Source organism: Argentina anserina, chromosome 4, assembly GCF_933775445.1.
Source record: "Argentina anserina chromosome 4, drPotAnse1.1, whole genome shotgun sequence".
NCBI classification, from domain to species: Eukaryota; Viridiplantae; Streptophyta; class Magnoliopsida; order Rosales; family Rosaceae; genus Argentina; species Argentina anserina.
The window spans coordinates 889098-961186 of NC_065875.1; the positions used below are offsets into that span (position 1 = coordinate 889098).

General features: G+C 38.8%; 6 protein-coding genes across 8 annotated transcripts; 1 reads left to right on the forward strand and 5 right to left on the reverse strand.

Moving 5' to 3' along the window:
• Nucleotides 1-7269: 7269 nt before the first annotated feature.
• On the reverse strand, nucleotides 7270-19799 carry LOC126791270 (DNA-directed RNA polymerase V subunit 1-like). The gene is given in 20 exon segments (XM_050517700.1): nucleotides 7270-7546; nucleotides 7820-7934; nucleotides 8767-9121; nucleotides 9191-10538; nucleotides 10648-10788; nucleotides 10879-11052; nucleotides 11860-12134; nucleotides 12593-12750; nucleotides 13304-13443; nucleotides 13541-13613; nucleotides 13950-14125; nucleotides 14287-14663; nucleotides 14666-16175; nucleotides 16297-16455; nucleotides 17370-17537; nucleotides 17910-17963; nucleotides 18074-18189; nucleotides 18449-18575; nucleotides 18712-18816; nucleotides 19659-19799. Coding segments are annotated over 19 exon segments (5757 nt in total). The 5' UTR covers nucleotides 18793-18816; nucleotides 19659-19799; the 3' UTR covers nucleotides 7270-7336.
• Nucleotides 19800-23532: 3733 nt separating this feature from the next.
• Nucleotides 23533-25381, forward strand: LOC126791269 (protein LOL2-like). 3 transcript variants are annotated; one of them, XM_050517697.1, is made up of 4 exons: nucleotides 23533-23892; nucleotides 24022-24129; nucleotides 24643-24752; nucleotides 25105-25375. In XM_050517697.1, exons 1-4 carry the CDS (start codon nucleotides 23880-23882, stop codon nucleotides 25174-25176), a joined length of 303 nt encoding a protein of 100 aa, XP_050373654.1. In that variant the 5' UTR covers nucleotides 23533-23879; the 3' UTR covers nucleotides 25177-25375. The 3 variants fall into 3 exon arrangements, with proteins under 3 accessions (XP_050373654.1, XP_050373652.1, XP_050373653.1); XM_050517695.1 differs by having other exon boundaries at nucleotides 23533-23636; nucleotides 25105-25366; XM_050517696.1 differs by having other exon boundaries at nucleotides 23538-23636; nucleotides 24028-24129; nucleotides 25105-25381.
• Nucleotides 25382-25764: 383 nt separating this feature from the next.
• Nucleotides 25765-27090, reverse strand: LOC126790823 (F-box protein At5g07610-like). Its single transcript, XM_050517174.1, has one exon. The coding sequence runs from the start codon at nucleotides 27088-27090 to the stop codon at nucleotides 25765-25767; it is 1326 nt and encodes a 441-aa protein (XP_050373131.1).
• Nucleotides 27091-33253: 6163 nt separating this feature from the next.
• LOC126790825 (F-box protein At5g07610-like) lies at nucleotides 33254-34426 on the reverse strand. The gene has a single exon (XM_050517177.1). The coding sequence runs from the start codon at nucleotides 34424-34426 to the stop codon at nucleotides 33254-33256; it is 1173 nt and encodes a 390-aa protein (XP_050373134.1).
• Nucleotides 34427-36275: 1849 nt separating this feature from the next.
• Nucleotides 36276-37754, reverse strand: LOC126791261 (F-box protein At5g07610-like). The gene has a single exon (XM_050517688.1). It carries the CDS (start codon nucleotides 37752-37754, stop codon nucleotides 36432-36434), a length of 1323 nt encoding a protein of 440 aa, XP_050373645.1. The 3' UTR covers nucleotides 36276-36431.
• Nucleotides 37755-61088: 23334 nt separating this feature from the next.
• LOC126790827 (uncharacterized) lies at nucleotides 61089-61805 on the reverse strand. The gene has a single exon (XM_050517179.1). The coding sequence runs from the start codon at nucleotides 61803-61805 to the stop codon at nucleotides 61089-61091; it is 717 nt and encodes a 238-aa protein (XP_050373136.1).
• Nucleotides 61806-72089: the final 10284 nt, after the last annotated feature.

The window sequence follows — 72089 nt, forward strand, 5'->3', positions numbered from 1 at the left end:
TGACCAGAGTTTTGGAGGCTTTTTTTTTTAACATAAGTTGATTCAGTGACACTAATTCTGTAAATTTAGGAGCTGGTGGTAAAAATATTTCTGCATGTTAATTTATCAATTTCCATCAAAACTAAACTTTAATATTTCCCCTAGTTTAGAATCTTTAGTGCCAGCAGATACAATGATAAATTGCTGGCAATACCAAAAAGCTTACGTTTGAACTTATCCGGTATATGGTGGAAGTGTGTAACACTAGTTTTCCTTACAATACCAAAGCTGGTCAAATGCTTTCTCAATCTTTGAGGTTCGATTTATATGGCTCTTGTGATTACCAATGGAATTTCTCAAATATTTGATGTGAATTATTTGTTCAGCTATTTTAAATTTTGTTCACAATTGGCCTTGATGGTAATAAGGGATTCTAAAGAGCTGAAAAAGTTTATGGGGTACCGAGAGATGGCTAGATTCCACAGGCAATTTTCGTTCAAGGGGATGCCTTTTTCATTATGCTATTATATATATAATTCAGTGCAGATTTGGCTAAACTCTGTGACAATGTCGCGATCATATAATTCCATTATAACTGTATCAGCAGCATATATCTCAGCAGACACAAGCTAAAGTCTCCATGTCTAAGACCATCAATGGTTCTCCAAATCTAGAAAAAGTTCATTGGCCAACTCCGCAGACCGCAGACATCTTCAAGTTCTTATTCTTGAGATTATAAGAACCTTGCCAGGCATATGCGACCAAATGTGGGATGAAGAATCCTCCTTTGCATCTTTTTCTTCCTCCGAAGTGAAGTACAAGATAACCAAAGCATTTGAATCGTACCAAAGTCTGATATATGGTGTAGCCCTTCTTTTCTATATATTAATTTATAATAAGCTGCACCTGTTTTGCATAACATCTCGGAGGTTTCGATCTATATATTAATTCCTTGTTTTTTTTAAACTCTTGATTTGTTTTTCGAGAAAAGCATAGTTACTATAACTAAGGCTCAGAGGGCTACATACATCATGAATTGTATTGTCCTACGACATTAAGCAGTGATCTAAGATCACCCGTTACAATGCAATCTACGACAAATCACACTCATTATAGAATGAGCACAAAATAAACATACAACTACCCAAGGGTAAAACAAGCATTCCAAAAAACCCATATAGCAGATATTACGCATTGCCTAGAGACCACAATTAGTGTACAATACATAATATCCAAAGTGAAACGGAAGGATCTACCAGTCGGAATAATTTAGGTAACGTGGCAAAAGGTCTACGTGATCCCCTTGCCCTTTCCAGAGCAAATCTCCTTCCTATTAGCCTCCATAGATAACTTCACACGTGGAGCAAGCGAACCATGCTTCTTGCTCGGTTTGGGAGTCCTATTCCAACTACCCAAAGGTCGACCACCTTTATTTTTCTTGAGAGAGATAATTGGCTCTTCGAGCTCTTCAACAGTCAATCCTAAAGACTCCCCAAATGTGATTTTAGATTTTTTGGGTGTATAAATCACCTCAAAACATTAATTTTAGGGCGCCCTCTTTTCTTTCCCCCATTAGGCCCAACAGTTAGCCCAAAACTACCAACCACCGACCCATTTAGCCCAGGCTCAGGCAAGCCCAATTCCTGGTCAACTGCGTCAGTCAACCCTAATTCAAAATTAGGGTTTTCCGCCGCAAAAGACGGAGCTATCTCCGAGACCACTGCACTGCGTCCCACCGCCACCCAAACTCAAATCCAACGCAGCCTTGGAGCCCAAATCCTCAACCCTCTTACTAGAATATGTACTTCCTACCAATGGACACCCAAATCCTCAACCCACCGCCGCCGTCATCACCGCCTTGAACAGTACACAATCGCAGCCCAAACTCCCATAAGCAAAAAGCCCACAGTCCTTACACACACCTTTGCACTTCTCGAATCTGAACGTCAAATCAACCAAAAGCTCCGGCGAGAAGACAAGAGTCCTTTACTCCAAAATCCAGCGCTTGACATCGTGCTTCATCCGGATTCTTTGAACAAGATCATGCCGAACCAACGCCCCAGTATTCGATCGAACATACGAGCCAAGCAAGTTTCCGATCCGAATCAAAACCTTCTCGGTACGCATCGCATGTCGAAGACCAGACACCGACATCCAAACCTTGAGCGAGTCCAATGAAACTTGTTTGAGATCACTGACTCCGTCGTATGCCGCCAACAGAAGGGTGGAATTGTTGATGAACCAAGGGCCACCATGAAGAATCCGGTTACGATCCTCGCAGTCCTTGAACCGGAATACAAAAAGGCCATCCTCTTCCTCATGAACAGTCTCCTTATCATTCAATTTCCAACCCTAGCAATCGCTGCCGCTAGTGACGACACAACAATTGCCTTGGAGGACAACAAGCGACTGCAAAGATACAATCCAGACACATCGAGGAGATCCATCCCCTCCTCAACAGTAACTACCCTTTCCTCCATCAACGATGGAAGCGCCATCGCCATGGAGATCGATGGTTGTCTTTGCTAGGAAAACCCTTGCTAGAGAGCGACCCTTTTTCCTTTCGGAAGCAATTTTTTTTTTTAACTCTTGATGGCTAGCCTTAATGCACGCCTACCACATAAGTGAAAATTTTTAGAGCACACATGAATATTTATCTGTCACTTTCAACACCAATCCATAGGGCGAAGGCAGAGCCTTTCTGGCATACGTCATGAAGGTTCCATATATAGATACAAAGAGAGAACATAATAATTGAACCATAGAAACTAGCTAGCACTCTACCCTGCATATTATGTCGTCCCATCTATGCACAAATCTACTGAAAATGGAGATGCCCGATTAAGAAAAACATATATGCCTCAATAGAATACCAAGTACATGCATAGTATATATGACATTGAAAAAAAACGGTTCCGTGTTAGCTGCAGAAGTCCAAGGTTGTCTGCTTCCTAATATATCTATTTTTCTCTTCTTACGAAGGAGAATTAGATTGGATCCATCAACAGCGTTTAGGAGAATCAAGTTTTAGTTATATATGCTACACCCTTTGTAAAAGAAGTGAACATGTTATGCCATCCACCTGCATGTAATCCTCTTATTCTTCTACTAATGAATAACCTTTGTTGAATATCCAACGTACAGTACTAAAAGTTTCAGCATATATGTACCTACAAACTTGATACAGACATAAGGGAAACACATTGCAAACCACACAATAAGGTAATTAATCAATCATATTATTCAAAAAGCTAGCTAGCTTCTGCAATATTTGATTATGCGAAACCACACAAGACTGATAATTGAAAATGCCGAAAGACATATTACTGTTGAACTTATTACAGAGCATATTGTAAATGGAATAGTTTGCATCCTCACACAGAAGCTAAAGTCTCCATGTACGGACAATTCTCATCGTCCTTAAAACAAGGAGCATCATCAAAGCCTAAAAAAAGTGTTCTATTGGCAAACTTCACAGATGTTTCGAAGGTCAAGGTCTTAGTCTTAAAATTATAAGATATGACCACATGAAACCAAATATGAGTTGAGGAATCATCATCATCAGCCTCAGTTGAAATATTATCATCACCAACCTCAGTTGAGGAATCATCATTATCTTTGTCCTCCCCTCGAGAAATGAACAAGACAACAAATTTTTTCTGAGGAAGAGCATTAATTATTCGACTGAGATCAACATAGTACTTAAAAAACCAGCCAGAGTAATCCTTCTCCATCTCCATGATATCAAGTTGTGTGTCGTAATGCTTGTAAAACTCAATCAGATGCAAATGGCCACCAGACTCGCCAAAATATCTGTGAACTACTGGAGACTTCACATCACGCACAGGTTCAGCTGGAGTAGCAGAAACGAGTCCTAACCTTTGTTCATTTATGTCAAAATAATGTAACACGTCGCCTTCATCTCTTACGAATCTATTATCGCTGAAGTGGCTGCATGAGAAGGAGATGGACGAAAAAGTGGACGAAAAAGAGCCAGGAATGTCGGATACTCGTTTCATCACTCGTTTTGAGTTGAGAGGAGGGGAGAGATTTGAAGGGGTTGCCACGTGGGGAGCCGAGAGGGATGGGGTTGGGGTGATGGAGTGTGGCGGCGACGGAAGGCGGGGTCGGAGATGAGAGAGAGCCAGTGCTTGGCTATATAGCATGGATACGGGAAAAATTGGGTATGTCCGTATCGTATCCGTATCGGATATGGGTACGGTCTGGATACGCCATATACACGTATCTCTGAATAAAAAAACGTATCCTAACTATATAGTGCAAAGTCAACCAAGAAGATACGGTCCGGATACGATTTGGATACGTTTTAGGATACAATTGTCATTTTAACGTTGATAAAACCATGACAAATGTATACGCCGCACATTCTCCTTTGTTGTTTCGAAGGAGACTGAGCCTGAGGGAGTTGAACCCAGACGAAATCATCTGCAATCATCTAAACCATCCCTCATAGATTCCGAGCAAAACCCCATACTCTCTCTGTCTCTGTCTCTCTCTCTCTCTCTCTCTCTATTCCCGTCATCGGAAAAAGGTACGACTCATATCTTCAGTAGTTTGATTGAGTGATGTGGATTTGAATCCCTCTCTTGTTTCCAATCAGATTCCATTCCTCTCTGCTCTCTCTCTCTCTCTCTCTCTCTCTCTCTCTATTCCCGTCATCGGAAAAAGGTACGACTCATATCTTCAGTAGTTTGATTGAGTGATGTGGATTTGAATCCCTCTCTTGTTTCCAATCAGATTCCATTCCTCTCTGTTGATTTGAATCTAGTTATGTGGATTTGTTTTTGGTGATATTTTTGATCCAGTAATGACTGTTGTACGAATTTAGTTATGTGGATTTCCTCCCTCTCCTGTTTCCAATCAGATTCCATTCCTCACTACTACATTGTCTGCAAAACCCAATTCCTTTTGTATCTTTCTCTCCACATGTTTTCTCTACAATGAAGACTTCTTGTTGGGTTCTGCTTGTTTCCTTAATCATGAGCTTCTGCACATGTTGTATGAATGAAATCAAATTATGGTTATTCGCTCTGTGTCTGTACAATTGTATTCACTTCGGACACTGGACTTAACGGCAGTCCAGTTTCATGTTTTTGTTTAGTGCTGATAGCTCGCAATACGTTTTTTTATTAAACCATAAAGAATCAGGTAGGGGTGGGCACGGGACGGGATGGGACGGGACGGGGCTCATCCCACGTCCCGTCCCACTCTTTTGAATCGGAACGGGATCGGGACGGGACGAGGGTTTTAAGAATGCATCCCACTCGGGATTAATCCCGGTTGGGACGGGACGGGATCGGGACGGGACGGGACAAATCCCACCTTCATATGAAGTTAAATAAAAACATATTTTTTTACTTTTTCATTAACAAAATAACATTTAATAATGAAATTTTAACAAAAAAAATACATATTATGTTCAAAATATTATAATTTACTATTATTATTTGAGTTGATATAATTTTAGAGTTATTAATAACATAAATTAGTTTTATTTTGATATAAATATATAAGAATATTTAAGTTTTCATTCAAGGTGGGACGGGACGGGACGAAGCGGGATAGAAATTATTTGTCCCACGTCCCGTCCCACTATTATGAAACGGGACGGGATCGGGACGGGACGAACGTTTTTAGACCTCCGTCCCGTCCCGTCCCTACGAATTTCGGGACGGGATCGGGACGGGATCGGGATTTCCGTTTTTTATGCCCACCCCTAGAATCAGGTTCACTTATGTATATGAATCTACATTGTACTCACATGATTTTCTTTGTAATCGTTGGTTTGCTCAAAATGTCTTGTGTTGAACTTTTTTTGTGTTGCATTTTAGATATTGTAATGAATCTTTGGCTGCAGATTTTTTAGAAGAAGCCAACTGTTGTTGAGAACTATGGTATCTGGTTGAGGTATCAAAGCAGGACAGGATATCACAACATGTACAAGGAGTACCGTGACACCACTCTGAATGGGGCTGTGGATCAGATGTACACTGAGATGGCTTCTCGACACAGGGTCAGGTTTCCTTGTATCCAGATTATCAAGACTGCCACTGTCCCAGCCAAGCTGTGAGCTTCCAATCTTGTTGAGTTGTCTAAAAATGTCGTTTTAGGATTATGTAAGTGTATTTGTTATATTGTTCTCAATGTCTATAGTTTAGTATGTAACAAGAAGCTTGATATGGACTTATGTTTATTGTAAAGTTGATGGGATTTAGGTGTTCTAAATTTCTAATTGCTTGTTTTTAATCCAATTCTAGAATTTATTTTTATATAAACATATATTAACTATTAATTTACAAAACGTATCTAAAACGCTACATATTAGAAAAAACGTATCCCCGTATCATGCCGTACCCGTATCCGTGTCCCGTACCCGTACTGGTGCATCATAGGTGCTTGGAGACGGACTTGAACCGGAGAAGCGGTAGAGCCGGAATTCTCACGAGGATTTGCTTGAGGAGCTCTTCGATATCGGCTACTGTTTCGGCTGACGACATTGATGACATCTTTTTCATTTTTTGTATGCGCTCCGGATTTTCAGTCACAATTGAGAAAGAGACGGTGGTGACTGGTGACTGCTGAGTTTTATATATCGTCATATCGCAGAACCAAAGCACTAAAACGATGTCGTACGCTGACTCGAGTCCTTTTTTTTAGTTGATTTCGTTTCTGATAAATTATAATTAAAAATTAAAATATGTGTTCTTCTGACTCGTTAAATCTGTTCTGAGATGGAGGAGATAAACTTTTAAGATAAATTTCACATTTTGAAACCATATGACTATAATTATCTGAGGAGCTAATTAATCACAAATAAATGGAGATTAAAGAACATAATTGGTAGCCTTGGAAGGTATTCTCAAACCTATATGACTAATAATCTCAGGAGCTGTGGAAGCTCAGCACTTTCTTCCTTGCACTTAAAATACAGTATTAGGGTTCCAAATCATCGAAATGTAGCATTGCCTGGGGCAAAGTCACAGATATGCCTCAAGATCCTCATTCAAGTTAATAGAAGATCAGTTGGGAGCTATTAACCCAACGAACAATTAGACTAGCAGCAAAACTATAATTCTGAAACATTAAGTAGACTAGGCAGACGTTGGTTATGACAAACGATCGGACTTGTGCATTTCATATCGACTTCACTAATTGCTTCTCCCATATTTCATGGTTCAGTTCAGTTACACGAGGGATACTAGCTATTGACTACAAAACTGCTCCGACAGACAGTGGAACTGTCTGTTGGGGGGAGCTGACTACCTAATATATACAAGTAAATAAGGGTGATCATTGTTTTAAACTAATTACATCAGGGAAAGCCTTCAAGGCATGCCTACTGTGTCTCCGGAGGGGTCTGACTGAAACTGGGATTCCGGGATCGGGGCTTGACGAAATACTGGGCATTGAATTCTTCAGCAAGTTCAGGATACTTTTCCTTTACCATATTTTGCAGGCATTTCCTGTAGGAAAAGTCCTCCTTGCGGCCATCAGTTGATATAACAAAAAGGCATCGGCTTTCTTGATAGCTTCCATGTCTATCAACCTGGCACATGGATATATGAACAAGAACACCAACAGTCAACATGGATAATGACTTTAAAAACATCAACAGTCACATTTGTCAATATGAACAACAATGAGAACATAAAATACAGTAAAATGAGGAGAGTAATGTTATAACAAGTAAAATGATAGGGTATATATTTAACCAAAAAAATCGAGTAAAAATAATAATTCAGTCACATCTAGTGAATCTAATAAAGAACAGAACTATAGTTCTAAGAAAAGTAGGCAAGAGCAGAGTATACAGTCTTACCGTAAAATAGTCGATCCCAGAGCCCATCTTCACAGCTTTATCAGGGTGGAAATTGAATACTTTATCAAGGATGTATGTATGATCCTCATCTGAAAATCGATCTCCATCATTATACCTGGTTAAAAGGAAACAAAAACAAGGATTGAGAAGACCATCAAAGACCTATCAAACAACTATTGCAGAAAACATAAAGCCAACAATAGAATCATACAGTACAAGAATTCAGATATAACAATTGCAGTGAGATACTGTTCCTATATTTGACCATCTTTTCCTTATGGATATTGGTGAGAAATACTGATATCCTCTAGAACATCTTCACAGGAAAACTCGTTTTGAAACATGTCAGACTTATTAATCTGAAGTATTCTTCATTCTGTCAGACTTATTTTAATAATCCGAGTGCTGGTGAAGCGCAACATGCTTCATGGTTCACAAATTCAGTAACAATGAGATACAACCTCAACCTCTAAGTAACCCCAACCTCTAAGTACTACAATCTGAACAGCAATTGATAAAAAGCAGCTTCTGAGTCCACATTTAGGAGAAATTAAACTACATTAAAAAAAAAGAGGAGAAATTAAACTATAACGTTCAACATGCAGAATACAGAAAAAAGCCCCCCACACAACAATTGAGAGAACAACAAGATAGCACCTTCCTACAATTTACACAAGATCCAGAACGGAAAATCAGGCAATTCAGAGGAGACAAAGCCATGGTGATGCTTAAAATATCAATACATCTTATAAATAGTCTGCAAACTTCTTAAGTTTTCCCTTGAAATAAATAGATTGTCCAGATCATTTCTCCAACAAGAAGAGAACTGTCCGGAATCTTTTTGTTTACAAGTTCCTTTTCCATCCAATACTATTATATTTTCAAGAAAAGTGATAGGAGGTGCAATACTAAGCACAACAAGTATGCATAAGAACATGAAAACTTACCCGGATTGATGCATTATTCTTCGAACAGAGAGCATAATCGGCTCAATATGGGAAAGAACATCCTGCTCCTCAGAAGTGAAGGTATCTAATCTCTGGCGCGTTGTGGTGTATATTGCAGCCGCACTGGAGCCATCATCCGCCATTCCAGGAGGGCGATTGTTCTTACCCTTCCACTCCCCAGCATTTGAACCCCAGCCCCTGCCACCTTCAAAGCGTCTTCTCTTGTTTGCATCTCCATTAGTAGCCCATACTTGATGTCTTTCATCCGCATTTCCATCTCCTACACTTGGAGAATCCCACTGATTCACAGTTGCAGGTTGAAAAGTACCAGCAGGCTTTTGCTGACCCCAAGCACCTCCAGCAATCTCAGGTGATGACTTTCGCTTTGATGAGGTATCAGCAAGCTTCTTCTGACCCCAAGCACCTTCAGCGATCTCAGGTGACTTTTGCCATGAGGTTTCAGCAGGCTTCTTCTGACACCAAGCACCCTCAACAATCTCAGGGGACTTTTGCCTTCCCCACCAAGCTCCGAGAGATGAGGTACCAGCAGGCTTCTTCTGACCCCAAGCACCTTCAGAAATCTCAGGAGACTTTTGCCTTCCCCAAGTTTCCAGAGATGAAGTTCCAGAAGGTTTTTGCTGATCCCAAGCACCTTCAGCAATCTCTGGTGACTTTTGCCTTGATGATGTATCAGCAGGCTTCTGACCCCAGGCACCTTCAGCAATCTCAGGGGACTTTTGCCTTCCCCAAGCTCCGAGAGATGAGGTATCAACAGGCTTCTTCTGACCGCAAGCACCTTCAGAAATCTCAGGAGACTTTTTCATTCCCCAAGCTCCCAGAGATGAAGTTCCAGAAGGCTTTCGCTGATCCCAAGCACCTTCAGCAATCTCACGTGACTTTTGCCTTGATGATGTATCAGCAGGCTTCTGACCCCAAGCACCTTCAGAAATCTCAGGAGACTTTTTCCTTCCCCAAGCTCCCAGAGATGAAGTTCCAGAAGGCTTTCGCTGATCCCAAGCACCTTCAGCAATCTCAGGTGACTTTGGCCTTGATGATGTATCAGCAGGCTTCTGACCCCAGGAACCTTCAGCAATCTCAGGGGACTTTTGCCTTCCCCAAGCTCCGAGAGATGAGGTATCAGCAGGCTTCTTCAGACCCCAAGCACATTCAGCAATCTCAGGGGACTTTTGCCTTCCCCAAGCTCCCAGAGATGAGTTATCAGCAAGCTTCTTCTGACCCCATGCACCTTCAGCAATCTCAGTATCATCTTCTCTTGCAGTATTTTTCCCCCAAGCAGTCTTGGTCTTCAACTGTGATGGGGCATTTTCTTTAGTCTTGGTCCCCCATGCAGAGGCATCTTCTGTTGCCGATTTGGCTGTTCCCCAGGAAGATGGAGCCTCCTCTCTAGCAGTCTTAATCCCCCATGAAGACATGGTATCAACTTGGGATTCTGCTGAAATGCCATCTTGTGTTCCAAGGTTGACAGCCCCCCAGTCTTTCCCACCAGTAGAAGCGGTGTTGATTGAATCCCAGCTTGATTTTCCAAAAGCATTTTCAAAATTATCCGGGAACTCAATAATATCTTCAAACACTGGCTTATCAGAGCTACAGTTATGCTCTGGTGACAATGACACTTCTCCATTTTCATATTCTGGCACAAGATCATCAATTTCTGTTCCCAAAGCTGCAGTAGTTAATTCTTCTCCATTCACAGCATTCACCATATGTAGAAAGTTGAAAACATCTACCCCACCCTCTTCATTAAACCCTCCCTGAAAAAATCAATTAATATTTAGTTGTGTGGGCCATTCCAACAAAGAGTAAGACTAAATTGAATTCTGAGAGTAACTCTTAGACAAGTGAATAGAAAATCATAATTACCTCTCTTGTGTCCCAGAGGATTTCGAACCTGGAGCCAGTACCAACAGCTACATGTTTACCCCACGAACATGATGCAACTATGCTCGACAAAGAATCCATGTGACACTTTTCAGCTGCTCTCTCAAAACATTTCTTTGGTGTCTACAACCAAATAATGAAAACAAAACTTAGTTGCAGTTATATTTCATCTAAGCAGCAACTGTAGCCATTTTTCCCATCAAATTTACTTACAAACAATGTTGCTTCTGTAAATGGTACTTGTATATTCAATGCGCGAGATAGTGCTTTATAACCACCGGGATTGAAGCCAACAAAATTTCCAGCGCATGTCATACTGTTTGCCAAGAGAATAAGATGCTCTTTGAGAACACCTTTTGCCACCATTGCAACAGCTGTTGCGAGGCGCTGCATTTTCAAATCGCAAAATGTGAGCCCTCGAAAGAGTTGGTAAAATTTTCTCTCCTTTCTTTTCCTAAAAGGACAGCTGATAAAAGTTTTAACCATAAGTGTTAGATAAATTTTTATGCAATGTATAGCTTAGTAAACCCTCTTTATATCCCAGAGGAACGAAGATGCCTAAGCAGAAGTGCAAACAACATCACTGGAAGGACATCTCATGGAAACTTAGTCACAAGAAGTTCTACAACAAAGACATGGAAGGTGAAAGGACAGAGTTGACTATTACTTGATAGTTATCGAAGTTACCAATTGATAAAGAAATATAAAATTTTCATCTACAGTTGAACAGCAATTTTGACAAAACAATTTAACTGGTATTGTAAAAATGAAAATGTATCAACTCGATTTTCCTGACTTGATTAGTATTGTATATATCTTGCTGATACAACATTACTTGGGTTTCTAGCATAACGTAGAGTGTATTTTTTCCATCTTCTAAATAGAGTACAAGGAGTTAAAAATAAGAAGTCCTAGTCTACGTTTTAAATACGCAACATTTGTGTCAATGTGAATTGAAAATAAGTACAAATATGTCACAATTTTGCTAAGCCATACACAGGATCGATCACCTATGAGTGTCTATACAAACAACTTCTGGTCAAGTCATTTAAAAAAATAAAAGGAAAATCAATAAATAAACACACAGAGAGAGTGAGAGAGAGAGAAAGAGAGATGACCCAATTAAAACATGATATGACAAACCTCTCTCATCACCCCTACTATAAATTGCTACTATGAACTTAATTATAGTACCTGAACTGCTTGATCAAAAGCACAAGAAACCCCCAGCAATTTCTGAACTTGTTTGATGGCATATGGAATGGAGCGCCTGGTGTCAATCAAATGAAGCACTGGAAGACAGCAATCAAGGGTTATTCTCCACGCATCGCCACTTTGTTTGACCACCGACTTCTCCAGAACAACATCCAAAGCCAATTCACCCTTCAGAGATTTGTTTGGGCTTCTGATCCATGTTGTTGATTCTGAATTGATCCAAATTATGTTCGCTGATGAAACTCGAGGATCACCTGTCCATTAAAAGAAGTTCTCCACTTATGAATAAAATGAAAATAATTTTGTTCTATACCAAAATTACTTCATTGCATGAAAGTCTCTTTTAAAGTTGCAAATAAAAGAAGAAATCCCTTGGTTTTGGATGTAAACTTAATCCTGAAGCGAGTTTTAGAAACATTGAATTTCTATAAAAATGAAATGAAAAAAAAAACATGAACCTAATGAGTACAATCTCATAAGTCGAGGATATGAGGGAGTGCTAAAATCAAGTGATTTGGGGGAGTGTTTATTTACATTTATGCACACTGGAAGCACAAGTCGAGGATACAAATTGCAGGGAACCAACTCAGAAGGAAGTTATGTAAGAGTCACAAAACAACTGAAAGAGCAACATTCACTGCAAGATTTGTGAAATAGCCTCTAACTCTGAATTATATCAACACATCTTTTGTACAATTACTGTAAAAGTTACCTTTAATTACTGTTTCTAATAGAACTGGGCAAACAAAATCAGCCAAGATTTGTGAAATAGCCTCTAACTCTGAATTATTGAAATCTTGGTAGAAGAACATCAAGCAAGGAGATCCAGATCCATTGCCAGCAGAAGATTGATAAAAACAGCAACACTCACTGTAAACAAGTAAGACTAAATCAATATGGAGTTTTCACTTCGATTCATATACCAGTAGTTCTAATGTGCAGTACTACCATTACATGCACGACAGGGGAAAGATTAGATATATTTGATTTTGCCATATGCAGCCACTTCTGAATGAGTTGGGGATATTGATCTTCTTTTGAAATGACATTTTTTAGGCTCTAGGCAACCTAAGCTCAGCATCAGCAGGAGTACTAGACTAAAAGGAAGCATTACATGGTATGCAACAGGGATGACATGCCTAGAGTTACTATGGATAGACTTTGTAGTTGTGGTGCCTTCTCTGTTATCTGTATTCAGCTCCTCTTTTCTATTTTTGTAAATCTGAATGAAGCTTCAAACCAAAATTTGAATAAAGAAAAAACTCAAAGTAAAATGTTCCCATCTTTTCTCCTAGAATTAAAATGCCATTTACCTCAGTGTCATCTAACATTTTACAATATCATTCAGATTGGTAATCCATATAAATAAAAAATAAGAAATATGACAAGTATACCTAAATACAAGCCATATACAATAACCAACCTGTACGACAAAACTATTCTTTTGAAAATGTCGCCGATGTTCGTCTTCTTCCCAACCTTCTTTCTTCGAAATGAACTGATACTTTCTTCGCATTTTTGAAGGATTTCATTCATTCCAAGATTTAGCTCCCGTATGAGCATCTGCTAATTATAGCTCTCGTTACTCCAAAGAATCAGGCAACAGTAACTTGGAAAAGGGGAACTTAAATAAAAATTCATAAAAAAAAACAACTTTCACCTCATTCAAATGAACATGACCAACAAGGCCAGAGTCAATTTCCATGCTTCCTGCAGCTCGCTGACCTTGATATCTGCATGCAAGAATTATTCATATGCATTTATGTATAGGCTTAAAAAAAGATGCGTATGTAAAGTCAGGAATGTAATTCAAGAGTCACACTACAAGAACAATAGTTTTTATGCTAGACTAAAGAGAAGGTCAATACGATGCTAGTCAGACAAGGAACAGGACCAAAACATACCAAAGCAAATATGCCAAGAATGAAACTACATTACGAACCAATTTGGCCTAAAGGATAGAAACATTTGAGCATGCATCCACAAAGCATTAGGTATATACCCTGACAAAGATATAGGAGGCCAACCATACTCAATTATAACTTAAAATTGAAGGAGCCAGAGCGTACTCAATCATAAAGTCGAGTGCAACATCTTTAAGGCTGACTTTTTTCAATTGATTCTTGACCAAATACGCCGCATGTTCTCTGCAGTACTTTCTTCCACAACCACAGTCATTCAGATACAAGATTACACGACGGTCAATGAGTTCATTCTTGAAACTGACTTTGCAGAGTAATATTTCCTGAGCACAACAACAGAAAGTGTAAGTATATCATGATGAACATGGATGCATGGAGTACACAAAAATAAAAGTATAACAAAAAATAAAAAGAAGAAAAGTGGAGGAAAAAAATTAAGTAATAATAGAAGGTGACTGTCAATTTCATCAATCAAACCACCTACCTTCATAAGATCCCATGAAGAGTTGCTGCTTGGAGTAGAATCAAGAACTGCCTTGTATGCTGGATTTGACATTGCTGTTGCAGCTAACACACCCACAGGTTCACCAGCAGGAAACAGATTTTGAGGACTAGATCCGCTCTTTGCTCCATATTCAAACTGAACAATAGAATTACTGCACACATTCCGCACGGTGCCATCGTAGCAAATGACAACATCCCGCAGAGTTGCCATTAGGTTTTTGAATAGTGTGCCGGGTTCAAACAACCCTTTTGAGGAGCGAACAATTACTTCTCTTGTAGCAATGGAATGAATCATTCCCTCAACCGGATCCAACCCATGAACAAAACCACTATGAACCAATCCAAATTCTGCAGAGTATCCACAATGTTAGATGGATACTTGCTCTTATGCAGTGAGCTCACATCCTCAACCAATGTTTTTGAGTAAAGTTTCCCCTGTTCATACAGTTGCCGGCCTAGGAACCCAACTTGTTGAACCACTTTGTTCATAGCAGAATCACTCTTAGAGTCAATTAAATCACCCAATGCCGATGAATTTAATATAAAGTTCGAAACTGGTCCTTTAACTTTTCGGATGAGATTCTCCAATTGCATCTCAACAAGCTCGTTGTATACTCTCCTCATATGGTACAACAAAGGAGAAATATCCTTAAAGCCCTTGTGAATGTCTCGTATAGATACCTTAGGCATAGCAAAATCTTCCAAACCCACACTGAACCCTTCTGAAAATATATTCTCCACTAGCAATGGCTGCATAGAATTAAAGAAATTGAGAACATCTTCAGCACTTTTCTCGAAGAAGATAGAGGTACCAATGTCATTGATAACAGCTGGTACAAGGCTTGTAGTACAATCAAGCTTGAGGACCTCGCTATCCTTGACCAAGTGCCTGTCCCCAGAGGACTCAAAGTGAGGAGGCAGTGCAGCCTGCAATATCTGCAAAGCAGTCCAACACGGAACTGCCGAATTAGCTCTCAATAAAGCTGGCTCTGGCAAGGAGGACGAAACAAACATGGCCAACTGCTGCATTGCTTCTTTGTTGAAAAAATATTTCTTAAACATCATCTTTAACGACAAAAGAGAGTCAGTGGCCAGTTGCAAATTGGGCTTGCCACTGTGAGAGCTAAGCAATTGTTTCTCTACTGAGAAAAGTTCCATCACTTCTGCCTTCGCTGCAAAAGACTGGGGATAGAACAAGTGAATGCAATCTCCATCAAAGTCAGCACTCAGTGGTCCACAAATCAGAGGATTAATCTTTACCACCTTGTCCTCATGCACATAAACTTGCAATGCTTGCAGAGAATGTTTATGTGTCGTGGGAGGCCTATTGACAAAAACAAGATCCCCATCAATTATCCTCCTATGCACCACTTGACCGGGCCTCAGAAATGTGTGCCCCTTTGAACCTTCTCTTAACGAGTAAGTTGATGAACCATCGACGTACGTTAGGCATAATTTCTTATCTACCAGCTCTTGAAGACGCCTAATATTATGCACATTAACCTTCTCCTCAAAAGTTATTCTCTGGGCTATTTCATAGGGGATCCCAACTTCATTCACCCTTCTATATGCATCCCCCGTAATCACCGTGCGGGAAGAGAATCCTGAACCCTTTCTTATAAACAATGTCCTCATCTTTTCAAGCCATTGTTTTGTCGAAGATTCACTGAGCTCCTTGGTCCCACCAAATCTGACATCACTCTCACGTGTGGCCTTTCCTGTACCCCTCACTTGAAGATACTGATCAACTGCTGCTTGCAGCCTATTAGCTTCCTCAATTTCAGTGACAAAATTTGCTGGACCAGACCTTGACCTACTGATATCTTCAGCTTCTTTTAGAACTTTTTTTAGCATTGATATTGAAGGATCCTGGATAAGGATATGCACAAATGCTAGTTAGTAGTAAAATGAACACTTTAGTGTATAAAATCTTTTTCTTAAGCACTCCAATCAAAATGAATAAGGTTTATTATTATGCCAACCAACCTACCGCAGACATAACAGTAACACCATCAGATATTTCAGGCACTGACAAGCAGTTCGGAGGGACAGGTATATGATTCAAGATGTATCCATCTTGAGGATTAAAGCCTTTAGCAGCCAGTTTTCTCTTGGTGTCTTCGGGGATTCTCTTGAGAATCTGCATCACCTGGTGGTCGATCATAATCAATATGAATATCAAGTTTTAGTGTGCCACAAAAATCATTCTGTAAGAAATGTATGATTAGCAATCAGGACTAAATCCAAAATCTTGACTATATCAAAAAAGTGGGAATTTTATAAGCACTGATGGAGAATGAGGAGAAGCGAGATTGTTGAATCCTCCTTTCTTTTATGATCTAAGAAGAAACTAAATTTTTACGAAGACAGCAACATTGTATAGGGGCAAGAGATCTTTACTTTCTGAGAACAATAGCTTTGAACAGACTCATTAAATGCTTTCATTCATTTGGTTAGAATCCTTATATCTTCAACTAGATTAGCCATCAGGCTTCTAAAGTGAATAATATATCAAACCCCAGGTAGCTGATAGATCAAGACCACCACTAAATCATTCATTGAAATATAGTTTATGTATACAGGACGCCGAGAATAGGTTGTTTAAGTTGGCACTGGTTTGGGACAAAAAAAACACATTTTACCACTTCCTAAAAACAAAAGACGTTAAACTGAACTAGGATCAATGACTTGAACCCCATAACAGAACAACAGAACTCAACTGAAAGCTAAAAATGTCACAGTCATGGAGAAAACATGCAGGCAGTAAGAACCTAACCTCTCTAGGAAGTGAATAATATATCAAACCCCAGGTAGCTGATAGATCAAGACCACCACTAAATCATTCATTGAAATATAGTTTATGTATACAGGACGCCGAGAATAGGTTGTTTAAGTTGGCACTGGTTTGGGACAAAAAAACACATTTTACCACTTCCTAAAAACAAAAGACGTTAAACTGAACTAGGATCAATGACTTGAACCCCATAACAGAACAACAGAACTCAACTGAAAGCTAAAAATGTCACAGTCATGGAGAAAACATGCAGGCAGTAAGAACCTAACCTCTCTAGGAAGTAAAGCACGTTTAACGCCATCACCGTAACGAAAACCATATCTTTCAAGGAAATTCCAAAAACCAGGCGGTGGTTTCTTATTAGTTGGTAGTTTCAGTTGCAAGGAACAAACCTCATCTGTTGGTTTAATCTCTGCAATAGAAACTTGTGATGCATCCTAAAAAAAAAAAAGACAGATCATAAGATTTGTACATAGAACAGACAGAGAATGCACAGTGAAGAAAAAAGACGATACTTTTGATGAGAATATATTAATCGTGCAAAAACTGCAAACTAAATTCCTCACTTTTGATCAGGAGCAACAGATGTAGCGTATGGATGAGTAATGAGAACTTCAATCTCAAAAACAAAAAACTGCCAGTTGGAACATTAGTTGAATCAAAGAGTCCTAACTGGAAGCATATAATTGAAGAATAGCATAAACTGGTAATTTTGTACACAAGGCTCAAACATGTCTGTGTAGAGAGAAAATACAGTACTTGAAAGTTAAGCACATCATACCTAATCTGTAGTAAAGACAAGAAATTACCTCACAACATACAGATAGCAACCTTTCGGCCAGACCAGCACTCTTGGTTGAGACCTGAATTGTATCAACCCAGCAAATCAGGCATAACGAATATTAGTACAGAACTTTATCGCTACGAAACAGCTACTTAATTTTTAAGCATTGTAGGCATAAACACATAATACCTTGTTCTTCTTAATTTTTAAGCATTGTAGGCATAAACAACTCAGCAACTTCTTCAGCTCACTGACATGGTTAGGATGATATATTGGTGATGGTAAGTCGATATATCCAAAGTGTCCTGAAAATGGTATAAAACACACATTGTTATCACAAGAACATTAGCTGGATTTATAATTTCCATCCTTTCCTGTTACCTTATTTTGCAGCATTCAATATATTAATGAAAGACGCTACAAGGGTTTCCAATTTTTCTAGTTAGTTTCTTCTGCTTCTTTGTTTAGGCTCTTTTAGCCTTGTTTGAAACAAAAAAAAACAAAAAACAAAAACAAAACAAAAAAAATTAATGAAAGACCAAAAGGGTAAGAATTGGGAGTTGCCTTCGCACTTTCCCGTTTCTGAAGCACCACAAGATTCACATTTTCCGAACTCAAGAGGAAGGCCAAGGAATGGGTTAGATAGCTGACTGGCGTGGCTAACAGAGCATCCCATCATCGATGCTGTACACTGCAATATGCAAAAAGTAAAACACACACTTATAAACATTATGAGCTAAAATGGCCGCTGATTATTACAACTAATAAGGAGTATACAGGTCAATCCTCCAACACATACTGAATCACAACGCGGAATTTCTACTTACAATTTCTTTATGGGTTGCCAACCCAAATTTAATCCCAATCAGCTCCCCATCTAAAACCGGTGAACAAGAAGCTTCCTCCATATTCTTTCAAGATTCTTTCAAAAACTACACCATAAATTACAGGTGAAAAATGAGATTAATATAAGAAAGGCTTTAACTTTTATATTCAAAACCAACATGCAAGTGTAACCAACAAAGCTTCTATAAGTAGCACAATATTAAAATCAACAAAAAAAAAACTTAGTTTCTGTGAGGTGGCAACATGTAAGACCATAAAGACACAAATAAACATGGAAAATATATTATAAGCAGATGGAACTGAAGCAGTGTAGTATGCTTGGATTGTGAGAGAATGGGAAGAACATAAAGCCAGCACAACTCAGCCACAAAACAAACACAAAAAAGAAAAAAGAAAAAAGAAAAGGAACCCAAATATTTCCTCTACTAAAAGCTACATACAGAGCAAGAGAATATAACCAAAAGCTACATGGGTCTCTTCTCCTTTGTTTCATAACAACTACTTGAAACCAGAAACTCCTAACAAAACACCCAAGAACCTCAAACCTACATGAGTCCTTGGAGTGAAATCAAAACACGTAAAAAGAAACCCACATTCCATTTTCAACACAACAAAGCAAAACAAGAACACCCATTTACAAACAAAGGCCTCTACTTTTGCAAAGCCTCAAACTTTCTCAGCAAACCAAACAACCCCATAACAAATATGAACAAAATTCAAGACTCGGCTCTTGAAATTCTTACAAAATTCAGTGTGGGTTTGACTCCAAGAGCCCTAAAAACGAAGCAGAAAACTTGGGCTATGATCACAGAGGGGGCTCTGCTCCAAAGCAGAGACCTTTCCCTGAACAAAGCAATTTCTGTTCTCTCTCCCAAACACACAAATTTGACCCCAAAAACACAGAAAGGCTTGAATATAAGCTTCTCACCTATCTTAAGTCAGAAGACAGAAATGAGTTTTGCATGGACAGAGGGAATGAATTGTGGATGGTAGAGAGAAGAGCGGAACTTCAAAATGGGTTCCAAGTTTTTTCTGGGTCCTCTCTCTCTCTCTCTCTCTCTCTCTCTCTCTCTGCGATCAGTGTCCAAAACACACAACAGAGTCTTTGGGTTTTTCAAGAGAGAGTGTCAGAGTGTGTGAAAATGTATACGTTATTTGTTGTTGGGGTTTCAACTTTATGAGCCGTACACATGTCACTGGCCTGTGTGGGGCTTAATCGAAACGACATGTGTACCCTAAACGACATCGTTTTGGTGCTTTGGGAAATTGGCTCTGCGATATATAAGTTATAAAGATGGAGATGTAGGACATAAAAATTATAAAATGAGAAAGATGGAAACGTAGGACATAAAATCTGTGTTGTTCTGACTCGTTAAGTCTGTTCTGAGATGGAGGAGACAAACTTTAAGATAAATTACACATTTTGAGTAGCTAATTAATCACAAATAAATGGAGATGAACATGAAATTGATGATGTGAAACCTGTAAGGTTTAATCACATGTATGCCATGATGTAATACCACTTGAGGCAATATATAGTGCTCTGCAGCCATATGAAATTGATTCCTAACTCCGGCCAAAAGCACATTAAGTGATCATAAGCCAAGAACGTTTGACATATCCAGTAATAGATTTCCACGACCATCAAAGAATCCGACCAAATGAGAACCTTTTTTGACAAGTAAATCACCGGCCAGTAGAACCATCAAATCCTTATTACTGTATTATTCTTTACCCAAAGCTTTTACTTTCCGTAAAATAAATATAATCATAATCCCATGACAGGAAACCCATAACTTTATTCAATTGCATACTAAGCAAATAGGACGGAGATCTTTATACAAGGTAAAGTGTCTACTTCTCACGAACGTACATCATATCTCTGCAGATAAAATTGGAACTTCACTCTGAAATATCAGAGTGAACCTTCACTCTGGATAGAGATAGAGACTGTGTATATATACATATATAATGATCATATATATATATATATATACAAACATATTATAATGATCATCAGCTACACATATGGTTCTGTAGATACTGACTTCCCTTTTAATAGAAAGAAACTCCACATGAATGGTATTACTTTCTGATAGATGACATAAATGTCGTGTTTAAGGTTAACCTTTTACAGTACCAGGCAAATGATCTGATATGCCCTTGATACTCATGAGATTTGAACATGAAATTTTACCTAATGATTAGGATTTACGAATCCCCTCGAATAAGTGGGATTGAGAGTTAATAATGCTCTTTCTTCAACAACAATATTAAATAATCAACAGCAACCCAAGTCAGATTTTCATCCTCAAATCACTAGTAATGAACACCTTGGTTAAATTTAGCTAAGGTTATCCCTTCAGTTGGTGAATGAGAAAACACATAGGGGTAAAATCGTCATTTTAAAAACCCTTGTCGACCTCTCCGGCGATGTTCCGGGATTATCTGACACATATCCGGCGTGTCTTCAACCTTGTAAAATGACTGTGCCAATGGAAATGTCGGATTCGAGATAAAAGTTGCCGAATTCGATCAGTATTGTTGCATACAGAGGTTGCAAGAACAAAACTGATATTGTTCAGGTGAGTCTCTAGCTTACTGGCAATTATGTTCTTTTCTCTTGCATGCATAGTTGCATACAGAGATGTCCTACACTTCGTTTTTTGCTTTGATTTTGTGGTTTGATCTTAATGTCGTCCCCTCATGCAGGTTCATATTTCTTATGCCTGCAAGCTGCTTTTCCAAGAGCTTATGGCGATGGCTATAGCACCAAGAATGCTCCCAAGCAAGGGTATATACATATATAGATCTCAGTAAAAAAAAAACGGACCGGCCAGGGGCGGAATTAAGAATGGAGAATGAGTAGGGCTAGTTTAAGGCATAAAAAAAATTTGATAGAAAATTAAATATCTAAAGAATTTGTAAAAAAAATGATGTAATTAAAGAAAAATAGTGAGAAAATTGAGGAAATAATAGAAATAAATATAGATTTATTAATTAAAAATAGTAGATAAAACTGTAAAGTAAAAGAATAGAGAACTAAATTGACAAAGGAAAGAATTGGGAAGGAGGAGAAAAAACAGAGATGAGAAAAGAGAAAAACAAAAAGATGAGAGAATAGAAATAAATATAGATTTACTAATAAAAAATAGTAGACAGAAATGTAAAGTAAAAAATAGAGAAAAAATTGAAAATGAAAGAATTTGGGAAGGAGAAGAAAAAATTAGGGATGAAAAAAGAGAAAAACAAAAATAGAAAGGTGAGAATCAAATCCACGACCAACCCTATCAAAGGATAATTAAATTTGACATTTAGTCAATTCCACCAACTCAAACTTTAATAAAAGTAGCACATATACTTAGTAATATTTCAGCACAATTTTCGGCTGGATTATAGTCCTACCAGCCCGCCAAGTGGTTATGCTCCTGGGACCGGCCCTGCTCACAAAGGATGTGAAGCCTGTCAAAGAGAAGAAGAAATAAAATGCCTACATATAAAATAATTCAATCATGGATATACTGTTAAAATTGAAAGATAAAAGAGTGATTTGGATGAGTTGTAGGAAGACCAACTTCATCTACTTTTTTCTATTATAAACGTGCATCCTACAGTTCTGGTAATCTGATGAAATTGTATTCCCTATCTCACAGACAAAGAATGTAAAATAACGTGTCTTATATCAACAAGCCCTTGTCAATATCACGAATGCTTTGCACTGATCATTCAAGAAGTTTCATGTATATTGCTATTAGAGCTCTATTGGGACTAAAAACCTCGATCTACTAAGCTATTTTTACTTATGAGTCATAAAACAGAAATGGGCGTCGGGTAGTTCGAGTTTGCTTTAAGCAAATAAGGTGAAAACATCGTTTGGCTTAAAATGACGTCTCGGTCTATAGGATGATGAGTGAGATGAGACACCCGTTAGCAGCCTAGCTATGTGTGGGAAGTCCAAAGTCAAGTTTTGGTCCTCAGACTCTCTAGATGCCCCGGACACTTGACATTTGGGTAACACCTTGTAGTCCTATTCATGGAGGGAAAATCTAAAGAAGTGTATAAATACAGCAGGACATGATACGAAAGAAAGAATTCACCAGAACTATTCAGCGTCGTACGCTGATTGATGGCCCAACCATACCAGAAAGAGAAAGAAACACACCCTCTGGCCTCTGGCACACATATATAAACGGAAACCCGAACTCTTTTATCAGTTCACCATGCCCTTTGCACCAGAGTTGGGAGTATTTGAAACTGTTATTCTCCTTGATCTTCTTCTGTCAGTTGGTTATGGCTTCAGGTATGTCATCTTGCAGAAAGTTTGTGTTCTAATTACTTGATAGAACTGCGGACAACCTTAGCTTGTTGATCATATATATACATACATATTCATTGTTTGATTGGTTTTCTGTTCTTCTTGCCTCTTCAGACTGAGCAAATTTGCCAAAAGACATTGTGGATTCAGTGTTAGAGAGATTGGCCTTCAGTTGGTGAATCATAAAACACATAGGAGTAAAATCGTCATTTTATAAACCTCCTCGACCTTCTCCGGCGATTTTCCGGGATTATCTGACACTTATCCGGCGTGTCTTCAACCTTGTAAAATGACTGTGCCCATGGAAACGTCGGATTCGAGATAAAAGTTGTTGCCGAATTCGCACGGGATACGGTAATTCCATCGGTATTATTGCATGAAAAGACAGTCATACCCTCAGTGAAAAACAAAAATTTTCTCTCTTGTAAACATAAAAACGGCGCGTCGTTTGGTAACACATCAAACTGGCTGTCCCCATGTCTGCAACTCCAGAGAAACAGCCGATGGAGACCAAAGAGCACAAGGTAGAGGAAGCGCCACCGCCGGAGGCCCAAACCTTCGTTTCACAACCTCCGTCGCGACCAATTTCCGGTCATTCCCCACCCAACTTATATGCACTCTTGTTATTGTCATCTTTCTGTACTCAACGCAGGGGTCTCATTTGTTTTGGGTTCTCTCATACTTGAAACTTGAAGAGTTCTATGTATTTCTCTTCAATATGTGATTGGTTATTGCTTGCTTATCCCAAAAAATCTCCTTTTTATTATAGCAACAAAGAGTTTATAGATTGGGTGAAAATAGAGTGTGAGACTGAGTAACTTACTATTACTAGCTATGAAGCTAATTGGTTTGTACTTTGTACTACATTTCTATCAGCATTGAAACTACCCACATTTGAATGTTTATTAGAGCCTTAGTTGTCTCAGGTTTAGTAAATTGTGAAAGCTCAATTTGCAATTGTGGATTTCTGATGTAGAAATAGCTCAAATGGTGTGTGGATCTTGCCGCCGGCTGCTTACATACCCACCAGGAGCCAAGCACGTCAAATGCTCGTGCTGTCAGACTGTCAACTTTGTGCTAGAAGGTTTATCTTTCTTCCTCTTTCATTGATGAATCGGTTATTGTTCTCAGTTTCGTTCTGCCATCTCTTTAGCTCTGGTTATTGTTCTCCGTTTTTGTTAATTTCTTTACTGTGTGGCCATTTTGCATTCTAGCCCGTATGGTTGACACAAGTTGATCAATCTCTCTGAGTGCCTGTTTTGCCATATTTGTAGTGGTGATGTGATACCATCAATGCATTTTTGCCCCCTTAAATGTGCTCTATCATATCTGAGTATTGTTTCTAGTGTTGCAGACTTAAAAATCAGGTCATGAGGTTAAATTGGTGAAGGGTTTTCGATTGTGAGTTGATTGAGGTCTAGATTTGTCTCGTACATGAATTTTCAATACTTATGCTTGTCTCGTGTAGATATAATTCATTATCACAGTTTCAGAACCTCTATCTGTCTAGTAAAGCTCGTTTTATGCTCTTTAAACTATGGTGTATGGTTTCATTATGACAATACATTCAGGTTTTTAATTGTATTCTTTTTAACAGCCCATCAGGTTGGCCAGGTCAAATGTGATAGTTGTACATTGCTGCTGATGTACCCATATGGAGCTCCATCAGTTAGGTGTTCCTCTTGCAATTTTGTGACAGACATTAGGGTAAGTGCACCATTTAATTTTAAGATCTTTAGATTCTAATCTCTTTCATATTGATTGTTATTGTCGGAATGCATTTGCAAGCATCAGTTCCAGTAGTCCAATTGGTTCAGATTCAGAACAACACTAAACTCTGTATAATGTGGATACACCTTTTCTATATGTTCATACGTAAAACCTCACTTGTACGAAGCTATGGTTTCAACTTTTGGTTCCATAAAGATCTCTTTGAACCGGCTAGTTTCCCTGACAAAGAATCCTTATTTTCTTTTTCGCTTAATGAGCATACTACTAATGGATTAGAATTCAACTGCATTGTTCATATTTACGACTGATGTGAAATGTTTCTCTGTAGGATCACAACATGCGCCCTCCATGGTCTGTTCAACAAGGACTACCTACTCCACCATCCAATTCTGTTCACTAAAAAGCCAGCTTATATGAGGCATGTGTTCAAATTGTATATAGGTAAACTTGATCAAGCAATGTACTACTGTGTTTTGGAAACTTTGATTTTGATCGGTGTAATATTTGTCCCTTTTTATTTTGGTCTTATTTGTAGAGAATGCTGTACCTCTAATTTGATTTTGATCGGTGTAATATTTGTCCATTTTTATTTTGGTCTTATTTGTAGAGAATGCTGTACCTCTAACTGAAACACATTCTGAACTGTGAGAATAAAACCAGACGGATTTGACATTACTTAACTAATCAGTTGAAAAATTACTCACAGTTGACATACAAAACACTCTTTCATCAATGCAAAAGTGGAAACTACAGAGTCCCAAATGTTAAGGACCTAGATTTTTTGGAAATTTCTTGTGTTAATTTGATTATGACGAACCAGAAATAGCCGACTACTTAGAATTAATAACCGCATCAATTAGTAAATATTACAATCTATTGCATTATTTGATAACGACAAACCACGAATGACTCAGAATCCAGAAAGAACCGTTGTAAGAAATAACATACCAACATCATATCATGTACAGGATATGCAAAGATTTCACCCTCACAAACAGGCTAAAGTCTCCCTGAAAGGAAAAGTAACATCCTTTCGAATACAATGCTTGAGATCTATAAAAAGTTCCTTGTTAGCAAACTCAACAGATGTCTTGAAGGTCCCATTCGTAGAATTATACGATATGACCTTACCCTCATCGCTTGTTCTTCGGGAGGTCTCCTCCTTTGGAGAAAGGCACAAAACAGTAAAGAAATTCCAATCCGGTCCAGGAAGAGCTGCAACTAGCGGATTAAGATCAACATGATACTTGACAAACCAGCCAGAGTAGTCACTCTCCATCTCCATCAGATCGAATTGGAACATGCATTGCTTATAAGTCTCAATATAGTACAAACGACCACCGCACTCCCCAAAATATATCTGAATCAATGTTGGCCACGTAATTGTCCTGCGGCCAAATCTATTAATCCCTTGTGGAATGTTATTGACCACCGGGGACACAGGGGGTGTAGCCGACACGACCAGCAAACGCTCTTGGCTGATCTCAAAGTAGTGGAGCACATCAGATTTGCTTCTCATGAATTCCAGCTTACCATCCACATGTAAGCAACTTGATAAACTTGATACATATCTATCCCTGATCCAATGAACTGCGCCATTGTAGTATACCGCCTCTAGCTTGCTCCGGAAGTCAAAATTCAAGGCACTCTCTACGAAAACTTGGTGCCCCTCCTCATTGGGGCTGCGGAAGAAAGGAGTCTCGAGATGTTTCCACTCTCCGGTCTCAGATGAAAATATGTATATTTTGTGTTGCCCCTTCTCATAATAACGCTGGTAGTTGGTCACACAGACCACATTGTAATGAGGCGATCTGGAAGGATCAAAAGCCAAAGCATAGCGAACAAAAGCATCACGTTTCTCTTGGCAGACGCTTGGAGGGGAAAGACCCCTGAATTGGTTGGTGGTGGGATTGACAACATAGATGGGTTTAGTTGGTTCTCTGATTAACCAAATTTGGCAGAGGAAGAGGCCATTGCATGACTGAAGAATTCGAATCATTAATTTGGAGGCACCTGGGACGGAAGTGTTGAGGGTTTTGAAGGGATTGCCAGATGGGATTTCGAGAGTGATGGACTTGAAGGCTTCTTCATTGGTTATAGGAGAGAAAAAAGCGGAGATTTTGGAGTTGCGGTTTTGGAGTGTGTGGTGGCGACGGAAGTCGGGGTCGGAGATGAGAGAGTGCCAGTGCTTGGAGACTGACTGGAAACGGATCAGAGAAAGAGCCGGTACCCTTAAAAGAATCAGGTTGAGCAGCTCTTCAATACTGGCTACCGCTTCTGCTGAAGAGGATGACAGTTTGAACATTTTGGACATTTTGAACATTCTGAACTCTCAATCTCCCAACACCAAGGGGTTAAAAAGTTTTAGGGTTTCGGTAACAGGGAGGCAGAGACAGGAACCCTTTAAAGAGTGGAGGTCCAATCCAATAAGAAGACGTAATTGTCAAGATAACAATCCACAAATCAACATAACGAGGTCTTAAACCTGAAGTCAGAGAGACCTACTTGAAATAATTCAACTGCCACAAATTAATATCTAACTGTTAATCGAGGAAAGTGTTGAATTTCATGATAAGAACAAGAGACATAAAAGATAAATATGAGTTTGAATGTGTTTCTTGTATTGTAATTTGAACTGAGCTTTACAACAGAAAAGAAAATAGAGCTATAATTTCGGATCAAATATCTAACCCTAACTATTAAGAATAAACAGCAGCAACTTTACATTGAGATCTCTAATCCTAAAATTGTGGATCTGAATCAGAAAAACAAGTGGAGAGCCGCTGACTTGCAGGACACGCAATCGGTGGCTTGAACGCATTTACTCCAGCTAGGTTTTATATCAGAAACCAGCATTTAATGCAGATCACCTGAAATTTATGAACAACACAGTGGTTCTCTTTAGAAAGAGAAAGAAGAGACATACCTTCCTGCAAATCAAGCATATTAGTCTGGAAGATATGATCCCAAGCTTCGACACTGACACCGAGTACCAACTCTGTGCATATTAAGCTCATCAACTCTTAACACAATCAACCCGCAACCGCATTTTCGTAGACAACTATACCCGAATTGATGTGGGGTGGAAATTATGGCATTCCAAGAGTAGACAGTTCAGTGGGACATTTCGTCGATCAGGTTCTGGGCGTGTTGACTATGGCGGCGGTTTTTGAAGTGCTAAAGGTAGATGAGTTGTTTACCTACAACACGGGCAATGGAAAACCTAATATTGATGGTTTGGACGTGATAGATCAGACCCTGTTTTCAGAGATTTGGACTTGAGGAATTAACGCTGCAAGCAAGCAAGTACGTGAAGCAAAAAAATTGAATTACGGAGGACCTGAGCGAATACGGCGTCGTTCGAATGAAGGACCAAACCAACTCAAAATACTGTATTTTCAATTTCGATAATATACAGAGAAATTGAAGGATCGCACTTTGTTGATCTTTTGTTTCCTTCATTTCCTTTCTGTGCATTTGAGCATCATATCCCAGCATTCATTCACGAAATACATCACTATAGATTGTACCATTTGTACGTTGCGTTTAGAGTTTGCAGAGTTTTCACCTTATACGTCTGTCTATTCCAGAACTATATCAAACCAAAAATACCAAAATAATCAAGTAGTCTTTCGAATGTTACTGTAATGATCCTAAAATTTCAATGTTAAAAACTCAAAATTTCAAAGTTGAGAACACCAAAACAAATCTCAAATATTCAAAATCGTTTTAAATGCACAGCGGATCATTACTGAGTTCTCAATACAACTCAGAAAACCAATTATTACAACCCAAATTTATAATTCAACATTACATAAGATGGAAATGTAATAATCCTCACAATCTCTCACAAAACTCACAAATAAATCCACACCAATTCTCACACACAAATCCACGCTAGAAACCTCACCACAAGCAGAATACGAACGACTTCCAGTCTCCGGAGTCGTCACTCAATCTCCACTAATCAACACCTGCGGAATTATCCCCTACACCATCGAATTGGTGCACCGGGATTGTAAACACAAACCCGGTAAGCTTATAGCTCGTATGAGTAAAATGAAAATATAACTCGCATATCAAATATACGAAATTCCACAAATCAATAAATATAAATGCACTCATGAGTTAATGGACGGCCCATCTGGTTGTCCCAAACATATGAAAAGAAAGTGCTCATGAGAAATCGGGAACCCTTCTGGTTACCCAAATACATTTATAATACGGGTACTAATAAACGCTGGTACACATCTGTTGCCCCTCACGTAGTACACCACCGATATTGGGCAACCACCCGCTACCCAATATCAAAACAATATGAGTACTCATTAGCAGATAACCACCCGTTACCTCACATGCAGTACTCCGGCAAACATGCTAGGTTCCGACTTGCCTAACACGTACAATAATCTCACATCATATTGTACAAAAATCACGTCCGAAGACAAATCAATATTTTAACAATCTTCATGTTAAAATCACGTACAATAATCTCTCATCATATTGTACAAATCAAAATCACATGCTCGATAAAAATCTTGTCATCAAAATGACATCATCACGATAAAATAGTAACAGTATATTATATAGCAAACTATATATATGTACTTATTTACCATTTATACAATATATATATATATAGTTCACTATATCATATACATGTCATAATTCATAAACACGTCCGAAAACAAAACGTTTAACAAACACCATATTAAAATCACGTACAATAATCACACCTCATATTGTACAAATTAAATCACATGCTCGTCATATAATTCTCGTCATCGAAATGACCAATTCCAATGAATTCATAACAGTATATAATATAGCAAACTATATATATATGTACTTATTACCATTTATACAATATATATGTAATCCACTATATCGTATACATGTCGTATTTCAATATTTAAAACTCTTGCAAAAATCTTGAAATCACCGCAAGGGTAGATTCATAAATATGTGAGATTTTACTCACCTTATCAACTCGAGCGTAATTCCACAATTTCCGAAGATAATTCATTTCCTTGATTTAACAATCACCTTGAAAAGATAAGAAAAGAATTTAGAAACGTTTCGTAAACCTTTAAATGCCGTAACAGTAATAATTTGTTAATGTTCAGCAATTTCTGGTTTTACGAATTACTGTTCACTGAGTACTATTCACTGAGTATTGTTCACGTATTTACTAATCATGTATTATTGTACAAATACTCATCCATTACGTATTCATATACGAGTATATATTGTTTATGTATTTCTGTACGTATAAATACTATTCAAAAGTACATACTATCTTAGTAAATATTAATTACTGATTTACCCTCCTGAAATTACTTTTTACATTTACTGAAAGTAATTTATATTTACATTTACCGTATGTAAAATAAAGTTACATTTACCGTACGTAAATCACTTTTACATTTACCGCACGTAAAAATAAATTACAAAATTACCCTTCAGAAACACTGTTTCACGCGCCTCATAAAGAGCCTCATAAGGTGTCATGCCAATGCTAGAATGGTAGCTGTTGTTGTAGGCAAACTCAATCAATCTCCAATGATCTTCCCAGCTACCCTTGAAGTCCAGCACACATGCTCTCAACATGTCTTCCATCACCTGATTCACCATTTCCGTCTATCCATCCGTCTGATGGTGAAAAGCTGTACTCATATCCAAGGTGGTGCCCATCGCCTTCTGCAACCCACCCCAGAACTTCGAGGTGAAACGTGCATCTCGATCAGAAACAATAGAAACTGGAGCACCATGAAGTCTCACTACCTCGTCCACATATAGTTTCCCAAGCACGTCCATTGAGTACTTCATCGACACAGGAAGAAAATGAGCCGACTTCGTCAACCGATTGACAATCACCCATATGGCATCGTGACCCTTCTTCGATCTAGGCAATCCAGTTACAAAATCCATAGATATCTGCTCCCACTTCCAAAGAGGAATAGTCAATGGTTTCAACATGCCAGCTGGTCGTTGATGTTATGATTTCACTTGCTGACATGTAAGGCACTTCGATACAAACTCCGCTACATCTTTCTTCATACCGTTCCACCAGAATTGCCTGCATAGGTCCTTGTACATCTTGGTGTTCCCTGGATGAACGGTATAACGTGATCGATGTGCCGTACGAAGGACCTCCTCCCGAAGATCATCACAATCTGGGACACACAATCTAGCTCCAAACCTCAACCCTCCATCGGGTTCAACTCTCCACTCAGAAGGGCACTCATCAAGCGTATCAACTACAAGATCTGCCAACTTAGCTTGTGAGAGTCTATCCCGCGCCTGATCCCGTATGATCCTCGTGATCAATGTGGGTTGCACCGTGACACTACCAAGAAAGACCCTTAGTTCTCCTCCCAATGGTATCAAATCAAACTCCGATGCATTTTCGAGCATGAACCATTCCTGGACCATAAGTGAAGTCACCACACCTCTCGGTTTCCTGCTCAAGGCATCGGCCACCACATTTGCCTTCCCCGGGTGGTACTCTAATGTGAAGTCATAGTCCTTGAGGAGTTCCATCCATCTCCTCTGCCTCATATTCAGCTCCTTCTGTGAGAACAAGTACTTCAAACTCTTATGATCTGAAAAGAGTTGAAACTTCTCGCCATACAAGTAATGTCTCCAAATCTTTAGGGCAAACACAACTGCCGCAAGCTCTAGGTCGTGTGTCGGATAATTCTTCTCATGAATCTTCAACTGTCTCGAGCCATAAGCAACAACTCCTCCATGCTGCATCAACACACAACCCAAACCTTGGAGCGAAGCATCACTGTAAATGACATAGCCACCACCACTTGAAGGAATCGTCAACACTTGAGCTGTGGTCAGACTGGTCTTTAGTTTGTTGAATGCTTCCTCACATGCATCCGTCCACACGAACGGAGTACCTTTCTTGGTCAACTTGGTCAATGAAGATGCAATACTAGAGAACCCCTCGATAAACCTCCTGTAGTATCCTGCCAAACCGAGGAAACTACGAATCTCTGTAGGGTTCTTTGGACGACTCCAATTCTTTACTGCCTTTACCTTTGACGGGTCCACTAGTACTCCATCTTTTGAGACAACATGACCAAGGAATTTGATCTCTTCCTTCCAGAACTCACACTTCTCTAGCTGGGCATACAGTCTCGCCTTCTTCAAGGTCTGCAACACTGTTCTCAGATGCACCACATGTTCTTCTTGTGTCTTGGAGTATATCAGAATGTCATCCACAAACACCACAACAAACTCATTCAAGTACGGGCTAAATACTTGGTTCATCAAACTCATAAAGACAGCTGGTGCATTCGTTAGACCAAATGGCATGACAACAAACTCATAATGTCCATACCGGGTCCTGAAGGCTGTCTTCGATATATCTTCTTCCTTCACCCTGAGCTGATGATAACCGGACCTCAAATAAATCTTAGAGAACACCGTAGCACCTTTGAGCTGATCGAACAAGTCATCAATCCTAGGTAAGGGGTACCTATTCTTGATGGTCACCTTGTTCAGTTCTCTGTAGTCCACACATAACCGCAGAGAACCATCTTTCTTCTTCACGAATAAAACCGGTGCTCCCCAAGGTGAAACACTAGGTCTAATGAACCCTTGGTGCAATAGCTCATCGATTTGCACCTTCAACTCCTTAAGTTCGTTCTGCCCCATTCTATAAGGCGCCTTTGACACAGGTGTTGTACCAGGTACTACATCAATGCAGAAATCTACCACTCTTCGAGGAGGTAGCCCCGGTATCTCTTGGAACACTTCACCAAACTCATATACTACTACAATGTCTGCGATAGTTACTTTCTGATCCACCGACTCCACATGTGCCAAAACTTCTGATCTCATGGCATTATCTGACTTGAGGCAACGATAACGAAACACTGGCTCTCCGGGTCTATGAAAGGACACCACCATGTCAAAGCAATCAATCACCGCATGATGCGGTCTCAACCAATCAATCCCCAAGATCACATCATAGATGTGGTCCGGAATCACAATCAACGAAGCAGAGAACTCTCTACTCCCAATCACAATCGGACAAGCATTGCAGATTGTCTCTAACTCAAGGGACATTCCAAGGGGTGAAGTAACACATAAGGCGTTCCCAAGAGGTGTAGGAATCAATCCTAGCATCTCTACTACCGAATTAGCAATGAATGAATGCGATGCTCCTGTATCAAATAGTACTCTAGCAAGGTAGTCAAAAAGTGATAATGTACCTTCCACCCCTGTGTCTCGCTGACCCACTGCAAACACTCTAGCTTGGCCCGTTGTTAGCTGTCTTTGCGGCCGTTCCTGTCTACCCTGAAGAGGTCGGGTACAATCTCGAGCTATGTGTCCCACTTGCCCGCACCGGTGGCAGCCTGCCTTCTTCGGTTTCGGACATGCTGAGGCGTAATGTCCCATCTCGTTGCAGCCATAACACCTCACTGCTGCCAATGGTCTGACTGGTGCAGCCCTGATAGCTAGGGGTGTCGCCCTTGCCGGAACCTGATGGTGGGGTCTTGGCCTCTTCCATGACCTACCCGTCGGCCCTGAGTACTCGCTGCCTGAACAGATTGCCTTGCCTTTTCCCTTTGCGTCTCAACATGGGACTTGACAAACCAGCCAGAGTAATCACTCTCCATCTCCATCACATCAAATTGAGTCTTGCACTGCTTAAAAATCTCAATCATATACAAACAACCATAACTGGATTTCCCAAAGTATCTATGGATCAATTCGGGATAGTTGTGCTTCTTCTCTCTCAACTGAAAGTTATGGATCAATTTGGGAAGTTGGTGCTTCTTCTTCAACCGAAAGTTCTTCACAACCAAAGGAACAGGAGGAGTAGTAGCAGTGAACCACAGACTCTCATCACCTATATCATAGTAATGCAACACAACTGAGTTCTGATATCTAGCCATCTTAGCAATTTCAACCTCAAAAAACGGAAAGTGATCTTCCCTCCTTTTGTCCCGTATCCAATGAATTGCGCCATTGCAATACACGGCCCCTTCTCTGCTCCCGTCGTCGAGATGCCAGCCCTCCTCGTCCTCATTGAAAGGAATCTCGAAACTCCTACCCCAAGTTCCGGTCTCGGACGAGTATATCTCAATCTGGTGGCACTCGTCGAAGTTTTTGTCATGACTCACACACACCACCGTGTAATGAGGCGATTCCGAAGGATCGAAAACTAAGCCATACCTCACAAACATATCACAGATCTGCTCCTTGTTCATAAGGCTTGGAGCAGAGATAGCCCGGAATTCGTTCGTCGTGGGATTGACAACATATACCCGGGGATGACTGTTTGTTTCTTCTTCGGAGGCTTCAACAGAGCAGAGGAAGAGGCCATTGCAAGACTGAAGAATCCTTAGCCTGGTAGCGGAGCTGGTGAGACCTTTAAAGGGATTACCAGCCGAGATGCCGACTGAGTTGATGGTGCCTTGTTTGGTTCGGGGTGAGAAGAAAGCGGAGATGCTGGGATTAGGGTTTTGGAGATTGTGGCAGCAACGAAAATCGGGGTCGGAGATGAGAGAGAGCCAGTGCTTGGAGACACACTTAAAGCGGATCAGGGATAGAGCCGGTGTCGATATGAGGATCTGCCTGAGGAGCTCTTCGATATTCGCTACGATCTCTGCTGAAGATGATGCCATACTCAACTAGGGTTCTTTTTCTTGAAGAACTTGGTCTTTCTCTGGAAGTAAGTCCCGTGTTAGTGTGTTACTACAATATATATGAGACAACGAGATGGAAAACAGGCCCAATGCGCCAAAATAGCATAATATATCTTAAAGTCCACAAATACGCAAAGTGACTTCAGTTTAATAAAACAAAAATTACAAAATTCGGTACAATATGAGATTATACCATCGAACTATTCATTCATGAAATATGGTTGAAGGATATTTGGGGATATCGGGTTACTACATTGTGTATATACATATGTGGCATGTCTTGGCGTCTTCAGCAGTTCTCTTCTGTTACCACCGGACATGTTCATAGTTTTATGTATAATTTTCACTCTTGAACTTAGCATTATTGATCAATTTCCGAAGGTTTCTGTAAATTAGCCATTTTACTATCTTGCATTCTCACTCTAATGACAGCCTTCGTCTAGTCACGGACTTTTATACAAATCAAACCAGGCTCCTAGCAATTTCAGCACAATCCCATTTTTCATGAATTATAAGAACAGTCCGCTAACAACCGTTGGAAGATAAATTCTTGATTCCCGTCAAGAAGTAATTCTCCAAAAGCACCATTCATGATTTATATTCCACATATCCCAGAACATAAAACCAGATATTCAAACAAAAGAAGTCAGGAAAAATAAGAAATAGAGACAGAACAAAGGAAAGAGAAGGAGCTATAAAAAATAAGAATTAGAGACACCGATCAAAGTAGAAGACACAAAAAAGAGTCATTGCAAAGGAGATCTGAGCACAAAAGCCAAATAAAAAACTGCGTACAACTGCAATCGTCCAAAGAGTGAAAAGTATAACAGAGAGCAGTCGACAAAGCCACACTTATCGCACCAAATGATCTGAAATCTAACAAGGTTGAATCACATGTATCATATATGTACCTAATGATCTGAAAATAATTATGACATCATAAGTAGTTAAGACTTAAGACTAGATAATTCTCTGCTGCCATAAAAAAAATTTATTCCCAAGTTAAGAAACCTTTACAGCCAAAAGAACTACATTACCATGGCTTCATAACCTCAGAATGTGGACATATCCAGTAGTAGATTTCCAATTTTCCATGACTATCAAGACCCCAGAAAGGAGGAACCATTTTTTACATGTAAATCACCGGTATATGAGAATCATATGCTGAATGAATTATTATTACTGAAATATGCTTAACCCAGACGGCCAGACCTTTTACTTTCCGTATATGAATTAGAAACAATGACCATTACAATTCTCTACTGCTAATGACATAATTCTATAACTTCAATCAACTTAAAACTAGACAGAAGGGATGGATTTTATTATACCAAGAAAACTAGTTTACGAATCAGATAGATAGATATATACTGACTTCATTTTTATGTATTGTACAGACCAAAAAAACATATAATAGACAGAAACTCTAAGTCTAGACAAAAGAAGATATACCCGACAGAAAACATGTTTAATATTTACTCAAATATTTTCCCGGTAATGATCTGATATGCAAAGATTGTGCCGGCCCCCGAATTAAACATGAAGTCAGGGGCCGGTTCATATAAATAGCTTAGTGATAACAACTATTCTATTAAGTAAGAAATACATGGTGTTAAGGACAGTAAATATTGGCTAAAACATTTGCTAGATTTCCACTAGTAATGAACACCTGGTAAAACAAGATCCATGGATCAAAACTCAGTAATCTACACAATCCCAGAATTTAAATCTATCTAGCTCAATCTTCTGTAATTCCCTCTGCAATTTGAATATGAAATCAACAAAAACTGACAACTCAGCAAGAAACATTGCAAGAAACATTGCAATTGGTAACTGAATTTTCTAATACGAAGCATAACTTGATTACAAACAAAGTAACAACCCAGAAGGAACCACTGTCATAAGTAGATAAGTACTTGAAGTAGAAAGCATAACATACATGGGAATAGAAGCACATCATGTATGGGATACATAGATTCCATCCTCACAAACTAGCTAAAGTCTCCCTATAAGGAAAAGCAAAACCCTCCCAATCATTATGCTTATCACCTAATCCTAGAAAAAGTTTCCTTCTGGCTAACTTAACACATGTCTTGAAGGTCTTAGTCACAAGATTATAAGATATGACCTTACCAGGCAAGTGCAACAAAAGATCAGTTGAAGTACCCTCCACCTCAAAATATGTTTGATCCTCCTGAACAAGCCCCAAGATGACGAAAGCGATCGGAATGCGTCTACGAAGAGCAGCAGCGACAAGCGGATTGAGATCAACATTATACTTGACAAGCCATCCGGAATAGTCACTCTCCATCTCCATCACATCAAATTCGGTCATGCAATGCTTATAAGTCTCAATCAAACACAACCGCCCGCCACACTCCCCAAGATACCTACTCGCCAAAGTCGGCCACTCAGTGGGGAAGATTCCATCCCCGCCGAATGTTCCTCCCTCCTGTAACGCAATGTTCTTGACAACCAAAGGGACAGGAGGAGCCACAGGAGCAACCCCCAACCGTTCCTCACCGAAGTTAAAATAGTGCAACACATCACACTCATCTCTGGACCATGGACCATCACCCGTCCTTATCGAGCCCCAGCTCAAGCCTGCATTCGCTCTGCTCCTTATCCAATGCACCGCGCCGTCGCAGTACACGGCGCCCTCCCGGCTCCTTGAGTCGAACTCCATCGGCTTGGGGAAGAAAGGAGCATTGAGCTGCTTCTTCTTCCACCCTCCGGTCTCAGACGAATATATCTCAATCTCATGGCGGCCGTCGCGGTAGCTGTTGATGCACACCACCTTGTAATGCGGTGATCTGGAAGGATCGAAAGCCAAGCCGTAGCGGACGAAGCCGTTTCTGAGGATCGTTTCAGAGACCGTGACCCCGGGAGGGGAAAGAGCCCGGAATCGGTTGGTGGTGGGATTGACGACGAAGACGGGGTGGAGTTTGCGGTGTTTGGAAAACGCGTAGGGAATGTGGCAGAGGAAGAGGCCATTGCAGGACTGGAGGATCCTGAAAATGGAGGCGTCGGGGGCGGAGTCGTGGAGGGCTTTGAAGGGGTTCCGGCCGGGCTGTTGGAGTTGGAGGTGGACAGAGATGAAGGAGTCGTCGAAGAAAGCGGAGGTTTTGGGGTTTTGGAGACGGAAGTCGGGGTCGGAGATGAGAGAGAGCCAGCGCTTGGAGACGGACTTGAAGCGGAGCAGAGATAGAGCCGGAAGCCTTACCAGGATCTGCTTCAAAAGCTCATCGATATCGGCTACTGTTTCGGCTGAAGACATTGATGACATTTTTGGAGCTCTGGATTTCATCTTGCCAATGCCTTTCCAGAGTGACGCACTTTTATATATATATGAGCGAAATATAGCCAAAACGACAGCGTTTGAGTAAATATTCGAAAACGACCAACAAGTTTGTTGTACCCAATGGTTTAAATAATGGTTATCGGCATCGTATCGGTTTTGTAAAATAAAAATATAACAGAGATATATCGACATATATCAGATTTATCTTTTTTGTTAATTTATAATTTAAATTTAATATATTTATAAATATATACTTTAAAATATTCAAAATATACCAAATAATATTAACTATTAATTGAACAAAAAGTGAGGTCGAGTCCTAACCTGCGGTGCGTTTGTGGAAGTTAGACTATAAGTGAGTGATACGTGAGAGTTGGATCAAAATTTCCTCAGTTGATTACCAAAGATTAAAATGTTTACAGATATCTGTTTATTAGCAGAAAATTAATTTGTGAAACAACCATATACAAATTGAGTAACATTATTCAGCTCTATCAATTCTATGAATTTTTGCTGAAATGTTAGTGGGAAAAGAAGCAGAAGCACTTCCTGGCAATTCACCAGGATGCTTTCAGCATACACAATTTAAGCTTTTCTCCAAGTATCAAATGTATCTTTATTAGTAGTTTTCAAATCACAATATTAGTATCAAGTTATGATTATGTTGAAACAGTGCAATGCAATATATTGTTGAGAAAACTTTAGAAAGAAATCGAGGGGAAGCGAAGCATACAACCAAGCATTGATTTTGCTACTGAAGAAATAAAAATTTCAGTTATATGAATTCCAGACATATATATGTTTTGATCAACTTCATTCCAACTAATCAGAGGAATGGAAGAGATGTTCCTGGTCAAAGTAATATTCAGTTGAAGTAGCCTTTTTATAGTACCTTGTTGGCTTGTTTAGAAATAATTTTCCACAATGAAAATCTTATTAGTAGCTTGTTTAACACACAGAAAGCAAACAACAGAGTTTGAAATCAATCTCACAATTTAACAATATCTGCAAACCCCTATACATATGCAAATGAAAGAACTGAGTGGATGATCTACATGGAGAATGAAGGGAACATATACCAAAAGTTTATATTGAACACCTGGATGTAATTATTATACTGTAGCAAGCAAATTGCATGTTTTCATTGAGCTACAACTCAAAAGGGCCAACACAACAAAGAGAGTTAAAAGTTGACAACATATTTTAAGACTGATTATGTCAGTTTAGGTAGTATTTTGGTGATGTGTAAGCCCAAGTAATGAACAGAAATTTCACTGTTTCAGTGTCTTGATCCATTTCTGCTGGAGCCCAGAATTCGGAGTTGTGAAACCTCAAATACCTGTTCCACAGAACTATTGTTTCATTTCAGATCCAACATATTCAGAAACATTTTTGCCCATGATATATGAGAAATCAATCATCTTTACTCACATATCAGCCAAACAAGTGAACAGATGCAAAGTTTGAAGCTTTTTTTCTTTTGGTCTAATCAAAGTTCAAACTTCAAAGCTTCTGATTATTGATAATCCATTCTTGATGGTCCAACAGTCCCTTCGGTTATTATGATCAGAAACTATTCTGGTTCTCATTCATAACAAATTAAAGCATATATACTACAGAAGAACCCTGTAGCATCGCTATGCCTCAGCTGAGGGAATCAGAATCTTATGTCTTGGTTTCTTTAAATTTTACTTTTTAGTCCTCAAAACATTTGATTCTTTAAATTTTACATCATCTATCACTACATCGGAAAAACCTTCCCACAATTCCAAATCAAACCAGGACTCCTAGCAATGTCATGAGAACAATCAGCTTACAACTGTAGGAAGATAAATTTAATTGCCCGTCAAGAATTAACAAAAGCACCATTCATGATTCACATTCCACATATCCCACAACATAAAACCAGAAAATCAAACTAAGAAGTGATGAACAATAAGAATTACAGCCAAAACAAAGGAAAGAGAAGGAGCTTTATCTGTTAAATTTTTTTAAAGAGTTTTGTACACCGATCAGAGTAGAAGACGCAAAGAAAGAGTGTTTGTCAAGGAGATCTGAGCACAAAGGCCACTTATAAGACTACAACTGCAATCGTCCAAAGAGTGAAAAGTATAACAGATAGCAGTAGACAAAGCCACTCTTATTGCACCGAATGATCAGAATAATATAAGGTTGAATCAGATGTATCATATATGTACCTGATGATCTAAAAATAACTCTGACATCGTAAGTAGTTAAGACTAGATACTGCTCTGCTGCCATAAAAAAAATATGATTCCCAAGTTAAGGAACCTTTACAGCCAAAATCACTACATTACCAATGACTTCATAACCTCAGAATGTGGACATATACAGTAATAGATTTCTGTGACTATTAAGACCCAAGCAAAAACGAACCATTTTTTACAAGTTAATCACCAGTAGATGAATCACATGCTGAATGATTTCTTAGTACTATAGTATTCCTTACCCAAATATTTTACTTTCTGTATATGAAATGGAAACAATAACCATTACTTCTCTACTACTACTACATAATTCTATAACTTCAATCAGCTTAAAACTAAACAGACAGGACAGATATCATTCTACCAAGAAGAGTAGCTTACGAGCCAGATGTATATAATTATACATATATAAATAATGTTATTGTTCAGATGACTTCAATTCTACATAGTATTGCTGTGTAGACACTGACTTCATTTGTATATATTGTACAGCCCAAAAGATATATAATAGAAAGAGACTATAGACAAAAGAAAATACACCAGATAGTAAACACAAATGTGATGTCTAATATTTACTCAGATATATGCAGGTAATGATTAACATCCTCTCAAATAAATGGGATCAAGAGTTAATAGTGTCACGACCCAGTGGAGGAGAGGAGAACTCCGAAGTTAAGCATGCTTGGCCCAGGGCAATCCCAGGATGGGTGACCCGCTGGGAAGGTGCTTCTGAGCTCCCAAAAAACAAAACCGTGAGGGCTATGCCCAAAGCGGACAATATCGTGTTACGGCGGAGCGGTCTGGGTCGTGACAGTTGGTATCAGAGCCTAAGTGCGTATTTGGCGATTATCAATATCATCCGGGAGCGATGATCTGACTGCAGGCGGGCCCCCATCACATGCTCCTCGGTATTGATATGTCGTCGGGTACGCGAGAGTGTTTTAGGAGCCATACCTAATGGTTTGGTCCTCCGAGAAGTATCGTGATGATACTTCGAGGATTCATCATATCCTGAAATTTCATGTTAATACCTATTGAATCTGTTTTAGTTGAATTCGAGATTTCACAAGTATTGACTAAGTGTTTCGTTGTTTGAAGGTGATGAACGCTGATAAGGGCCGAGGACGGGCGAGAGGACGTGGTCGAGGTAGGACCGCGGGCCGAGTCCGCAACGTGGAGAACCTTTATGAGGAGGCTGCTCCACAGGTAGAGCGGGTAGGCCGAGGTCGAGGTAGGGCCACAGGTCGAGTCCGCAACGTGGAGAACCTCTATGAGGAGGCTGCTCCGCAGGAGGAGCAGGATGAGCCAGCTCCTGCAGTTAGAGATGACGGTCGAGTGTTGAAGCTGATCAAGGATATTAGTGCACTGTCAGCTCCGACATTTCATGGGGGACTAGATCACATGGTAGCTGACCATTGGATCGAGGGTATGGAGGCTTATTTTGAGTTGATGGAGTGCACAGAGATTGAGAAGAGAAAGATAGCTACATTCTTTCTCAAGGGTGATGCTCTAGATTGGTGGAAGAGCATGAGACAGACTGTGGATGTGTCTACATTCACATGGGGAGATTTCACCACCATATTCCAAGAGAAGTATTTTCCAGCCTCAGTACAGGAGGACTTAGAGTTGGAGTTCCTGGCATTGGTACAGGGAGACATGACCATTAGAGAGTATGATGCTCGATTCTCGGAACTGTATCGGTATGTCAGGCCTATGGGTGCGACTGCTTTAGCTCAGAAGTATCTACGTGGGCTGAAACAAGAGTACAAGACCATGATATCAGTCCTTTGCCTGACTTCACGGGAGCAGATATTTGAGAGTGCTATGAGTTTGGAGCAAGCAAAGAAGACTCGAGCAGGTGATGTGGGGAACAGAGATGCGAAGGGGAAAGGCAAGGCAGTCTATACAGGCAGCGAGCACTCAGGGCCGAAGGATAGGTCATGGAAGAGGCCAAGACCCCACTATCAGGCCCCGACAAGGGCGCCACCCTTAGCCATCAGAGCAGCACCAGTCAGACCATTAGCAGCAGTGAGGTGTTATAGCTGCAATGAGATGGGACATTACGCCTCAGCATGTCCTAAACCGAAGAGAGCAGGCTGCCACCGGTGCGGGCAAGTGGGACACATAGCTCGAGATTGTACCCGACCACTTCCGGTTAGACAGGAACGGCCGCAGAGACAGCTACCAGCGGGCCAAGCTAGAGTGTTCGCAGTGGGTCAGCGAGACACAGGGGTGGAAGGTACATTATCACTTTTTGACTACCTTGCTAGAGTGTTGTTTGATACGGGAGCATCGCATTCATTCATTGCTAGTTCAGTAGTGGAGATGCTAGGATTGATTCCTACACCTCTCGGGGACGCCTTATGTGTCACTTCACCCCTTGGAGTGTCACTTGAGTTAGAGACAATCTGCAAGGCTTGTCCTATATTGATTGGAAGTAGAGAGTTCTCTGCTTCGTTGATTGTGATTCCGGACCACACTTATGATGTGATCTTGGGGATTGATTGGTTGAGACCACAGCATGCTGTGATTGATTGTTTTGACATGGTAGTGTCCTTTCATAGACCTGGAGAGCCAGTGTTTCGTTATCGTTGCCTCAAGTCCGATAACGCCATGAGATCAGGAGTTTTGGCACATGTGGAGTCAGTGGATCAGGAAGTATCTATCACAGACATTGTGGTAGTATCTGAGTTTGGTGAAGTATTCCAAGAGATACCGGGGCTACCTCCTCGAAGAGTGGTAGATTTCTGCATTGATGTAGTACCCGGTACAGCACCTGTGTCAAAGGCGCCATATAGAATGGGGCAGAATGAACTTAAGGAGCTGAAGGTGCAGATCGATGAGCTATTAGACCAAGGGTTCATTAGACCTAGTGTTTCACCTTGGGGAGCACCTGTTTTGTTCGTGAAGAAGAAAGATGGTTCTCTGCGGTTATGTGTGGACTACAGAGAACTGAACAAGGTGACCATCAAGAATAGGTATCCCTTACCTAGGATTGATGACTTGTTCGATCAGCTCAAAGGTGCTACAGTGTTCTCTAAGATTGATTTGAGATCCGGTTATCATCAACTCAGAGTGAAGGAAGAAGATATATCGAAGACAGCCTTCAGGACCCGGTATGGACATTATGAGTTTGTCGTCATGCCATTTGGTCTAACGAATGCACCAGCTGTCTTCATGAGTTTGATGAACCAAGTATTTAGTCCGTACTTGGATGAGTTCGTAGTGGTGTTTGTGGATGATATTCTGATATACTCCAAGACACGAGAAGAACATGTGGTGCACCTGAGAACAGTGTTGCAGACTTTGAAGGAGGCGAGACTGTATGCCAAGCTAGAGAAGTGTGAGTTCTGGAAAGAAGAGGTCAAATTCCTTGGTCATGTTGTCTCAAAAGATGGAGTACTAGTGGACCCGTCAAAGGTGGAGGCAGTAAAGAATTGGAGTCGTCCAAAGAACCCTACAGAGATACGTAGTTTTCTCGGTTTGGCAGGATACTACAAGAGGTTTATTGAGGGGTTTTCTAGTATTGCATCTTCATTGACCAAGTTGACCAAGAAAGATACTCCGTTCGTGTGGACGGATGCATGTGAGGAAGCATTCAGCAAACTAAAGACTAGACTGACCACAGCTCCAGTGTTGACGATTCCTTCTAGTGGTGGTGGTTATGTCATTTACAGTGATGCTTCGCTCCAAGGTTTGGGTTGTGTGCTGATGCAGCATGGAGGAGTTGTTGCATATGGCTCGAGACAGTTGAAGATTCATGAGAAGAATTATCCGACACACGACCTAGAGCTTGCGGCAGTGGTATTTGCCCTGAAGATTTGGAGACATTACTTGTATGGTGAGAAATTTCAACTCTTTTCAGATCATAAGAGTTTGAAGTATTTGTTCTCACAGAAGGAGCTGAATATGAGGCAGAGGAGATGGATGGAACTCCTCAAGGACTATGACTTCACATTAGAGTACCACCCGGGGAAGGCAAATGTGGTGGCTGATGCCTTGAGCAGAAAACCGAGAGGCGTGGTAGCTTCACTTATGGTCCAGGAATGGTTCATGCTAGAAGCTGCATCAGAGTTTGATTTGGTACCATCGGGAGGAGAACCGAGGGCCTTTCTTGGTAGTGTCACGGTGCAACCCACATTGATCACGAGGATCATACAGGGTCAGGCGCAGGATAGACTCTCACGAGCTAAGTTGGCAGATCTTGTAGTTGATACGCTTGATGAGTGTCCTTCTGAGTGGAGAGTTGGACCCGATGGAGGATTGAGGTTTGGGACAAGATTGTGTGTTCCAGATTGTGATGATCTTCGGGAGGAGGTTCTTCGTACGGCACATCGTTCACGCTATACCGTCCATCCAGGGAACACCAAAATGTACAAGGACCTATGCAGACAATTCTGGTGGAACGGTATGAAGAAAGATGTAGCAGAGTTTGTATCGAAGTGCCTTACATGTCAGCAAGTGAAAGCAGAACATCAACGACCAGCTGGCATGTTGAAACCACTGACTATTCCTCTTTGGAAGTGGGAGCAGATATCTATGGATTTTGTGACCGGATTGCCTAGGTCGAAGAAGGGTCACGATGCCATATGGGTGATTGTCGATCGATTGACGAAGTCGGCACATTTTCTTCCAGTGTCGATGAAGTACTCAGTGGACGTGCTTGGGAAACTATATGTGGATGAGGTAGTGAGACTTCATGGTGCTCCAGTTTCTATTGTTTCCGATAGAGATGCACGTTTCACTTCGAAGTTCTGGGGTGGTTTTCAGAAGGCGATGGGCACTACCTTGGATATGAGTACAGCTTTTCACCCTTAGACGGATGGACAGACAGAGAGGGTGAATCAGGTGATGGAAGACATGTTGAGAGCATGTGTGTTGGATTTCAAAGGTAGCTGGGAAGATCATTTGAGATTGATTGAGTTTGCCTACAACAACAGCTACCATTCTAGCATTGGCATGGCACCGTATGAGGCACTTTATGGTAGGCCATGTCGATCTCCGATCTGTTGGGCCGAGGTTGGTGATGAGGCACTGATGGGCCCAGAGGTGGTTCAGGAAACCACTGAGAAGATCTCGATCATTCGGGATAGAATCCGGACCGCTCAGAGTAGACAGAAGAGCTATGCAGACCTGAAGAGGAGACATGTGGAGTTCGAGATTGGTGATCATGTGTTCTTGAAAGTTTCACCTATGAGGGGTGTAGTGAGATTCGGCAAGAAGGGAAAGATGGCACCGAGGTATGTTGGGCCTTTTGAGATACTTGAGAAAGTGGGCGAACTAGCATATCGACTAGCCTTGCCTACTAGCATGTCGGGCGTTCACAACGTCTTCCACATTTCCATGCTGAGGAAATATGTATCAGATGAGTCACATGTGATCGATCATAGTACCATTGAAGTGAAGGAAAATGCCACTTTTGTTGTTGAGCCGGTTCGTATCCTGGATAGATCCACGAAGAAGCTACGGAGGAGAGAAGTTGGGCTAGTCAAGGTGTTGTGGAGTCACCATGATGAGGGTGATGCATCTTGGGAGCTAGAGTCAGACATGTTGACCAGATATCCACAGTTGTTTGATGAGTGAGTTTGAATTTCGGGACGAAATTCCTTTAAGGGGGGTAGATTGTAATAACCCTCGTTTTCGAACAATATTTGAATTTAATTAAATTCTATTGAGTTGTGAATTTTGTTTTAAATCGAATTTGAGTTGTTTGCAATCGTTACGAAACGGAAACGGAAGCGTTCCGAGAACGTTTAATAAGAAAACGTTACGTTTCCGAACGAATTTATCGACTTTTATTCCGTCGCTCAGTTTCAAAAACTTCCTTCACGAAAGTTGTAGAGCACGTCGATACGAGTTCGTGGATATGTGACGCGTTCGAAACGGACATCGTACGTAAAAGTTATTAACGTCGGAAGTTAGTTTCCGATTTGGAAACTAGTATAAATAGAGCATTAATGAGATTATGGTTTCCATAATTGGAAACCCCTCTTTCGGCCGCCTCCCTCTTTTCTCTCTATCTCTCTCTCTCTCTCTCTCTCTCTCTCTTTCTCTCCCCGACCCTCAATCTCTCTCCCCGATCTCCGGCCACCACCCCTCCGTGGCCTGCACCGCCTGCCCAGAAAGCACCACACGGCCCTCCTTGGTCGACCCCGAAGTCGACACACCCAGGCATGCAATACCGGAGCTCCACCAACGTCGCCTAGGTTCTGCGTTTCCGCCGACAACTTCGTGAGTTCTCCGACGACGATTCGACGATCCAAGAGCTGGATTAAGGTGAGGGTTAGCCTAGGATGATTGTTGTGATGCTTTGTTGAGATTTTTGTGGTTGATTGTTGCGTTTAGAGGGAGATCGGAGGATGAAGTGTGGTGAGAGATACCGCCGCCTAGAGGCGGCGCGTGGGGTGGTCTGAGGTGGCGGAGGGGCTGCCTAGGACCGTAGGAGGATAGAGGAGGAAGAGAGGGTGGTTTTGGAGGCGGCGGTGGCGTGATACGCGCCGTGGTAGCCTCGGCGCGTGGGCCCCACGCGCGGCCCGCCGGAGGTGGCGCGTGTGCCACACGCGCCGCCACGTGCGGCGGTGTGAAAATATTTTCCGATAGGGGTATTTTGGTAATTTACTGTGTACGGTAAATGTAAATGTAATTTTTATTTACTACGGTAAATGTAATTAAATTTTACCTTCGGTAAATGTAATTATAAATTACTTTCAGTAAATGTAAAAAGTAATTTGTAAAAGGGTAATTTAGTAAATTTTATTTACTGAATTTGTATTTACATTTAAATCGTACGTATACGTACAGAAATACGTATTAATATTTATACGTACAGAAATACGTATTAATATTTATACGTACAGAAATACGTATTAATATTTATACGTACAGAAATACGTATTAATATTTATACGTACAGAAATACGTATTAATATTTATACGTACAGAAATACGTATTAATATTTATACGTACATAAATACGTATTAATATTTATACGTACAGAATACGTATTAATATTTATACGTACAGAAATACGAATTAATATTTATACGTACAGAAATACGTATTAATATTTATACGTACAGAAATACGTATATATTATTTATACGTACAGAAATACGTATTAATTGAGTATTGTACAGTAACCGTGAATAGTGAACAGTGAACAGTAACTTCGTATAAACCAAAAATTGCTGAACAGTAACCGTTTATTACTGTTTTGGCATTTAAAGGTTTACGAAACGATTCTAAATTCTTTTCTTATTCTTTTAAGGTGATCATTAATCGACGAAAGGAATTATCATCGGGAATTGAGGATTTACGCTCGAGTCGATAAGGTGAGTAAAATCTCACTGAATTACGAATCTACCCTCGTGGTGATTCAACATTTTTGCAAGTGTGTTTATCAAATGAATTACAACATGTATATAATTTAGTGGACTACATATATACAGTATAATGGTAATAAGTACATATATATATATATATAGTTCATTAAATTACGTACTGTTATTAATTCATTAAAAATAGTCATCTCGATGACGGAAGTTTGTGAATTGAGCATGTGTGGTGAAATATGACATGTATAAGATATAGTGGACTATATATATATTGTATAAATGGTAAATAAGTACGAATATATATAGTTTGCTATATAATATACTGTTATGATTTTATTGTGATTCTATCGAGCATGTGATTTGAATTGTACAATATGATGTGAGATTATTGTACGTGATTTTTAACATTGAGATTGTTAAAATGTGAATTGTCTTCGGACCTGATTTTTGGTACAATATGATGTGAGATTATTGTACGTGTTTGGCAAGTCGGAACCTAGCCTTTGGCCGGGCGAAAGTTACGATACAGTTAGAGCTCTAGTCTGTCTGCCTTAGTACTGCATGTGAGGTAACGGGTGGTTATCTGCTCATGGGTACTCGGTGTATTTTGGATGTTGGGTAGCGGGTGGCTATCCAATATCAACGGTGTATTACGAGAGGGGTAACAGATGTGTACCAGCGTTCTTGGTACCCGTATTATAAATGCATTGGGTAACCAGAAGGGTTACTTAATTTCCTCATGAGCTTTTTATTTCATATTTCTTTGGGTCAACCAGATGGGCTGACCATTGGCTCATGGGGGCATTTATATTTGTTATTTTGTGATCTTTCGTATATTTTGATATGCGAACTGTATTGTGATTTTACTCATACGAGCTATAAGCTTACCGGGTTTGTGTTTACAATCCCGGTGCACCAATTCGATGGTGTAGGGGATAACTCTGCAGGTGTTGATTAGTGGAGGTTGAGTGACGACTACAGAGGCTCGAAGTCGTTCGGATCCTACTTGGGGTGAGATTTTAGCATGGATTCGTGTGTGAGGATTTGTGTATTTTCATTTGTGAGATTTGTGAGCGTTTTGTGAGAATTATTACATTTCCATATTGTGTATGGATTATAATTTGGGTTGTAATAATTGGTTGTCTGAGTTGTATTGAGAACTCAGAATTGATCCGCTGTTACACTTAAATGATTTCGGTTTATTTGAGATTATTTGTGTTTAACGACTTTAGAAATTTGAGTTTTTAGGCTCAAAAATTTGGGGTCGTTACAAATAGTGCTCGATCTTCCACAAATATATTTACTAAACGACAACAACCTAACTGAGAGTTTTACATTTATAAGACGCTAGATAATAGTATTTTTATATGGACACAGGACTTTTAATGTAGAATTAATGCCATTACTATCCAGATCCAGGCAGAGGATTAATGAGCTGGATAATGGTGGTAGCTGTCAACACAAAACCCTCGGACATAAAACCTTCTTGCATACAAAATTTAATAATAAAACCCTTTCCAAAATCCAATAACAGACACTTCAAGTTCTCAGCGTAATTAACTTAACAAAGTGGAGGATTTACAGAGTAACTATGACCCTACTTTGCATGTGTTTAAAAAATATATCAAACTAATTACAGTGAAAGGACAGAATTTCATCAATATTATGGAAAACAAAACTTACAGTAATCAGAGTTTTAGTACTGCAACTGATATTGAATGAAATTAAAATGAATTAGCCAAACAATGCATCAGTGGGTTATTCAATCAAAAGTAGTGTAATGTCCTTTAAACTTGTAACGACAGTGTTGTATCTGCTTGAGGGGCAGTATCAGTTGATTAATGAAGACAATGAGGGAATTATAAATGCCTTTTGTGACGTTTACAAGCACATTAACCTGAAGATCTAAAGTGTGTTAATCAAAACTTGGTCACTGATAATCATCAGGGATTGCCAATGAACTATCACGGGCAATAATAAGTCAGAAGTGAGAACATGCACATTCCTTATAGTTAGCTTTACGAATCACATACATTTTTCATATGCTGTTTCCAATTACTGGACAGATTTCATTGAGATCAGCTTCTGAAGATTCATTGACCATCTTTGCACGCTGTTAAAGCAACGGAAAATGAGAAGGGTCAGTACGCTGTCACAAAATCAATCTGTATGTTGAATATTCACGAGGTCACAAAATGCAGGTATGCTAGGCCGACTTTGAAGAAATCAGTCATGCTGCATGCACTGATGCACACAGTGTGATTGTGCTCAGTACAGATTGAACATGAAACAATATGGACAGCAACAATCCAGAAATCACTAAGCTATTTATATGAACCGCCCCGAACTAAAGATGAAATTTTCAAGAATCACCTGAAAGGTAAACAACATAAAGCTTTGAACCAAAAATCCTATACTCAGAGTTCATCATTGTTCTTGGACGCGGAGGGCTGCTACTGAAACTTTTGGGTGATGAGATTAATTAGGTAAAGACTGAATGAACATGCAGATGAAACACAATCTTCAATATAATCATATATGGTATATAAGAATGAAGGAGACCATTCTTCGTATAGTTTAAGAGACTCTTAATAAAGGTTTCTGCTGCAATATTTTGAAAATGACCAAGTTCCACGTTCAATCTAAGGTTTGGCATATTGGCAGCTCATGGTTAATAATATAAGCAGTTAAAAAAAAAAAACCTACTCTCTGTCAAAATTTTAAGAAAGGTTCCATCCTCAGGTCATGTCAAAGCTTGATGTCCTCGATCAGGTTGTTTCTCACTAGGCTGATTTGATTCTTCAGAAATGGTTTTCCACAATGAACATCTTATTACTAGCTTGTTTAACACAGAGAGAGCAAACAACAGAGTTTGAAATCAATTTCACAATTTAACACTATCTGCAAACCCCTATACATAAGCAAATGAAACAACTGAGTGGATGATCTACATGGCGAATGAAGGGAACATATAAAAAAGTTAAAATTAAACACCTGAATGTACTTGTTAAACTGCATGGCCAAAACATATACTGTAGCAAGCAAATTGCATGTTTTCATTGAGCTAACTCTCAAAAGGGCCGACACAACAAAGAGATCGATTTTTAAAAGTCTTTTTGATATAGAAGAGATTTAAAAGTTGACAACAAATCAATCAAAAAGTCAAAATATAAGGATCCATTTCTGCTGGAGCCCAGAATTTGAAGAGTCAAAATTCATGACTTACGTTGCGAAACGTCAAATACCTGTCCCACAGAGTTATAGTTTCATTTCAGACCCAACATATACAGAAATGTCTTGCTCATGATATATGAGAAATCAATCAAACAAGTGAACAACAGATGCAAAGTTTGAAGCTTATACTATGTATTCTTTGAGACCTTACAAGCCCACCATTAATTAGCAAACACTTCTCCAAAAGCTCCATTCGTGTTTCACATTCCACAAATCCCGAACGTAAAACCAGATATTCAAACAAAAGAAGTCATGAAAAAACAAAATCGGAAAACAGCCCATAATGCATAAACACTGGCCTGTAAACCAGTGCATTGATCCAATTTGCAACAAATTGTTCTAACTCTGCTTTTCGATCGAGCAAAGAGAAAGAAAAAAATGACATACCTTCCAGCAGGACTTGATGTCAGAGATTAATGACGTGAAGAGACCGTTCCCGGCCATCGCGGCGGTGGTTGCGGAAGAGGTGGAGGGAGCGAGGTTTTGCTGATTTTGAATTTGAATCAGAGGAGCCTGCAGCCTTTTTCAGAGTGAAGTACCATAAACGACAGAGAACGACAAACTGTATTTTCGGCTACGTATCGGAAACGTATTTGATCGTTTACGGCTCGGATTCAGACATTTGCGGCTCGTTTCCGCACGTTTCCTTGGGTTGGGAGATATAACACTATCAAATATTATCAGACAATCTTTGAAATCGCCCAACTAGGCATCAAATGATATCTACGGCATTTGTGGAAGACAATTGTACCCCTGAATTTTTTGTTTTATCATGTTACAGTCACCATTGACCCTTGGTGCTACTGCCGCAACCGGCTAGGGTTCAATGAGGGTAGAGGTGAATTCTTCTATCAAATTGTTAAACATATTGCTTAACCACTACAAGTGATCTGGTAGTTGGTACGATGTTACCAAGGGTCCAAGACACTAGTCTCCTACCTTACTGATAGTCATATATTTATGTGACTTTTATTATGTTAATTATTTCTTTTACTTAACTATTTTGTTATGTTTTTATATTTTTAATTAACTTTATATGTTTTTAGGTATTTTGAAGTGGAATAAAGAAGAAGAAAGAATAAAGAAGAAAGAGAGGAAAATCTAATTCTTAACTCGAATATCTTGATAAGAAGAGAAAAATGTGAAATTCCGGTAATTTTCCGAGCACCACCACTTTTGGTGATGCCATGCATTTTCGAGCTAATTTTATGGAGAAGTAAGGAATGAGCAACACATTGTTCTATCACAACTAGATCTCATCTTTTTAGTTGAGATTTAACTACACCATTTTTCCACAACCAACCAAGAGAAAGAGAGGGAGAGGGGAAGAAAAAATAGAGAGAAGAAGAAAAGACGGACAGGGAGAGCCGAAGCGAAGTCACCTTCAATCTCCTCAAGCTACAACCCACATCTCCTCAAGGTGCTAAAATCTCATCAAGCCTCCACAAGAAAAATGAAATTCGGTCTATTCTCCCTTAATTCATCTCTCATGTATATTTGATGTTTTTATTCAAGATTATGTGTAACTAAATTCCTTGATAGTTAGGGGCTGATCAAAGTTTTAGATATGTCTTCGATTTCAAACTCCAATTGATTTATATAATTTTAGATGAGAATTTCTTCACTGATTGTTCATTGATAATTCTATTACATGCCTCATTGGGTCGATACTTTGATGTATGTTTTAGGGTTTTATTATCTTCAATATGTATATGACTGACATATCGTTGCATATTCAGTGAGAGATAACAAATTCTTTGTAGGTACTTGTATGAAGTGATTCCTTAGTAATCTAAGACTACCGACATTGACCTCAGATTCTTTGTTGTTACTCAAACATTCTTAGAACTTTATGATTTTAATTATTTTGGTCTAAATACCAACATTTCATAGATTAATTAATTGAGAATATAGTTAAGTCGATACTGACATTTCGCTTAACATGACAAGTAAGAAAACATAAAACGGTTAATGACCTAACGATATTGGCTTAATTGTGAGTGCATTCATCTATAATTATTGACATTGTTTTGGGGTGATTGAAGCATATCTAGTGGTGAAGAGAAGTTCCTAGCTATTTTTTTTCTCATATTTACATTCATATTTACTTTTTAATAATTTGTTATCAGCAGTATTTCTGTCTTATTTATTTTTGTTCACCAATAAAACTAATTCCGAATACCCTTAACATTTATGTGGTAGTCCGTCATTGTATCTAGTTAGTGTCTAATTTCGTAATTTTTGGTTGAGTCTAGATTAGCTAATTAATTAGGTTTCCGCTCCTAGGGTAAGTCTGTCAAATTTCTGATTTACGCGTCTGTTTGTGTTTTAAGTCTTAATTTCACCAATCCTATGCGGGTAATGACCCATATTTATCATTTATTATATTGATATAATTGATATAATTAATTTAATAATAGTGTATCTTTGTATGTGTTTTTGTGTCTATCAGCTACGTGCAAATATCATTAAAACAAATTAGTAGAGGGGTTGCACGCTACGTTCATTCTCTCCCTCTATGCAGTGACCAATTAGTTTGACAAGATTTGGGTGAGCCAGCAGAAAACAGCAGTAAGGTGCAGTAACCAATTAATATGACAAAATTTGTTTGGCATTTGATAATATAATATGACTTGTTATTGTGACAATTTGTATAATAAGAGTTGTAAGATGTAACTGTCAAAGAGTGCAAAGGTCCACATTTGATATGCAATTGAAGTTGAGAAAACTCAATATTCCCAATTAGATATGCAATATTCCACACAGACTTATGCCAACTGATAAGTGACTTTCTTTTCTACCAAAGGCATGAGGATTCAGTGACACCCTAAAGACTCATATGCTAAATGCATTCTTATTACTGTAGTATTCTAACCAGACCTTTTACTTTATGAATTAGAAACAATATATAACCATTATTTCTCTACTGCTAATGACATTATTCTATAACTTCAATTAACTTAAAACTAGACAGAAGGGACAGATTTTTTATTATACCAAGAAAACAGGCTTACAAGATAGATAGATAGATAGATAGATAGATAGTGACTTCATTTTTATGTATTGTACAGTCCAAAAAACATATAATAGAAGAAACTCTAGACAAAAGAAGATACACCAAACAGAAAACAAATGTTATGTTTAATATGTACTCAGATGTTTGCCGGTAATGATCTGATATGCCTTGGATAGATTTCCAGAAATATTCAAATAACACCAAAATATTTTTTACTCGCATAAACCCTGTATCATGAAGAAAAACTGTGTGCCCCTTACTCCTGAGGGACAAATATTTCTACTATGTGAAACAATACTTTTTACAGGATTAATAGCAATCTGGATAGGGGATAGGTGACCGCAGTACTAACATGTCTAAACTCTATCTAGTTTACAACATATTATATCTCTCCTGACACTAAGTGTACGTTTACATATGTGAATAGGCCCTGAAAAAGTTTTCGTTCAATTTTGCTCTCAGGGATAGTAAGAGTTGGTGTTATCATGTGTGGCAAAATTACAAACATAAAAAGTGCAAAAATAAACAAATAACACCAAAATATGTTTTACTCGCATAAACCCTATATCAGAGAAAAAAACTATGTGCCCCTTACTCCTGAGGGACAAATATTTCTATTATGTGAAACAATACTTCTTACATATTAATAGCAACATGGATAGGTGACCGCAATACTATCATGTCTAGACTCTATCTAATTTACAACATATTCTATCTCTCATGACACTAAGTGTATGTTTATATATGTAAAAGTCACTCAAAATTCAGCTCCGAACATAGCCAACAGTTAGCTGGTTCACAATAAGCATTTCAACACATCTCACAAGATTACAACTCTTAAGGGATAGCTAACCATGTTACTATCATGTCACAACTCACATAGTCTAAGAACTCACCTCTCTTGTCTCAAAGTGTGTACTCACGCATATATATCAGAAGCTCAATCTTGAATCCAGCTACAACTCAGTTGATTTAGTTGTGAACACTTCCAGGGTTGCTTGCACTACCTACACCACACAAAGTATGCAAGTGCAAATGATATGAGTTTTTGCAAAATGGTTTTTTGTAAAATGGTTTTTGTGTCGAGCTCTAAGATTTATAATTATATGAAAGACTCAGAGAAATAATGGACATAGCAAGACAATTAACTAGGAGTGGGCATAAAAAACGGAAATCCCGATCTTGTCCCGATTCCGTCCCAATCCCGTTCCGATCTAAAAACGTTCGTCTCGATCCCGTCCTGTTTCATAATAGTGGGATGGGACGTGTGACGAATAATTTATATCCCGCTTCGTCCCGTCCCGTCCCGTCCCACCTTTAATGAAAACTTAAAAATTCTTATATATTTGTATCAAAATGAAACTAATTTATGTTCTTAATAACTCTAAAATTATATCAACTCAAATAATAATGATAAATTATAATCTTTTGAACATAATATGCAATTTTTTTGTTAAAATTTCATTATTGAATGTTACTTTGTTATGAAAAGTAAAAATATAAGTTTTTATTTAACTTCATAGGAATGTGAGATTTGTCCCGTCCCGTCTCGATCCCGTCCTGTCCCAACCGGGATTAATCCCGAGTGAGATGCATTTTTAAAAACCCTCGTCCCGTCCCGATCTCGTCCCGATTCAAAAGAGTGGGACGGGACGTGGGATGAGCCCCGTCCCGTGCCCACCCCTACAATTAACACGTTCCAATCTTGTCCAGGAAGAGCTGCAACTAGAGGAGTAAGATCGACACTATACTTAACAATCCATCCAGAGTAATCACTCTTCATCTCCATCACATCAAATTGAGTCAAACAATGCTCATAAGAGCACCTACACCGGCGAGCAAAGGAGGAGGTGGTGCTCGAGCACCGACGGGGACCGGGAGGTTTGCTCAAGCAAACCGAATTTTGATCTCGCACCGGACGAGAGGTGCTCGCCCAATCAATCGGGACGATTTGCTCGCCCCTCCGCTCATGCAAAGTTTGCTCTGGCGATTGCTCGACCGCCTAGTGGAGCCTACAACACGTGGGTGACGTCAGGCGCAGGTTAATTTTTTTTTCTGTTAGGCGCGTGCAAAAGATAAAAAAAAATTTTAACGAGCCAATGAATGACTGACACGTGTCTTACTAAATGGGCCAACGGTTTAATAGATCTGGGCCTTCCATTTTGAATCAAAAATTTCGATCTAATGGTCAGAATTAATAGGCAACGGTTACTATTTGATCAGAACGGATATAAACTCAAAAAATAGTTAAAAAATCCCAAAATTTTCAAAACTCTCCCAAAATTTGCCTATAAATACTACTTCAATATTTGATCAACTCACACCAATTTGTACACAACAAATTTCACATCTTCCTCCATCTCCTCTCTCATTTCGTTTAGCATTTTTTTCCAAAATAATAGGCACCAATTGGCTTCCTTCCGAAAATTTACAAATGTGCATCTCTTTTGTCTGTCATAGCATTGATGAATATGACGGTAACAAACAAAAGAGGGACAAATTGTGGGAGACAATTCATGCCGATTATATGCAAAATTGGGTGCTAGCACCGGGTGAGAAACCTCCGAAGGAGCCGAGGACCCAAGTCGCGCTCGCTTCTCACTACAACAAGTTCAAGCTACTCTTACAAAAATGGAGCGAATGTTTGGCAGCGTCACATCAACGTATAGCTAGCGGCACTTCGCTAATGGACGAAGTAAGTACATTGTTTTATCATATATTATAATTTTTATTTCATTATATGAATTAAATTATGTAATTTATATCTAATTTGTTTAAATATGTAGCATTGTTTACATTATTTATTTTAATATATCTAATTTTTTACATTATTTTTTTATCTAATTTTTTTAAATATGTAGCATTGTTTACATTATTTGTTTTAATATATCTAATTTGTTTACATTATTTGTTTTATCTAATTTTTTTAAATATGTAGCATTTTTTACATTATTTTTTTATCTAATTTTTTTAAATATGTAGCATTGTTTACATTATTTGTTTTAATATATCTAATTTGTTTACATTATTTGTTGTATCCAATTTATTTAAATTATGTAATTAAATATGTACCTAATATAAGTTTTTCACATTAGGAATGATAAGCTCAATCATATTACTATAATGCCAAGAAGAAAAAGTTTACACACTTTGAATGTTGAGAAGTGGTTAAAGATCATCCATCTTTCGTTGCGGTGCTACCTACTACTCCATCTCCATATGCAAGTAGTTATCATGGTACTCCTTCCGCAACTGAATCATCTACAACCATCAATTTGGATGACGACCAATTGAATAAGACACCTCAAAGCAACACGGCAGCTCCATCGAGTCCACCTAGACCAATGGGAACCAAGGCGGCAAAGGAAACTAGGCGTCAAAAGAAACAGGGTAAGACTCTTATTGAGTAACGAGTGGAGGTTTTGCATACCATTGCAAGTGACCAAGCATCATGGCATACCAAAAGGCTAGCCCATAATGAAAGTGAGCTTAATTATTATACGGAGTACATAGACATTCCAAAGCAGAAAGAAGCAAGGGCGGAAGAAGAGTTACGATTGAAGAAACAAGAGAATGACACAAGGATCATGATAATGAATTTGGAGGCTATGACCCCAATTTCGAAAAGGTATTTTACCAAGAGGAAACTAGCAATCCTTAATGAAGGAGAAGCTAGTCAAGATCAACCTATCGATAAAACATATTTGGATTGTTATCACCCAAGTCGCGTGCTATTTCCATAGTAGTTATAATATTGTATTAAGAATAAATTTGGGCTTGACTCGTCATTTTATGTAATTTAAATTTTCGAGAAATAAAATGCAATTTATTTATTAAGTTGAAATTGAAATACACATTAAATTAAAACACACAGTGAAAATTAAACACAACCTTAATAATTAAACACAAGTATCATGAAAACACACAATAAAACATATTTAAAGTATTTCACCGGTTTCCACCCTCCAAATGTGTTTCACCAAGTCTCTCTAGAGCTCTCGATGGATGTAAGCGGATTCGAGATCGGCTACACGGTCGTGAAACCGTTGTATATTAGCTCTATCTCTACTGATTGGCTCAAAAAGAACTCGATTCCCTTGTGCATTCACCGGCCCATCATAAACCCGGAAAGCCCTCGATGGGTTTTGCGAGTCTTCTTCTTCTTCCTCATCCTCTTCCTCATCATCCACATACTCTTCCTCAACAATCATGTTATGCAATATAATGAAAGCTAACATGATGGTAGTCATTACCGATTTGTGGTGCAATGTACAACTATGATGTATAATTGCCCATCGAGATTGCAAGATGCCAAATGCACTCTCCACATCTTTCCGATATGCCTCTTATTTCTTTGCAAAGAGCTTATCTTGCGACGTCTGGGGATTGGAAATTGTTTTGACAAATGTAGAGTACCTTGGATATATTTCGTCAGCCAGATAATAAGTTGTGGTGTACCTCTATTCGTGGACTTCGTAGACGATAGTTGGGCCTCTTTCGGCAAGAATCTCTAAGAACACATTCGATAGGTGGAGCACATTAATGTCATTTTTAGCTCCAGGACACCCAAAATTGTGCCATATCCACGTATCATACGAGACCACTGCCTCTAGGATAACCGTTGGGCGACCCTTTCGCCCCGAGTATGTCCCTTGATAGGCGGTTAGGCAGTTCTTCCACTCCCAATGCATGCAGTCGATGCTTCTGATCATACCTGAAAACCTCGGCGTTCGCCTTTAGCTAGTAGTCGTGTGAGGTATGCCAGTGTTGGACTGCGGAGATATCTTGGACCATAGAGATTAACCACTTGGCTTCAAAACTCCTTCATACATTCCAGGGTAGTCGATTCCCCCATCCTTGTAATTTCAATACACTGATCTGCGGCTGACCCGTACGCTAGCATTCGTAGAGCCCCGGTCATCTTTTGTTGGGGAAGTAGCCCTAGCCCCTAGCAAACCAGTGGCGTCTTCTCTTTGATGCCAAGACATGTCGTGGTTGCAGAGGTCCGTTATGATAATGTTGAATCGGTCTCTGCTCATCCTGTACCTCCAGCGAAAGTCTTGAGCGTCGAAGATTGGACGTTCGATGAAGTAATCTTCCATGAGATTGCGTCCCCTAGATAGCATTTGACATGGCTTATTTGGTTTTTTACCGCGATGTGAACCGCTTGGTCGTGTTGATTCATCATCGTGTTGTGCTTCCGCCATGACCATCTGATTCACGAATGATTGCTCCATAGCGTCATCCTCTTCTTGTTGACGTTGTCTCCGCCTGAAAAAATTGTGGAAGCCGAAAGGATTCATCAGAGTGATGAACAAGGAAATGTTGCTAAGTGTTTAGATTGAAGGATGAGTTATATGCTCGGATTCTTCACAATGGTGTGAGTATATAATGAGTGATATTAGACGTTTTATAGCAAATTGGTCGAAAATCTTACCAGAAATCTGGTCCAATTATTTTGCTGACATTGACACGTGTCAATTCTCTACTAGTCGAAAATCTTATCGGAAATCTGCTCCAATTATTTTACCGACAATTACAGGTGACAGTGACACTTGTCAATTCTATATTAGTCGAAAATCTTATCGGAAATTTTGGATAATATCGAGTCGATAACGACACGTGCACATTATTATTGGTTGTAAATATATCTGGTAAAAAAATTTAATCATTTCACAACAAAACAAAATTGAATTGCTTAAGCAAATTATGAATGAGTGTGTGCAAAAATCGATTTGCTTGAGAAAAATATGAAATCGATTTGCTTGAAACAAAATTTACTTATGTGACCAATTTTTGTTTGAGTAAAACCATTTTATGGGTGTGATGCTCTAAGTCTCAATCAAATACAAACAACCACCGCACTCCCCAAAATATCTCTGAGTCATTACTGGCCATATAGTTGCACCCTTGAAGGCAAAACTAGTGGCCGTCAGTGGAATGTTTTTGACCACTGAGGGGACAGGAGGCGTAGCCAGGACGACCAGCAAACGCTCCTCGCTTATCTCAAAATAGTGGAGCACATCAGTTTCATTTCTTTCAAATTCTTTCCTACCATCCACATATGAGCAGAATGACAAATCTCTAACATACCATATGTCTTTGATCCAATGGACTGCACCATTGCAATATACGGCCCCTCCCTTGCTTCGGTCGTCAAAGTGCAAGGCCCTCCTTTTAGAGTCAGGGTGCCTTCCCTCGTCAGAGGGGCTGGGAAGGAAAGGAGTCTTCAGATGTTTCCACTCTCTTGTCTCAGATGAAAATATGTCTATCTCGTGGTGCTCCCCAACGACCCCAACACAATTTTCGTTACAGTTAGCGATGCAGACCACCTTGTAATGTGGCGATTTAGAAGGATCAAAAGCCAAACCATACCTTACCTTATTAGTGTCCTCATTGCCTTCTTCTTCGAAGCTTGGGGAGGAAAGAGCACGAAATTGGTTGGTGGTGGAATTGACAAAATATATGACATGATGTATAATTTCTTCTCAATTTCATCTTTGGACCAAAAACAAGCAGGAATATCGCAGAGGAAGAGGCCATTGCACGACTGAAAAATCATTAATTTGGAGGCATCTGGGACGAAATTGTTGAGGGTTTTGAAGGGAATACCATAATGGCCTTCGAGAGGGATGGACTTGAAGGCCTCTTCATTGGTTTGGGGAGAGAAAAAAGCGGAGATTTGGGGGTTGTGGTTTTGGAGGGTGTGGTGGCGACGGAAGTTGGGGTCGGAGATGAGAGAGAGGCAGTGCTTGGAGACTGACTGGAAATAGATCAGAGAAAGAACCGGCACCCTTAAAAGAATTATGTTGAGCAGCTCTTCAATATTGGCTACCGCTTCTGCTGAAGAGGATGACATTTTGAACATTTTGAACTCTCAATCTCCCAACATGAATGGGTTATAGGGTTTTAATTTGCTTAGGGTTACAGAGAAGCAGAAACAGAGATTTTCATATTTATATAACAAAAATAACAAAATCGGAAACTGCCCATAATGCATAAACACTGGCTTATAAACCACTGCAGGTCCAATGTAATAAGAAAACTTAATTGTCATGATTCATCTGCAACACATATTTACTCTGCTTTTCGATCGAGCAAATAGAAAATATGTCGTCTGCATAAGCAAATCAAGCATATTAGTTTGGAAGATGTGATCACAACTTCGACATTGACAACACTGACAAGTTTGTGCATACTAAACCCATCAACCATATTAGTCTGGAAGTAACGACTCGGTGCACAATAAACTCATCAACTCTAATCCAATCACACCGCAATTGCATTTCACAGGCCGCATAACCCTCTAAACGATGCCCTTGCCGAATTCAAGTTATGTGATTTGATTGAGTTTCACCAAGGGCGGCCTGAGATTTTCGGGGCTCGAAGCGACGAGAAAAATTAGGACCCTTTGTTAAAAAATAATTGAAACAATAAATTTTTTGAAAGACCAAAACATAGCAATAAAACTTTCAATAATAATAAAATGTTATAATGTTTGAAACAAAAATATAAAAGTTACAAATATCAGTACATTTTACTAAAAATTGCCCTTCTTGCATTCTTGGAAGCAAAAGTGTCAATTAAGCACGAACACTCAAGCTTTTCCGCAAACTCCTTTTCAATCGATAACATAGCCAAATCATTCAGTCTTTCTTGAGACATAGTTGATCGAAGATAAGATTTGATCAACTTTAACTTCGAAAAGCTTCTCTCAACACATGCAATAGTAACAGGTATGGTTAACAAAAGTTTGTAAGCAATCCAAGCATTTGGGTAACAACCATCCATTTGCTTCAAGTAGCTCAACACATCAACTGCTCTTCGTACTTCTTTTGGTATAGACCCTTTCAAATAGCTCAACTCTTCAAATAATTCAGCCCCAATAATGTCATATTCATCACCATCCTTGAACAACTTTTCAAGATTCATACAAAAGTTCATCAATGTTTCATCATCTGTGGACTTCAACTTCTCCCACTTGAATAAAAGTCCAAAATCTTCTTCATATTTCTTAAACTGTTCAAATCTACTTTGAAGTGAAGAAAGTGCTTGATCAATAATATAATACAAGTAACCAACCTTAAATGATTCAAGAGCAGCTTGTGTCACCTCTTCATTGTCACTGTCGCTTTCGTCAAAATGCTTCTTCTTCTTAATGGGTCTCTTTTCACGAAATTCAACTGCAATTTCCATCTCACTTGCAATTTCTTTAGCTCTGATCAATGCCTTATCAAAATCCATTTTCTCTATAGTTTTGCACAAAATAAATAAGTTTTGCCAATTCCTGAATAGCAACATCGACGTGCATGTCCTCTGATTGAAGAAGTTTACTCACAATATTGATAGCATTCAACAGTTCATACCAAATAACCATGCCAAATAAGAACTCAAAATTCTCCATCTTATGTTTCGCCAGGCATTGAGCATCAGACCTTATTTTAGAATCAACATCATTTTTCTCCAAGTAAGCTAATGCATCTCTTATTTTGGGAGCTTGGAATCTAAATGCTTTCACACTTTCAACACGACTTTACTATCGTGTTTCAGATAATGGCTTAAGAGTAAGACCCTACACATAGTCCTTGAACACTTGCCATCGCTTTGTAGAAGATGATAAAAATGAGTATATTCGTTGCACCACTCCAAAAATATAATCAGTTTTGTCATCACAATTAGCCATATCAGAAATAACAAGACTCAAACTATGACAACCGCAAAGGGTATATAATGCTCTAGGATTTACCTCAAGAAGCCTGTTCTACACACCTTTGTGTTTGCTCCTCATATTAGAACCATTGTCATATCCTTGTCCTCGTATATCACCAATATTGAGTTTATGATTATGCAATTCATTTTTAAGCTCATTAAACAATCCAAGCCCCGATGTATCATCCACTTTTAGAAACTGTAAAAAAAAAAAAATTCTCTTACCACAATCGGACTTGATGTAACATCAACACACCGGATGATAAGAGACATTTGTTCCTCATGACTCGCATTTGGAGTGCAATCAAGTATAACATAATAGTACATTGCTTCTTTGATTGTTGCAATGATGGAAGCCTTTACCTCATTTGCTAGTAGTTGAATAATTTCATTTTGGATCTTGTGACTCAAGTAATGGTAATGAGTTTCCTTCTTTGACACACGTCGAACATGTTCTTGCATCACCGGATCAAATTCAGCAATCATCTCAATCATTTGTAAGAAAATTCAATTTCTCTCCTCATACAATTTTTCATTATCCCCACAAAAGACCAAATTGTTTTTTGCAAGTCTTTTCACAATCGCAAGGATCCTCAATAGTACTTGCCGCCAATGTTCTTTCTCCTTCTTTATTTGCTCTTTCATACCTTGATCAATTGTGGCCTGCTTTTCAATCTTGTTTCCAATTCGACCCAACTAGTAAAGCAGTTGATGTGATGACCATTTTTTTCATGACTAGCAAGCCTTTGACCGATATTCCTTCAATCATTCAATCATTCATTTGCAAGTTTACACAGTATACTCTTGTAAAGCAAAAGAGTGATATCCTCCATAATATGACAAGAGTGGCCAGAATCTTCAGTGCTTATTGCAATAATTTGGTTCCACAAACCCAGAGTACGTATGACTGAGAGTGCAAAAAATTACTAAACTTTTGATCAAGAAGGCTCCAAATGACAGTTTCCATAAGTTATGACTACATATTATCAGCCTAAAATGTGGCTTTTCCCACTTAGGCTATTTCTCTCTTACAAAAGCATAAAACTGTCAACTCAATTTAAGCACCTACTCGTTATGATAGAGATGCTCATGTTGTGCTGCTCAAATCAATTGTGGGAAAAGTTCAATTAGTGAATGAGCAAGAATTATCACACCCAAACATTCTGTAACAAGAAGAAAGTTCAAAACGTGCACTGAAGCTTCCCATTAAGCACCCTCAATTAAACAAGCTAATTACTGTTCACTATTTAAATGCTAATAACATTCTCAACACATTAAATTCCTCCTCTTACTGTCTTACATACTCACCCAAAGCTCCAATGAGCAATTTGTATGATCCAGCCAAGCTGAAAAACTTACATACTCAAAACCTGACAAAAATACTTAACCTAAGCAGAATGAAAACCCAGAAATCTATCGAAATGGTGCAGGCATACTCAAACACAGTCTCCAGTCTTGAGAGAAATAAGCTCAAATTTGTATCGAAAAGCACGCATACATCTCCAATTTTACCAAACACCACAGATTCCCAATCTTTCTTCCTATTTTCTCCAAACAAAAGCATATACAAAATTGAAAAGAATTGAAAGGGGAGACTAGTAACGTACAGGAGAGAGATTGGCCGAATGGCCGGTGGTGTTGAGAATCTTCGAGAAGTCCCGGAGCAGTGACAACAATTATTTTACAGAGGAGAGAATCAGAGAAAGAGAGAAAGTCACAAACCTTCTTTCACAACCCATTTTTTTTTTACTATGTGTACATGATTAATTTTTAGGGACCCTTAAAATTGGGGGCCCAAAGGTGGTGTTTTAGTGGTTTTGGCCCAAAGGTAGTGGTTTAGTGGTTTTGGCCCAAAACTGGTGCTTTAGTGGCTTTAGCCCAAGTCTGGCCCTGGCATTTGGTCGAACAAGTTCTGGGCGTGTTGAATGAGGCCGTGTCTGGAGAGTTAAAGGTAGATGAGTTGGTTGCAGGTGAAAATGGGCAATGCTTAAACCTGATTTTTGATGGTTTGGACGTGAGAGACTTCAGAGTCATCAGACCCTCTTTCAGAGATTTGGACCTGAGAAATATACGCGGTAAACAAGTACGTAAAGCAAAACTTTGAATTGGCTAACCCAACACGACGTCGTTTAGCATTGCCGCCTCGTCATTGAGTATTTTTACTTTTTTACTTCTTTTTTCCTTTCTATTTTTTGAAGCAAACAGAGACTGAAATGACAAGATGTCTTAGGTAAATTGTATACGCATTTGGCATCACTATGGATTGAAGTGTTTAGAAACCAAATGACTTGGAAATCTGGCTATTGAAATGTCTGATTCTACATTTAAGAAGAACAGAGTTTAGAACTAGATCAAATGAGGGTTTGAAACAAAGCAGAAAACAAAAGAGAAAACTGGGCAAATATACGGACTGAAGTGGGAGAAAATGTAAAAGACCTCCAAGCTTTTGTCCTTTGACCTTAGCCATTTTCATCTCAGATTTGTCTTCTATTTTTATCAAAACAAATGTTGAGTACCATGTCTAAAAGACATATTGTAAACTTTATAGTGTATAACGTACAAACTAATGTTTTAAAAGGCTAAGGCGCAGCCGATGCGTTTTCATAAGAGCCTCACTAATGCGTAAGCCTGAGACAAAAGGCATAAGTCTTATGAATAAATTCTTATACTTGTGCATTCATTAGTCTTATATATGACATGATTTTTAACTAAAATAAACATGATAATTTGTTATTCATTCATAACAAATACATATCAAAACCATGCAATTAATCAAATCATATTACATAACATAAATCCATATATCAAAGTACTAACTAGTCTTAAAAAAAAGAACAATTTTGAACTAACGTCAATCTTCAAAATTGTCATCATCACCAATTAGAATATCACTATCTAAATAATCATCCAAAGGTCATTATCACTATCACCTCCAACACCGACACCTCCAACACTAACATAGATATGGTAAAGGTAGTATTTCTAAAGTCTCAAAACCTAAAAGACCATGTCCAAAAAAATAGTTTTTTTTTTAATTTTCTATTCAAAAAAGGAAAAAAAATCTTGAACCAAATTAATTTTAAGGCCTTCACCTTGCGCGCCTCAAAACACCTTGAACGTCTTGGAGTGCGCCTTTGGCGCATCAGTGCCTAGGCAATTAAGACTAAGGCCTTTTAGCCTACGCCTTGCGCCTTTTGCGCCTTAGGCAAATTTTTTAAACATTGGTACAAACTATTATCAAAACAGGAAACTAGAGAGAAGTGACTAAAACGACTTTCTACAGTTTGAAGAAAATTCTACTTGGAAAAAAAAAGTACCTGCAGGGGCAGGACTACGTTCGTAAATAAAGTAAACTTTGCATTTTCCAATCCAGCATTCTATCCAAAATTCTATTTGAAATCAGCAACAACCTTTTCAGCTTGAAGAAAAATCAATATAAAACTGAATTTGAATGTGTTTTCCCAACAGTTGAGAGTCCTAAATGTTCTCGAGGCATAAACTTGTATAAATCTGACAGCTATAAACATTGGGGATAGCTGCTAATGCACCATATGAGAGGGAAAATAAGTTGTTGTCACTCAAAGAGAGGATTCCAATCACATCTAAATTTTCATATGCTATTTCTATTACAGTAATTAAAGAGTTACTAAACTTTACTGGATTTTTACCAGTAACTGCATATAAGATTTGGGGAAACAAGTTCCACGTACACATGAAGAGAGGAATCTACACAATGTAGCTTTGTTGATGCTATTCATCTAAATCATTTCTTTTATCATCTAGAGCTGTACTCACAAGTAATTAGTAATCCATAACAAAATGAATGAAGTGAGGACATAAACCATCATTGTAACTAAATATTTCAGATACAAAACATAGATTATTACATGACAAGTTGACAACAGCAACATAGCATCTAATATAAATTCATTTCTTAAACAAATGCTAACGTCCCCTTGTAAGGAGTAATCATCCTTGTTAAAATAGTAATATGAAGATATTGGCTTTCCTAGTCAACTTAGGAAATGTGCAAAACTCAAACACTGTGAGATCGTTTTGTCTCTATCTAACAATGTCCATTCTTGGTTAAAATGTTTATATTGGGAAGTCGTTAATTATGGGGGAGTTTAACCTTCAAGGAAGGATTGGTGTGATAATAGAATTTTACTTTCTGAAAACTTGCTCCATGTTCTTCCATTTCTGTAAAAACTTTTTTTTCTTTTCTAGAAACATGTTCCTTGCTATTCTGCCTCAACCTCAATAACAGATACATATGTCTCACTTGAAGTGAATAGTTGCTAATGCTTTTTTAAAATGATCATGCTTATAAATCTGTGATTGGTATTCTTGGTGCAGGGAGTACATCCGAGTGTGTAAAAACAAAATCATCTTGCATTTTGGTATGCATGTGTGATTTGTGAAGAACACAACAGCTGAGTACATAGCACAAAATAATTGATCATCAGTCAACATCATGAAAGGAAAACCTGTGTGGAGACCAAGACTGTGACAAAGAGTTCTTGCTCTCCAAAATGGGTTGCAACTGTGATATAGAGTTGTTTAAAACCCTGTTGTGTTAGAGTAGGTTGTTCTTAGACTTAGTTGTGATATAGAACTAAGGTGTCTAGAACAGTAGCAGTGATATATTGTTGTTTGATTAACTCTTCTGTTTGAGTTAAGAGATTAAATTAGTTGATTGTAAAACATTGAGTTTAAATTCAATTTATTGAATCAAAGTGCCTTTTTTTTCAAAGAGGTTTTTGCACTGTGAATAAAATTCTCATAATCTCTTATAAGCTTATATTCTATTTATGCTGCATAAGAATTGTTTGTTCACTCCCATGTATCTTCATAATAACCATAGTATTGGTCCAGATCATCGTCATATTCATAATCATGTAAAGCATGAAAAAGTTTTTTATCGGTTAACTCAATAGATGTGCTGAAGCTCTCATCCCTGAGAATATAACATACGACCTTACCAGGCATATGTAACCAAATACCGGATGAAAAATCAACATCTTCTTTTTTCATGTCTCGCGAAAAGAACAAGACAACAAAAGCATTTGGATCTCGTACTACATGACTATGGTTAACATGGGACTTGACAAACCAGCTAGAGTAGTCCCGGCCCTCTCCATCTCCATCACGTCAAATTGAGTCTCGCAATGCTTAAAAATCTCAATCATATACAAACAATCAATACCGGACTTCCCAAAGTATCTATGGATCAATTCGGGAACTTTTTTATTCTTCTTCGATCGAAAGTTTCTCACTACCAAAGGATCAGGAGTTGCAGCAGCAGCGAGCTGTAGACTCTCTTCACCTATATCATAATAATACAACACAAGTACTGATTGGTTTCTTTGGAACCTTTCATATGCACCAATCTTGCGTGGGTAGAAGGGGGTGGGTCCTAGTTTTCTCTCCTATCCAATGAATTGCGCCATTGCAATACACGGCCCGGCCCCTTTCCTGCTCGTGTTAACGAACAAGCGCTCGTCCTCATTGAAAGGAATCTCGAAACTCTTTATCCAAGTTCCGGTCTCCGACAAATATATCTCAATCTGGTAGCGCTCGTCATATGCATAGAATTCTTCATAACTCGCACACACCACAATGTAATGAGGCGATTCCGAAGGATTGAAAACTAAGCAGGTATGGATGCAAAGGTGAGTTGGGGTTTGCTGCAGCCCACTCATTTTTTAAGGGAAGTTCAAATTTTACTAAATGTTAAATCATAAGAAAAAAAAAACCAGAGATTAGAAAGAATCAAGACTCTGTATCTCCTCCACCATTCCACACTCTCTCCTCTCAGTCCTTTGCAACTCTTTGTCTCTCTAAAACTCTAATCACTCTATTGGGAAAATTTTTATCCTATATACAAGGTTTCTCACATACGAAGTGTAACGACCCCAAAATTTCGAGCTTAAAAACTCAAAATTTCAAAATCGTTAAACACCAAACAATCTCAACGAATCGAAATCATTTAAAATGCGACAGCGGATCATCTCTGAGTTCAAAATACAACTCAGTCAAACCGATTATTACAACCCAAATTATAATTCAATATTATAACAATGGAATTGCGTAATCATCACAACAAACTCACAAGATAGTCACACAAAATCCTCATACCAGCTGGAGATAAATAACTTCAAGTCCACTGAGCGGTACGTCAATTTCCACTAATCCACACATGCAGAGTTATCCACTACACCATCGAATTGGTGCACCGGGATTGTAAACACAAACCCGGTAAGCTTTACAGCTCGTATGGGTAAAATGAAAATATATAACTCGCATATCAATATATACGAAAATCCAGAAATCAAACAAATATAAATACACTCATGAGTCAATGGACGGCCCATCTGGTTGTCCCAAAGAAATATGAAAAAAAGCGCTCATGAGAAATTAAGTAACCCTTCTGGTTACCCAAATGCATTTATAATACGGGTACCAAGAACGCTGGTACACATCTGTTACCCCTCTCGTAATACACCGCCGATATTGGATAGTCACCCGCTACCCAACATCCAAAACAATCTGAGTACCCATGAGCAGATAACCACCCGTTACCTCACATGCAGTACTAAGGCAGACAGACTAGAGCTCTAACTGTATCGTAACTTTCGCCCGGCCAAATGCTAGGTTCCGACTTGCCAAACACGTACAATAATCTCACATCATATTGTACCAATCACGTCCGAAGACAAATCAACATTTTAACAATCTCAATGTTAAAATCACGTAGAATAATCTCACATCATATTGTACCAAAAATCATGTCCGAAGACAAATCAACATTTTAACAATCTCAATGTTAAAATCACGTACAATAATCTCACATCATATTGTACCAAAAATCATGTCCGAAGACAAATCAACATTTTAACAATCTCAATGTTAAAATCACGTACAATAATCTCACATCATATTGTACAAATCAAAATCACATGCTCGATATATAAATCTCGTCACCGAAATGACATAAATCACGATAAAATCATAACAGTATATTATATAGCAAATTATATATATATATATACATATTTACCATTTATACAATATATATATAATCCATTATATCATATACATGTCATATTTCATAAACACGTCCGAAGACAAAACGTTTTAACAAACACCATGTTAAAACCACGTACAATAATCACACCTCATATTGTACAAATTAAATCACATGCTCAATATTTAATTCTCGTCATCGAAATGACAAATCCCAATGAATTTATAACAGTATATAATATAGCAAACTATATATATATGTACTTATTACCATTTATACAATATATATATAATCCACTATATTGTATACATGTCGTAATTCAATATTAAAAACTCTTGAAAAATCTTGAATCTCCGCAAGGGTAGATTCATAAATATGTGAGATTTTACTCACCTTCTTTCTTACGTGCAACTTCCACGACCATGAAAGTAATTTCCTCACTCGTTTCGTCAGTCACCTAATAGCACGATAAATGCTTAGAAAATGATACTTAAAATATCAGGTAACGAGTTCAGCACAGCTAAGTGTTGTTCATAAAACATTGTTCACTGAACACTGTTCATGTTACTAATCACTATTCACAGTTACTGTTTACCAAAACACTGTTCACAGTTACTGTTTTAACATGCACTGTTCAAATTACTGTTACAGTGTACTATTCACAGTTACTTTACAGATCACTATTCATGCGTCGGTACTATTCACAATCACTATTCATGCGGCGTTACTGTTCACCGACCGCCACCAATCATCACCAAATTTCACCACCACAACCTAAACAACATTTCCAACAACTTCCTAGTTGACACCAAGTTCTAAATCCGAGCCTAAACAGTCCAAACAACGAAGAACATATATTCGGCACTATTCACAAACCCTAGAAATTGAAATTTTGATTCGGATACTTACACTTCGATTTGGCTCGATTCCTTTTGTGGGAATGTTGCTGGGACTGAGACAAGCAAAACCCCCCAAGAATCTCGAGCCATGGTGGCCGGAGGAGGCGGCACCGCCACAGCAGTAACTTCCGGCGGTTGCTACACCGTGTGTGGTTGTCGCCGGAGTGCAAGGCGTAGCCCAAAAGATGGAGCTCGTCGAGCCCGTCAGTTTGATAGGTGGCACGACACGAGGCGACGTCGGATGGTGGAGAAATCGGCCGGAGAAGGTTTTTGGGTCGGGTGAACAGTACCCGAGCTCGGGTGAACAGTACCCCCGAGCTGATTTTTGGAAAAAAAATCTGATTTTTAATCTCCTTTCCTTCCTTTTATACTATTTCCAAAATCGGAAACGAACTTCCGACGTTGATAACTTTCGCGTCCGACGTCCGATTCGAATGCGTGACGTGTCCACGAACTCGTATCGATGAGCTCTACGACTTTCGTGAAGGAAGTTTTCGCAACCGAGCGACGGAATAAAAGTCGATCTATACGTTGCGGTAACGTTACGTTTTCTAATTAAACGATCCGAGAACGTTTCCGTTTTCGTTTCGAAATGTCGCAAACCTCCAATTGTCGTCTTGAATTAATTTCACAAGTTGAACACTTTGAAAATACTCGACATTTAGTTTCTAAAAATTCGGGTTATTACACGAAGGTTTTTATCTTAGCTTAAAGTACAGATTTTCATTTTTAGCCAACTTTTCGATTGAGCTTTCACATTTCCACCGTCCAATATCTAGGTTATGACGTATAGATCATCTCCACAAAATGCCAGTCGATTTCATGATCGTTAAGCTATCTAAATAAGCAAAACTAATGGACGTATTGAATTTACCGAACCTAAACCGTTCATATTTTAAGTAGAAAATCAAAGTTATGAGTATCTTAACGGTTATGGAATCGGCTATAATTTTGTGGAGATAATCTATACGTTATTACCTAGATATGTGACGGTGGAGATGTGAAAACTCGTTCGAAGAGTTGGTCAAAAATGAAAATCCGTACCGTAAGCTAAGATAAAGACCTCCTTATGTGAAAAGCCTTGTATATATATATATACCCAGAATGAGGCTAGGTCATCACGCCTTATTTACATATGATACATTCAACATGAGATTACATGAGTGATTTAGAATTACATAAATGATCTATGAGGTATAAAATTTTCACTATCTTCATCATGTCCTTGAGTAAAACATTGAGTATTGTGAATAATAGTTATTAAATGATATTGTCCATTTTATAATTTTACATATACGTCACATACGGACTTATATGCCAACCATAGGGGTCGTGGGTGATTGACTGTAGGTTGTGGTACTAGTAATTTCCGTTCGGATCAAACGTTTTTCAACTTTGACTATAACCATAGTTTTGAGTGAGAGAGAGAGAGAGAGAGAGAGAGAGAGAGAGAGAGAGAGAGAGTAACATTTTAATCTTGGAAGGACCCTTTTAAAGAAATTATTCAAAAATTAATTAATTTCAGCATCAGCAGATGGTTAAGAACTACTTAGTATTGACTTGTCTGTTGTTTTTTTTTGTCTGAAGACGGCTGCTCTTATGCTAAAGTCGGTCTTATTTTCCTCATTTTCGAAGCTCATCATCATTTCTTCTAGATTCCCTGTCAGTACTCTTAAGTAAATTGATAGTCAAAATAAGCAACTTGCTAATTAAAATTCAATTAACAACTTTGCTCTTTCATGCGCATGTAATAATATATGGTTTTGCAGTCACAACCCTTAATGAGTGGCAGTCATTTATATATATATATATATATATAAATACATGGTTGGTACTTAAGGACATAGGAAGACTTCATTAAGAATGACACAGTCGAATCAAAAGGATTTATAA

Bases quoted from the DNA above. Each gene is read 5' to 3' on its own strand.
- LOC126790823 (XM_050517174.1), bottom strand. From the start codon at position 27,090: ATGTCCAAAATGTTCAAACTGTCATCCTCTTCAGCAGAAGCGGTAGCC.
- LOC126791261 (XM_050517688.1), bottom strand. From the start codon at position 37,754: ATGAAATCCAGAGCTCCAAAAATGTCATCAATGTCTTCAGCCGAAACA.
- LOC126790825 (XM_050517177.1), bottom strand. From the start codon at position 34,426: ATGGCATCATCTTCAGCAGAGATCGTAGCGAATATCGAAGAGCTCCTC.
- LOC126791269 (XM_050517695.1), top strand. From the start codon at position 23,549: ATGGAGACCAAAGAGCACAAGGTAGAGGAAGCGCCACCGCCGGAGGCC. The intron at 23,637-24,021 runs GTCATTCCCCAC...TTTCTGATGTAG, and splicing joins TCCGTCGCGACCAATTTCCG to AAATAGCTCAAATGGTGTGT. The intron at 24,130-24,642 runs GTTTATCTTTCT...TCTTTTTAACAG, and splicing joins TGTCAACTTTGTGCTAGAAG to CCCATCAGGTTGGCCAGGTC.
- LOC126790827 (XM_050517179.1), bottom strand. From the start codon at position 61,805: ATGGATTTTGATAAGGCATTGATCAGAGCTAAAGAAATTGCAAGTGAG.